Source organism: Gossypium arboreum, chromosome 6 (genome assembly GCF_025698485.1).
Source record: "Gossypium arboreum isolate Shixiya-1 chromosome 6, ASM2569848v2, whole genome shotgun sequence".
Taxonomy (NCBI): domain Eukaryota; kingdom Viridiplantae; phylum Streptophyta; class Magnoliopsida; order Malvales; family Malvaceae; genus Gossypium; species Gossypium arboreum.
The window spans coordinates 9569585-9641673 of record NC_069075.1 but is presented as its reverse complement, the minus strand read 5'-3'; the positions used below and the strand labels follow the sequence as shown (position 1 = coordinate 9641673).

Below are 72089 nucleotides of genomic sequence, written 5' to 3'. Positions count from 1 at the left end.
ACATGGGAAATCAACACGGCCTGGACTTCCTCACACGGGTAAGCTACACAGCTGTATCTATTTGGCAGGATCGAAGCACGAATTACACGGGTAGACTACACGCCAGTGCCTATTTAACAGCCTTTACCACGGGCTGGAGTAATCGCACACGGGCGTGTCTTTGTCAAGCCCAAGTATAGTTCTATTGGGAAAAGACTACTTTTGAGGGCTCTTAGGCATTTTAAAGCCTATTTAAATACCTGAGGAGGCACTTAGAACACACATACGGAGTAGGAGGCAAGGAATTACTCTAGGGAAGCTGATTGATCCATCTCAGAAGCCGGATTCATCGTCAAGACTGAAGATCTCCCTTCAATTTCCATTCAGGGGTTTTGGGTTTTCTTTATGTTTTGTATTCATTATTCTTCTGAGATGTTTTCTTTTATAATTATGAACTAAACCCCCTAAATACTTATGGGGAATGAAACCAAAAATGGATCTTGTTATTATTATCTGAATTATATGATAAATATTTGACTTGTTCTTAATTATGTATTCTTAATTCTTGTCTTAATATTCTAGGATATTGATTCAAGTTAATGCGCTTATTCAGAGTAGCAAAAGTCCCTGTCTAAGAGTAAATTTGTCATAATTAACCTGAGTTGACTGCACGCCTAGAGATAGTGTGATAAGATTTTACCGGATTAGGGTGAAACCTAATAAGGGGATCCATAAATCGAATTAATCCAACACTAGGGTATTAATTAGAAAGAGATTTCAATTAATCAACCTAGGGTTAGACGTTATTAGTCTCGAAAGAGATAATAATATAACTTAGGGATTTCTATGGATCAAGTCAAATGAATAAATCATCTGATTCAGAGTCAAATAACAAGTGAAGTCTAGGTGGATTTTTCATTGGGTATTGTCTTAATAAATCGAATTTTACCAAAAGCTTTTCCCTAATTTCTCTCTGTGCACTCTTAGTTTAGTTAATTAGTTTAGATAAGCAAATCCTTTAATTTTTAGGCTAGATAATAAAAAGAAAGTAATTACTAGTACTATTGGTTCCTCTGGGTTCGACAATCCGGTCTTACTAAAGCTATACTACAGTTCGATAGGTACACTTGCCTTCATCGTGATAATAGTTAGTTGGACACTTGCCTTCATCGTGATAATAGTTAGTTTCAAGAATGATTAATTATAAATTTTTAAAACCTGTCACGAATATCACGTATCAAGTTTTTGGTACCGTTGCCGGGAACCTAAGATATTAGGAACACTCGATTTTTATTACTTTAGCCATTTTACTTTATTTGCAATTTAAATTTTTATTTTATTTTTTAATTTTTCTTTTATTCGCTCTTAGTAGGTTTTTATAGTGTATGACTAGAAGAAACTCGTCAGGACCATTACTGTTTGATTGTGAGATCGATCGCACAGTTTGCAAAAATCGAAGAGAAATAAGGCAAAGCTTACGATATACAGAGGAAGAGCAAGAAGACAATACTTCAACCATAACCGAGGAGATGACTAAAAACCAGGAAAATCTACTACCTCCTGCGATTAACGCTGATCCAGTAAATCAGAATCCTACCCTGCGTACTATGTATGATTATGCTAAACCTTCTTTAACAGGAAATGAATCGAGCATAGTTAGGCCTGCTGTTGCTGCGAATAATTTTGAACTGAAACCTAACACCATTCAAATGATCCAACAGTTTGTTCAGTTTGATGGTTTGCAGGACGAGGACCCAAACGCTCATTTGGCGAATTTCTTAGAATTTTGTGACACTTTTAAAATTAATGACGTTTCTGATGATGCCATTCGCCTTCGGTTATACCCTTTTTCATTGAGGAACAAAGCTAAACAGTAGTTGAACTCATTACCACGAGGGTCAATCACTACTTGGGAATAAATGACCTAAAATTTTTTATTAAAATATTTTCCGCCGGCTAAAATAGCCAAATTACTTAATGATATCTCCTCTTTTGTGCAGATGGATTTAGAAACACTCTATGATGCTTGGGAGAGATACAAGGACCTTTTGCGAAGGTGCTCTCACCATTGGTTACCACTCTGGCTACAGGTTCAAACGTTTCAAAATGGCTTGAATCCTTCGACTAGACAGATTATTGATGCAGCTGCTGGTGGAACTATCAATAATAAGACAGCTGAGGATGCTTATAAATTTATAGAAGAGATGTCATTAAATAATTATCAACGGCAAGTCATGAGGACAAAGCCAACAAAAATAGTCGGCATTTTTAACGTCGATTCGGTCACCATGCTTTCTAATCAGGTAGAACTTTTGATTAGAAAAATTGACGGTTTTTTCGTTCTTCACAGGTTCACCCAGTAATGCAGTGCGAAGCAAGTGGAGGTGGATCAAGCAATTCAGAATATCCACCCCATGGCCACAATATAGAGAACGAGCAGTTAAATTACATTGGTAATAATCCTTGATCTCAAAATAATCCTTATAGTAACATTTACAATGTAGGTTGGAGGAACCACCCAAAATTTTCATGGGGAGGCCAAGGAAATCAGAGACCACCACCACCTCTAGGCTTCCAACAACCACCCTACCAGTAGGAAAAGAAGCCAAACCTTGAGAAGATGCTAACAAAATTCATCTCGGTGTCAGAAACTTATTTTTAGAATACCGAGACAACACTTAAAAATCAACAAGCGTCGATCCAAAGGCTCGAAACTCAGATAGGCCAGCTTGCTAAATTAATATTTAAATGCCCACAAGGTAGCCTGCTGAGTAACACTGAATCTAACCCAAAAGAGCAGCTCAATCCAATTACCATTCAAGATGTGGAAAGGTTAGTTGTACCTGAACCAGAACCGGGGCAAGAAACTATGGTAAGTAAAGGTAAAGGTAAGGTGGATCACAATGACCAAAAACAAGTAAGTACAGAGTATAAACCACGTGTACCATGCCCAAATGCGATAAGGAAAGACCACTCAGACGAACAATTCGGGAAATTCCTTAAACTTTTAAAGAAATTACATATTAACTTACCGTTTATTGAAGCTCTTTCGTAGATGCCGAACGTAGTCAAATTTTTAAAGGAGCTTTTAACGAATAAGAGGAAGTTAGATGAGGCGTCGCATGTGGAGTTAAATGTAGTTTGCTTAGCCATACTACAGAATAAGCTAGCCAACAAATTGAAGGATCCAGGGAGTTTTACGATTCCTTGTTTAATTGGTAGCTTAGATGTTCATAATGCTTTGGCTGATTTAGGGGTTAGTATCAATGTCATACCTTATAAAATGTTTAAACAACTAGGTCTTGGGAAACCCAAACTAACTAGGATGATCATTCAACTGGCTGATAAAACTATCAGATTTCCTAGGGGTATTATTGAAGACGTACTCGTTAAAATTGACAAATTTATATTCCCAGTTGATTTCATTGTTCTAGACACAGAGGAGGATAGTAACGTGCCTTTAATTTTAGGAAGGCCCTTTTTAGCAACTACCAAAACGATAATTGATGTTGGTACAGGTAAACTCATACTTTGTGTGGGAGACGAAACAATCGCCCTTCAAGCTCGTAATTCGAATAACACATCAAAAATTGAAGGTGGTTTTATAAATCATACTACTAAAATTGACCATGTGGCGTAACCTACTTTGCAGGAAACAGGTTCAGAGAACACACATGAGCCATGTTCGAGTAACGACAAAGGACCTATATATGAAGAACGAAGGCTACAAATCGAGAAACTGGATGAATGGTAGACACATAAACCGAGGACACACGAGAAACCAAAACCATGCCATGACAGGCTCAATATCTCACCAAATCAACTTAAGGTTGGAGACAAAGTACTACTAGATGCAGCAGACCCTCGTATTGCTACTTCTGAACCTAACGGAGCAATCTCTCTTACGATACTCAGTATTTTCTCATATAGTAAAGTCGAGGTAATTCATCCCAAATTTGGCACTTTTAAGGTAAACAATACTCGTCTTAAACCTTATGTTGATAAAATTGATAGTAAGGATAAGGAGTGTAAACTCTTCGCACCACCATAACCATGTAACAGAAAGGTAAGTCAAGCTTAGACTATAAATAAGCGCTTCTCGGGAGGTAACCCGAGCACTAACGATGTTAACTTCTTTAAAATTTTAGTTTTTGACATTTAATCACTAACTAAGTCATTGAAACATAGGTTTTCTAATCCACACAGTCAAGCACAGGGGCGTGCCTTAGGTCGTGCTCACACCACGGGAGGAGACACGGCCGTGCGATACGACTGTGTGAAAAGAGGGTCAAATTTTTCCGTAACACGGGATGCGATAAGTTGCCACGGCCGTGCGACGTGGCCTTGGCCGAGTCTGTCAAACCAACACGGATGTGCGACACGCCCATGCCCATCACCCGTGCTCAAGACTAATAAAATACCACGAGCGTGAACATCCATACACGGGCATAGGAGAAGCGAACAAAGTAGAACACGGCTGTGCAACACGACCATGTGCACCAACACGCCTAAGGAACACGGGCGTGGGCCGAATGCAAAACACGCCCAAATTTAAAAAATCGCGAAATACACGGGCAAAAATTAAGGCACACGGGCGTGCCCCACGGTCGTGTGCCTCAAAATCTATATATATACGCCTTACTATTCATCACCCCCTTCCCCAAAAGCCCTAACCCTAGCCGCTACAACTTCACACGCCATATCTGCCACGCCCATGCGCCAAGCACAGCACCACCTTCGACGACCCAAAGCTCCTCCCTCTTGCGTTTGTTCACTTTTTTCCTCTATTCTCTCCATTCTTTTACTTATTTCATGATATTTTGTTTTATTTTAAGTAATTAATCATAGTTATAATGATAGAATACTTATGCTCTTTGTTAAGAAATTTTTCGTCTTAGTCAATACATTTTGCTACATTCATCCATTTTTCTTGTTTCCATAGATTTCATGCTTACCCACACCATATTTCATACTCATCAAACCCACATGCATTCATTCACTATATATTTCCGTTAGCATTACTTTTGTAATCCTATTCATAATAATGACTTGATATATCTGCTTTGGTTGTTTTAGTATATTTTTCATCTAGTACGTGAACCCCATGAAATATTATTATTTAGTTTTAACACGCGTCATTCTTGGGGAATATTTAACTTCGACTTTTCATTGTAGGTATACAATGTTAACCTCATGTGGTAAGAAGACCTTTATCCCCGCCTCGAAGAAGAGGAAATAAGCAGCATCATCCTCGGGTCCTACCGTGGAGATTAGGCACCCTTTCCTCCAATTTCCCTTGGGACCGAGGAGGAACTATTTCAGATATTACGGGCTCGACCCCTAGGTGTGGGCCGTTGCATTGACTGGGCCGCACTTGAACAAATTCAAATAGCTGACGCGGTCCGAGCCCTCCTAATGACTAACCTGTATGGGCTCTTCTTTGAGATCATCGAGCCGACGTACCTCGAGCTCATAATGAAACTCTGCTCGACCTTCTATTTCTAGGTCGTCATGACCAACTTCGACGATCCTGGAACGATCTAGTTCTACCTTGGTGGTCTAGTGCGCCAGTTGAGTGTACTGGAGTTTTGAATTGCACTAAGGCTGTACATGGAGGAGTTCATGGACGAAAATGAACTAGACACCCTCCATCGCCACATCTACTACTCTCCCTCAAAGTGCTGGAAGGACCTCGTCCCTGCCTCGGCCACCTATAATCCTAGCCGCTCTAAGGCATCATCCATCACCCCATCCCTGCGATCCCTATACGCCATCTTGGCCCACACTCTGATAGGACGACGAGAGAGCACTAGCGTCGTCAATACTCACGACGCCTCTTTCTTGTGGAGCATGGTGAACGGGCACGTCTTCGACCTTGCCTATTTCATTGCCCACGCCATCTACTATCAGACGGAACGGCATAGGAGAGGAGTCATCTTTATCGGGCCCTATGTGACTCGATTGGCTCGGCACTTTGGGCTCCTCAACACAGCGGCACAATCATCATCCCTCACTCTCATCGGCTAGATGTCCCCACAGGGCATCTCGAGCATGCTACATATGATGATGATCGAGAAATGACGTGGAACCTACCCTCTTCAGTACCGCCTCGTCCAGTCCACCGATGAGGAGGACCTAGAGGACATTACTGATGATGTCCCTCCACGTCATGAGGACCCACCGTCTCAGCCACCACCCATCCATCGTCCAGTTCATGCGGTGGCTTCATACTCTGACATCTCTGAGCACCTTACTCGATTTGAGCAGCAGTGTTTTCAACGCTTTGATCACATTGATGCTACTCTTCATCAGATTTGTCAGCACCTTCACATCTCATCGCCACCACCACCTCACGAACCATCCGTGATGGCGATGTTTAAAGACTTTATTTTTATTTTATTTCCACTTTTATCTTTATTTATCTTTTTTAGTTCTTTTATTTTATTTTCCTTTAATATTTTTTTAATTTTAGGTTTTATAACTTTTATTGAATAATTTATAGTTTTGGCTATTTTATTACGAGTAATTATGCTTCCTTATATTTCCGAAAGAGTTCTTGATTTTATCACAGTTATAAAGAGCTCCAAAGCTCATCATCACTTAGGAACTAAAAACTTCACTGGAAAAGGTTCTCCACGACTGCCACGTCCTGCTCGACCACGACCATAGATACTACCAGATATAATATTCTTTTGGCGCAGGACTTATGGACTAATGAACCTCTACCATCACCGGAGTATCCTCCTCCACTCTCGTCATTGCCTTGGCCGATTATTCTCCATAACTCCAATTCAAGGAGTTCATTCACCATTCAGGAAGTTTCACTTCTCTCCCTATCTTATGATATCTATATTTTTCAATATATCTATCTTGTACATTGAGGACAATGTACATCTTAAGTGTGAGGGGTCTTTTATATCATTATTAGGAATCCCTGAATTTTGGCTTGTTCTCATGTGATCTTCCCATACCACTATTAGAATGAATTTTGATTAAGTTATGATTTTTATTGATATGTCTTGAATTAAAACATAGGCATTTATGTATTAATCATTTAAACTTTAAGACATTGGGGAATCAAGCATGATAAGTTAATTTTTGAGAATTAAAAATTTTTAGGTTATTTCCCCAAGTTTAGATATTATCTTGAGTTGAAATTCACAAGTTTAAACATCAAAAAGCCATAATTTTTGTGAGATCTTGAGCCCTTAGAGCATATGTTATTTCTTTTATGCTCACTTTTATTATGAGTGTGTCAGTATTGATTTGTTATTCTAGAACTTGCTTGATTATGCATGTCAAGACCACACCATTTGATTTGATATGTCGAGATGATAAAGGCACTTAGGTTTAAGCCACTCATTCCACAAAAGCCTACCTTCATAATTAACCCTTGGTGAACCCCTTTGAGCCTAACAAGCCATTAATTGATTTACCCTCAATATTAACCCATAACCCATTATTGTTGAAATCCCCTAATTTGATCCCTATTTTTGTCAAGATTTGATTTGAATTAATTGCTTAGCTATGTTTTATTCTTCTTTGTAATAATTAAGTTCTAAATATTTGACTTGTTCTTAAAAAAAAATACTTACATACATATTAGTAGTAATTCGTCATTTTTGAGCTTAAGTGTTAATTCCATATTCTTAGAAGAAGCTCATTGGTATTCAACTGATAATTAGTTATTTTTCTAGTTAGGTGATTTTTTTTAAATCAATCTCGATTCTAACCTTTTCTTTCAACTTGTGACCACACCCCCTAACCAAAGCCACGTTTCAACCCTCTAAAGACCTTTTTGATTGATGTATCATCTCAATATATAGTGGTGGAGATTGATTTTCATGCAAGCCTAAGGTGATAACTTTTCATATTGACTAATGAGTGCTTTATTTGATGTCCTTAAACACCTTGAGTGATTTGAGTGAATCTTTAGTGAGGATGTTAAACTCTGTGATATTTTAATCAAAGGTGATTACTTAGATGAGGGGGGACACCTATGTTTTCGTGATAAAATGCTCAACTTGGAATGTTTGAAACTTTGATGTACTTTTAATTAAATTTTCAATGTATGATTACTTATGGATTATTTTGAGATATTATTGATATGGATTATAAATTGAGAAGAATTTATTTTGATTGTGAGTTGAGGATTTTGCTTGAGGACAGGCAAATGCTTAAGTGTGGGGGTATTTGATAATCCATAATCTATACATATTTTTATCCCATGCTCAGCACATTTATGGATGGTTTCTCCTTAGATTTGGTGAATTCGATGCTCCCAATTCTTTAATTTCATGTTTTATACTTAGGTGAGCATAGGAGAGTAAAAAGAGTAAAAAACGGGAGGAAAACGGAGAAAATAAACCCACATGGGAAATCAACACGGCCTGGACTTCCTCACACGGGCAAGCCACACGGTCGTGTCCATTTGGAAGGATCAAAACAAGACTTACACGGGTAGACTACATGCCCGTGCCTATTTAACAGCCTTGACCATGGGCTGGAGCAATCGCACACGAGCGTGTCATACGGGCGTGTCCCTGTCAAGCCCAAGTATAGTCCTATTCGGAAAAGGCCACTTTTGAGGGCTTTTAGGCATTCTAAAGCCTATTTAAATATCTGAGAAGTAAATATCTGAGGAGGCACTTAGAACATACACACGGAGTAGGAGGCAAGGAATTACTCAAGGGAAGTCGATTGATCCATCTTAGAAGCCGGATTCATTGTCAAGACTGAAGATCTCCCTTCAATTTCCATTCAGGGGTTTTGGGTTTTCTTTATGTTTTGTATTCATTATTCTTCTGAGATGTTTTCTTTTATAATTATGAACTAAACCCCCTAAATACCTAAGGGGAATGAAACCTAAAATGGATCTTGTTATTATTATCTGAATTGTATGATAAATATTTGACTTGTTCTTAATTATGTGTTCTTAATTCTTGTCTTAATATTCCAAGATATTGATTCAAGTTAATACGCTTATTCAGAAGAGCAAAAGTCCCTGTCTAAGAGTAAATTTGTCATAATTAAGCGGAGTTGACTGCATGCCTAGAGATAGCGTGATAAGATTTTACTAGATTAGGGTGAAACTTAATAAGGGGATCCATAGATTGAATTAATGCAACACTAGGGCGTTAATTAGAAAGAGATTTCAATTAATCAACCTAGGGTTAGACGTTATTAGTCTCGAAAGAGATAAAAATATAACTTAGGGATTTCTATGGATTAAGTCAAATGAATAAATCGTCTGATTCAGAGTCAAATAACAAGTGAAGTCTAGGTGGATTTTTCCTTGGGTATTGTCTTAATAAATCGAATTTTCCCAAAAGCTTTTCCCCAATTTCTCTCTATGCACTCTTAGTTTAGTTAATTAGTTTAGATAAACAAATCCCTTAATTTTTAGGCTAAATAATAAAAAGAAAGTAATTATTAGTACTCTTGGTTCCTTTGGGTTCGACAATCCGGTCTTGCTAAAGCTATACTACTTGTAACACCCCGAACCCGAGACCGTCGCCGGAGTCGAACGCGAGGTGTTAACAGACTTCAACCCACTTATTGAGAGTTTCCAGACAAGCTGCCAATCTGTGTACTAGTCGCTCCAAAATTCATAACTTGAGTTTTACAACTCAAAAATCAGTTTCGCAATTTTTCCCTGAAACTAGACTCATATTTCCATCTACATATTTTTTTCTAGAATTTTTGGTCAAGCCAATTAGTACAGTTTATTAGTTAAAGTCTCCCCTGTTGCAGGGATCTACTACACTGACCTTTGTGCATTACAAATTGGATATCTCCCTGTACAGGGCTTCAATACTGATGCTGTTTGTTTCTATAGAAACTAGACTCAGAGAGGAATCTACACATATATTGCATGACTCCTAATTATCTCTGGTTAATTTAAAATGATTTTCCAAAGTCGGGACAGGGGATCCAGAAACCGTTCTGGCCCTGTTTCACAAGAACTTTAATATCTGTTAACTTATAACTCATATGCCCATTTCGTTTCTTCTATATAAAAGTAGATTCATCAAGGTACATTTACATAATTTATTTACTATTTAATACCATTCCTAATATTTTTAGTGATTTTTCAATCTCACGTTACTGCTGCTGCCAGCACCTGTCACTAAAGCAACTATGCCTATTTCATGATTTCCTTTGATCTAACTAGTGATTCATCATACATGTCACAAATCATGATCATGACTAGCCATACCAGAGGCTAATCATTATCCAACATCTCCCTACTACACTATTGCCATAACATGCATTTTAACACCAAAATAATCAACCATGGCATAAGGCATGGAAATCGAATTACCAAGACTTGTGACTTAACATTGGAGAACTAAATCCAACCGAGCATTTATGCCATTTTCGCATGGCTAAAAGTTTACATACCAAAGTTCAACAAAGCATATTAGCCTATACATGCCAAAATGTTCTCCTAAACCGACTACACAAAAAAATACCAAAAGTTGCTAGCCGGTGTGATGACTCAATGACGATCACGAGCACGCAAAAAGGACGAGTCAGAAACCTAAAATGGCGACAAGCAAACACCGGGTGAGTATATAACTCAGTAAGCCATAAGCATTATATTGCCGTTCAGTAATAATATACCATAAAAGAAAATAATTAATATGGGATTAAAATCCTCCATCCACACCCCAAACGGTACTATAATTCTTTAGGCATTTTGGTTTGGTCACATACCAAGCCCTACTTGATATTTCATACATTCGCCATATGACATTGCATGCATTTATTTTCGAGCATAATCACCACATAGATCAAGACTTACCAAACCAAAATTCCAAATATAAATAAAATGTCCATTCCTCATGAGCTCAAGGTGTTTACTCGTCAGCTGTCCATGATTGAGTCGGTAAGGCCGTGCACACGAACATGTACGTTTATTAGAGGATGTGCAATAAGCCCGCACACTTAGTGCTTAATAGTCGAACTCGCACACTTAGTGCTATATAATCAAACTTGCACACTTAGTGCTGTATAATTTGAACCCGCACACTTAGTGCCAATTTGTGATTATAAATGTTTACACCCGCACACTTAGTGCAAAACCGATCATTCAATACATCTCACCTCTTTTCTTTCAATTCAATATTTTTATCACCACATACATACATGTTTATATATATATTCTACCATTCCATTCAGCATCATTACTTGGACATTACGACCCTTTAAATTAGTACAAAATAAGTGCTTAATGACTTACTTTATATCGGATGAAATGATTCCCAATCTACTACTCGATTATCTTTGCTTTGCCTTTGCTTGGTTCTCCCTCTTTGATGTCTTGATCTAAAATGAATACATTTAGTAGTTTAATCTTCTTGCTGGATTTTTATGTGTATAACTTAATGGTTTTCACCCCATTTCACAGCTATCTTTGTTCAAAATATCAAAATCTCAACCAACATTTGTTTAATGCTTCAAGGCCGAATGCATGGTCACCATTAAGCTAATCTAGTCTCAAGTATTTTAATCCTAACATACAACATCATGAATCAACTCAACCTTATAAACCAATATTACTCCTACAACCGATTGTAAGGAGTTAACAAAGAAAATATATTTTTACAAACATATACACCCATATGGCCGATTTTACCAAATCAAATTTAACCTTACTTATCTCAAATTTTCATTCCATACTATCATCCCCATGACATAGCAAGGTTTTGAATCATGGACTAATTAGAACTAAAACTAGCAACTAAGAACATGCATGAATCTCATGGCACCATATTAAACATACCTTAATCTAGCTACAAGGATGGCCAACCTATTCCAAACCAACCATGAGCAAGGACCCTTTCTTCTCCCTTGAGATTTTCGGCCAAAGGATGAAAAGAAAAAAAGATGAACAAAGCTTTTTTTTTGTTTTTCTTTCTCACTTGCGGCAATAGGGAGGGAGGAAAGCCTTCACACACACACTTTTTTATTATTACTCATGCACCTTATTTTATTTATTTCAACATAAAACACTCACCCAACATGTTTCATGACATGTCTTGCCCATGCTTCCTTGTCATGGCCGGCCACTAGCACTTGGGGGATTTTGACATGCAAGTCCTCCTTTTGACTACATGTACTATTAGGTCCTTATAGATTAGCCTATCATTTTCAAAAGTGACATACAAGTCCTACTAACTGAATTCACATGCAATCGACTAAACCGAATCTTGAAATTTTCACACATTCGTAAATACATATTCTAGACAATAAATATTACGTTCAAACATTTCGGTGACTTCGGTTTAGTGGTCCCAAACCACTTCCCGACTAGGGTCAATTTTGGCTGTCACAACTCTCCCCACTTAAGGAATTTTCGTCCCGAAAATCTTACCGATAAATGAGTTTGGGTAACGCTCTTTCATAGAATTCTCGGGTTCCCAAGTAGCTTCTTCCATCCGTGTTTGAGCCATAACACTTTTACTAACGGAACCCTTTTGTTTCGCAACTCCTTCACTTCACGAGCTAGGATACTGAATCGGTTCTTCTTCATAACTCATATCGGCTTGAATTTCAATCTCGGAGGGTTTATTACATGCGAAGGATCGGATCGGTAACGTCGAAGCTTCAAACATGGAAAACGTTGTGGATCCTTTCGAGTTCGGGGTAAAAGCAACCTATACGCTCTTGGGCCGACTCGTTCGGAGATCTCATATGGCCCAATGAATCTCGGACTCAATTTGCCCTTACGGCCAAATCGAGTATCTTTTTCGGTGATACCTTAAGAAACACTTTGTCTCCACGATACTCAATATCTCTTCGTTTTAAATTCGCGTCACGACTTACGGCGATTGAAGCGACCTTCAAACTTTCACGAATTACTCGAACTTTTGCTCGGCATCTCTAATCAAATCCACCCGAAAATTTTCTTGAGTCCAAAACAATGGTGTACGGCATTTACGACCATACAAAGCCTCGTAAGGCGCCATCTTAATGCTTGACTGAAAACTATTGTTGTGGCGAATTCAATCAAGGGTAAATACCGTTCCCATGAACCATTAAACTCGAGGATGCAACATCTCAACATATCCTCAAGTATCTGAATTATCCGCTCGGATTGACCATCGGTTTGGGGATGAAAAGCGGTGCTAAAATGCGACTTGGTACCCAAAGCTTCTTGCAATTTCTTCCAAAATCGTGAGGTGAATCTCGGATCTCGTCCGACACAATAGAAATCGGTACCCGTGTAATCTCACAATCGAGAAACATACAATTCAGCTAGCTTATCCAATGAAAAATCCGTGCGTCACGGGGATAAAGTGAGCCGACTTAGTCAATCTATCAACGACGACCCAAATTGCATCTTTCTTGCTTGCGACACGGCAAGCCGGATACAAAATCCATCGTGACTCGATCCCATTTCCATTCGGTATCATGATTGGTGAAGCAAACCCGTGGGCACTTGATGTTCGCCTTTACTTGCGACATACTAAGCACTTGAAACAAAGTTGGAAATGTCTCGTTTCATACCATGCCACCAAAAGCGGTGTCTCGGTCGTTGTACATTTTCGTACTCCCGGGTGGATTGACATTCGACTCTTGTGAGCCTCGTTCAAAATCATCGAAACAAGTTCGAATTCCTTGGAATACATAATCGACCCTTGAGCGTCAAGCAATCATGGTCGTCAATCTGAAATTCGATTCCTTGTTGAACACACTCATCCGTTTTGCAACCAACTCATCGTCGACTTTACGAGCTTCACGAATTTGGCGTATCAATAATGGTTTGGCTTTCAATTCAGCTACTAACACATTGTCGGGTAGAAACGGACAAGTGTACATTCATCGCTTCATAGCGCAAATAGTGATTTACGACTTAAGGCATCCATAGCGACATTAGCCTTTCGGTGATAGTCAATGACCAACTCATAATCCTTTAATAGCTCGAGCCAACGTCTTTGTCGCAGATTTAAGTCTCTTTGAGTCATCAAATATTTGAGACTTTTGTGATCCGAATACACATGGCACTTCTCACCAAATAAGTAATGTCGCCATATCTTTAAAGGCGAATACGATGGCGACCAATTCGAGATCATGGGTGGGATAATTTTTCTCATGTGGCTTTAATTGTCTCGGCGCATAGGCCACAACTTCGCCCTTCTTGCATCAATCGCAACCCAACCCAAGTAGGGATGCGTCACTATAAATGACAAACTCTTTGCCCGATTCGGGTTGCACTAGAATTGGGGCTTCAGTCAAGTAAGCTTTCGGTTGATCGAAACTTTTCGACATTTCTCCGTCCATTCGAACTTAACATCCTTTTGGAGTAACCGTCATTAGCGTGGCTATCGTCGAGAAACCTTTACAAATCGTCGGTAATAACCGCAAGCCCCAAAAAGCTCTAACCGGTAACATTCCTTGGTGGTTTCCAATCGACTATGGCGAAATTTTGTTCGGGTCCACCACGACACTCGATCACGGACACCACGTGCCCCAAAAAGCTAACCTCTTTCAACCAAAATTCACATTCTTGAACTTTGCGTATAGCTGCTTATCTCGTAAGATTTGCAACACTAGCCTCGGTGTTCACATGTTCGGTTTCATCTCGAATAGACCAAAATGTCATCGATAAATACAACTACGAACCGATCCAAGTATGGCCGAAAATTCTATTCATTAAATCCATAAACACCGCAGGGGCATTAGTGAGCCCAAACGGCATCACCAAGAATTCGTAGTGACCGTACCTCGTTCTAAAAGCGGTTTTGGGTATGTCCGATTCTCGAACCCTCAACTGATAGTACCCCGACCTCAAATCTATCTTTGAAAACACCGAGGCTCCCTTTAATTGATCAAACAAATCGTCAATTCGTGGCAAGGGATATTTATTCTTTATCGTCACTTTATTGAGTTGGCGATAGTCGATGCACAACCTCATGCTTCCGTCCTTCTTTTCACAAACAATCTTGTGCGCCCATGGAGAAAAACTCGGTCGAGCGAAACCTCTATCCGTCAATTCTTGCAATTGGACCTTCAATTCCTTTAACTCCGTTAATGCCATACGATCACGGAGCTATTGAGATCGGCGTAGTACGGTACAACCGATGCGAATTCCACTTCTCGAACCGTGGCAATCCGGTAACTCCTCCGGAAAAATATCGAATACTCACAAACCACTGGTACCGATTCGAGTTTCTTTTCCGTCTCTTTACTTTCAAACACATACGCAAGGTATGTTTCACACCCTTTTCACATATCTCCGGCGGTCATAGAAGATATTATCGGCGGCACTCCTTTTAAATCGATGAGCTCGACTCGGACTACCTCATTATTTGCACTCCTCAAATCAATGGTTTTCCTTTTGCGATCCACCACGCATCATGTCGGTCACCAATCCATACCAAGAATAACATCGAATTCATCAAATGGTAGAAGCATCGGATCGGTAGGAAAAGCAGATTCTCGAATTATTAGGGGCATCTCTTGCACACTTTATCAACGAGTGCGTATTGACCCAAAGGGTTTGACACTCGAATTACGAACTCGATGAGACTCAACGGTAGAGTCTTCTTGGATGCTAAAGTTTCACATACATATGAATGAGTAGAGCGGGTCAATCAATGCAATCACATTAGTATCAAAGAGAGTAAAAGTACCGGTGATAACGTCGGGGAGGATGCCTCCTCTCGTGCGCGGATGGCATATGCTCTAGCAGAGCACGGGTCTCGGATCGAACAGCCGTGTCGGTGGCTCCTCTCGATTACCACCCCTACCTCCCGAAATCCTCGGGGTCTACCTCTAGTCGTCGCCCCACTCGATCTTGCACCTTGCATCTTATTCTTCTCATCTAGCTCGTGCAATCTCTAATGAAGTGGTCCTTGAACCACATCCGTATGAGCAGGTTAACAGACTTACCCCAACATTCACCTAGGTGTCGTCTTCCACATTGGGGGCATTCAGGTCTCTCCGGCGATTATTGCCCACACTAGCCACCAAGTAGCTCGGAGTCCGTCGATGGTCGTGCTCTAATGGAAATTCCCGATCGTCCTCGATTTATTAGTGTCCTCCACGAACTTCTTTACAATCGAGAACGGAGCTTTACCCATCGATCTCTTACGATAGTCTTTAGCTTCAAATTCAGCCTTCTTCTTCTCCTTTCCAAGTTCTTCCGCCTTGCGAGCTCGTTCGACCAGCGTCACGAACTCCTTTATCTCCAAAATACCCACTAGTAGTTTTAAATCTTCATTCAATCCTTCTTCAAATCTTTTGCACATAGCAACCTCATCGACCACACACTCCGAGCATACCGACTAAGTCTTACGAACTCATGTTCAGTATTCGTAATGTCATACGGCCTTGCTTGAGTTCCAAGAATTCCTTACGCTTTTGATCGATGAACCGTTGACTAATATACTTCTTTGAAATTCATTTGAAAGAAATCCCAAGTAACTCGCTTCGTTTGGGACTATGGAGATCAAAGTCCTCCACCAATAGTAAGTGAATCTCGCAACAAGGATATAGCACACTTTAGACATTCATCGAGTGTGCATGACAGTTCATCAAACACCCGAATGGTGTTCTCAAGCCAGAACTTCGGCTCTTCGGCATCATTAGTAACTATGGCCTTAAACTCCTCAGCCCGCTTTCTAATCAAGTCTGGTGGCTTACTCGGCCTCATAGGATCGATGGCGATGGCATTACAGGCCCTTGGGTGGATTATTTAAATTGGAATTGTTGGACAGCCGGATTGGCTCGGGCGTATGCGCTACCCACTCATTCATCATGGTAAAGAAGGCTTGTTTTGCCTCCTCACCTTGATTATTCGCAGATGACTGAGGTTCAACAGGCGGCGTCCCTTGTGCAGGAGCAGCCGCTACACTTTCAACGTCATCCGCCAAGGTTCTCTCTACACCGGATCCATTTACTAATCAAAACAAAAATTTTAACCGTCAGAAGTCATCACACATTTAAACATTAACATTAAGGCATGTATAGCTAGACTCATACGCGCTATGGTAGTCCTAGAACCGACTAAACCATAGTTCTGATACCAATTAAAAATGTAACACCCGAACCCGAGACCGTCATGGGAGTCGAGCGCGAGGTGTTAACGAACTTCAACCCACTTATTGAGAGTTTCCAGACAAGCTGCCAATCTGTGTACTAGTCGCTCCAAAATTCATAACTTGAGTTTTACAACTCAAAAATCAGTTTTGAAATTTTTCCCTGAAACTAGACTCATATTTCCATCTACATATTTTTTTCTAGAATTTTTGGTCAAGCCAATTAGTACAGTTTATTAGTTAAAGTCTCCCCTGTTGCAGGGATCGACTACACTGACCTTTGTGCATTACAAATTGGATATCTCCCTGTACAGGGCTTCAATACTGATGCCGTTTGTTTCTATAGAAACTAGACTCAGAGAGGAATCTACACATATATTGCATGACTCCTAATTATCTCTGGTTAATTTAAAATGATTTTCCAAAGTCGGGACAGGGGATCCAGAAACCGTTCTGGCCCTATTTCACAAGAACTTTAATATCTGTTAACTTATAACTCATATGACCATTTCGTTTCTTCTATATAAAAGTAGATTCATCAAGGTACATTTACATAATTTATTTACTATTTAATACCATTCCTACTATTTTAGTGATTTTTCAATCTCACGTTACTGCTGCTGCCAGCACCTGTCACTAAAGCAACTATGCCTATTTCATGATTTCCCTTTGATCTAACTAGTGATTCATCATACATGTCACAAATCATGATCATGACTAGCCATACCAGAGGCTAATCATTATCCAACATCTCCCTACTACACTATTGCCATAACATGCATTTTAACACCAAAATAATCAACCATGGCATAAGGCATGGAAATCGAATTACCAAGACTTGTGACTTAACATTGGAGAACTAAATCCAACCGAGCATTTATGCCATTTTCGCATGGCTAAAAGTTTACATACCAAAGTTCAACAAAGCATATTAGCCTATACATGCCAAAATGTTCTCCTAAACCGACTACACAAAAAAATACCAAAAGTTGCTAGCCGGTGTGATGACTCCAATGACGATCACGAGCACGCAAAAAGGACGAGTCCGAGAAACCTAAAATGGCGACAAGCAAACACCGGGTGAGTATATAACTCAGTAAGCCATAAGCATTATATTGCCGTTCAGTAATAATATACCATAAAAGAAAATAATTAATACGGGATTAAAATCCTCCATCCACACCCCAAACGGTACTATAATTCTTTAGGCATTTCGGTTTGGTCACATACCAAGCCCTACTTGATATTTCATACATTACGCCATATGACATTGCATGCATTTATTTTCGAGCATAATCACCACATAGATCAAGACTTACCAAACCAAAATTCCAAATATAAATAAAATGTCCATTCCTCATGAGCTCAAGGTGTTTACTCGTACCGCTGTCCATGATTGAGTCGGTAAGGCCGTGCACACAGAACATGTACATTTATTAGAGGATGTGCAATAAACCCGCACACTTAGTGCTTAATAGTCGAACTCGCACACTTAGTGCTATATAATCAAACTTGCACACTTAGTGCTGTATAATTTGAACCCGCACACTTAGTGCCAATTTGTGATTATAAATGTTTACACCGCACACTTAGTGCGAAACCGATCATTCAATACATCTCACCTCTTTTCTTTCAATTCAATATTTTTATCACCACATACATACATGTTTATATATATATTATACCATTCCATTCAGCATCATTACTTGGACATTACGACCCTTTAAATTAGTACAAAATAAGTGCTTAATGACTTACTTTATATCGGATGAAATGATTCCCAATCTACTACTCGATTATCTTTGCTTTGCCTTTGCTTGGTTCTCCTCTTTGATGTCTTGATCTAAAATGAATACATTTAGTAGTTTAATCTTCTTGCTGGATTTTTATGTGTATAACTTAATGGTTTTCACCCCATTTCACAACTATCTTTGTTCAAAATATCAAAATCTCAACCAACATTTGTTTAATGCTTCAAGGCCGAATGCATGGTCACCATTAAGCTAATCTAGTCTCAAGTATTTTAATCCTAACATACAACATCATGAATCAACTCAACCTTATAAACCAATATTACTCCTACAACCGATTGTAAGGAGTTAACAAAGAAAATATATTTTACAAACATATACACCCATATGGCCGATTTTACCAAATCAAATTTAACCTTACTTATCTCAAATTTTCATTCCATACTATCATCCCCATGACATAGCAAGGTTTTGAATCATGGACTAATTAGAACTAAAACTAGCAACTAAGAACATGCATGAATCTCATGGCACCATATTAAACATACCTTAATCTAGCTACAAGGATGGCCAACCTATTCCAAACCAACCATGAGCAAGGACCCTTTCTTCTCCCTTGAGATTTTCGGCCAAAGGATGAAAAGAAAAAAGATGAACAAAGCTTTTTTTTTTTTTTTCTTTCTCACTTGCACGGCAATGGGGAGGGAGGAAAGCCTTCACACACACACTTTTTTTTATCACTCATGCACCTTATTTTATTTATTTCAACATAAAACACTCACCCAACATGTTTCATGACATGTCTTGCCCATGCTTCCTTGTCATGGCCGGCCACTAGCACTTGGGGGATTTTGACATGCAAGTCCTCCATTTTGACTACATGTACTATTAGGTCCTTATAGATTAGCCTATCATTTTTCAAAAGTGACATACAAGTCCTACTAACTGAATTCACATGCAATCGACTAAACCGAATCTTGAAATTTTCACACATTCGTAAATACATATTCTAGACAATAAATATTACGTTCAAACATTTCGGTGACTCGGTTTAGTGGTCCCGAAACCACTTCCCGACTAGGGTCAATTTTGGGCTGTCACACTACTGTTCGATAGGTACACTTGCCTTCATCGTGATAATAGTTAGTTTCAAGAACGATTAATTATAAATTTTAAAACCTATCACGAATATCACGTATCAATAGAAATATAATAATAATAATAGTTTTAAAATCATATAAGAGGACATAAATAAATAAATAACAACACGATATAAATAAATAAATAAATAAAATGTTAATAACAAGAGTAAAAAAACATATATAAGAAAAATAATAATGAAAATAATATTAGTATATAAATAGAAATAGAAATATAATAATAGTATAAATATAAATAGACAAATAATAATTAGATAAATAATAATAGTATTAGAATAATAAAATAAATATAAATAGAAACATAATAATAATAGCAATAATATATTAAATTAGTTAATTTGATAATAAAATAGCAAAAATAAAAAAGGATTAAATCAAACCTTAAAGTAAAATTTTGGGGCAAATCAAAAATAAATAAAAGGAAATGGACCAATTTGAACGTGCGAATAACAAGAAGGGACTAAAAGGGAAATAATCCCCACCCTCCAAAACGCACAGCTTCAAGGAAGACCAAAATGCAGTCAAAATAAATTTTAGGGCAAAAATTAAGAATAAAGAAAACTTAATTGCAAAACAATAAAAAAAAAGGGAAGGGCTAAAAGCAATTGGACAAATTTAGAAAAAAATAAAGAAATTGAAATGAAATAGACAAAATTCCCATGTAATTAAAAGAGAAGAAAATAATTCCATTCCAATGGAGATAGGAAAAGAGAGAATAATCCAATTTCCAATTGAAGTAGGAATACCGAAAGTCCTCCCTTTCAAAGAACAAAATACCCCTATTTATATACATGGGGTTTACTGAAAACAACCTAACTAATTTAATAAATTAAAATAAAATAAAATAAAAATAAAAATAATATAATGTCTTCCTATTTTTGGCCTTTTACCAAGTCAATAGAATTTGATAACTCCTTGGCTTTCTCAATCTTTTTGATTTGGCCCCAATTTAATGATTATCTTTCAATTTGACCATTTTTGGCTTTTTTATTCGGTTATTATTTTTTCCTGGTCCAGGCCAAAATTGGCCTATTACACGCATGATTTACAAAATGTGAAATTTTGGTACCATGTGGACATATGTGATTTGCATGTTAAGCATGCCTATGTGATTTTAAGTGAAAAGTGATATAATGAGCATGCCTCATATGCCAAAGTGAAAAATGATTTTTTTAAGTGAAAAAGTTATTTTGGCCATATCACATGCATGGGGTAGGATATGTGAAAGGTGAAAGTATGTGGCAATTTATCTGTATTAACGTGACACTATTCACAATTTTGATTATGCGGTAGTATATCTGCAGTTTTGGTGGCTTGTCCACAATATTGCTTATTGGTTGTTTATCTACGATTTTGGTGACATTGTTCACAATTTGGTGTATTGGATGGATGAGTTATGAGGAACTCGATTTTGGTGTGTGGCGGAGATTGGTAGGACTGTTTTCATAAAGTCTGCATCGTTTTACAAAATGTGCATTGAAATGATCATGCATAGTATAAGTGTGAAATATTGAGTTATATGAAATTGATATGATTATTATGATTGTACAATGTATATGTTTATATGCATGTGATTGTGTTTATGTTAATCTCACACTGAGCTTTATAGCTCACCTCCTTTTAGTTTTTTGATTTTACAGAAAACCCGAGGTTAGGATTCGATGACGGCATTTGGAGGAGTTTCTCTGGAAGTCTTTTTAAATTAAAGTAATTAAATTTTATTTTGATATGTTGATATTTTGCATTTGTAATAAATTTCAGTATGGACTATGGCATGAGACTTTATTTTGAGGATTTTTCATTCTAATTTGCATAAATTGCTTGCATGACATTAAGTTTTAAAAATTGTATAAATTAGTATCTGATAAGATTTTGCTTGAAGCTCAGTTTTTAAAATAGAATCTGTCAATAACACATTTTTCCGCTACATTTCTAAAAAATGAGTTTTTTTTAAAAATAAAATTAGCCTTAGTTTTCAAAATTATTAATGTTTACAAATGAGTTTTCTAAAGACATTTGATTTATGAAGTTAATATGTTTTTATTTTCGAAATAATGAAGATTAACCAAGTTATCCAATTTTGAATTGTGAAAAATAAAATAGAATAAAATAAATAAAAATAAAGAACACATAAATTTTACGTGAAACCCTTTGGAAAAAAACCACAGGCGGAGGAGAAGAAAATTCACTATGTCGAAAAATTTTTACTCAAATACAAGAGGAATAGACTATGTCTATTTATAGGCTTGCAAAGCCATATTCTAGTAGGATTGAAACACCTTATCCTAATCAATATAAAATAGATGGAGTTTAATAAGGTTTAAAAACCTTATTCTAAAATAAAATAAAAGAAGTCTAGTTCTATATGGATTTTACTTTTATTTTATTTTCCATCGTATTTTATTTAAATAAGAATTTGGGTCACTTAATTCTAACAATCTCCACCTTGACACAAATTCTCAATGAACAAGTTCTTCATCGCGAACTTTCAATAAACAAGTTCTTCACCTCTTCCAAAAACCCCTTAAGGGTTTAACTTCAACAATGAACACCAACCAAGTCTAAGCAATGCTCAAACTTGGTTATAGGAAGTGACTTAGTCATCATATCTGCAGGATTTTCATGAGTGCTAATTTTGCTCACAACAATATCACCACGAGCAATAATATCACGAACAAAATGATACCGAATATCAATGTGTTTTGTTCTCTCATGAAACATTTGATCTTTTGTAAGAAAGATGGCACTCATTGTCACAAAATCTTGTCTGATTTGAAGGTCTTCATTGAGTTCACTAAATAGTCCCTTCAACCAAATAGCTTCTTTACAAGCCTCGATGAATCGCCATGTACTCGACTTCAGTTGGTAGACAAAGCGATGTAGTTTGCAAAGTGGCTTTCCAACTAATTGCACAACCTCCGATTGTAAAGACGTAACTTTGTGAGAGATCTTCTTCTATCAAGGTCTCCAGCAAAATCAGCATCAACATACCCTATAACTCCATCTTTAGTTCTTCCAAACTGTAAGCAAACATTAGTAGTGCCTCGTAAGTATCTTAAAATCCATGAAGCGCTTTCCGGTGTTCTTTACCGAGATTCGCCATGTATCGCTAAGCTGCCTTGATTGCATATGATAAATCGGGCGTGAACAAACCATAGCATACATGAGAGATCCTCTTGCACTAGAGTATGGAACATGTGACATGTACTCAATCTCATTATCGATTGAGGAGATAAGGTGATGAAAGTCTGAAATGGTCGCTAAAGGAGTACTAACGAGGCTTAGCACTCTGCATATTGAACACGCAAAGAACTTTCTCAATGTACCCTTCCGACTTAGGTACAATTTACTTGCTTTTCTATCTCGAGAATCTCCATACCAAGTATCTTCTTTGCTGGTCCTAAATCTTTCATCTCAAATTCTTCACTTAGTTGGGCTTTAACCTTTCTTATCTCTCTTTTATCTTTTCTTTGCTATCAACATGTCATCAACATAAAGTAGATACACAAAAGAACCATCACTGTTTTTCTTAAAGTAGACACAACTGTCAAAACTACTTCTTTTGAAATCATGAGAAGTCATAAAGGAATCAAACCTCTTGTACCACTTGTCTTGGTGATTGTTTCAAACCGTAAAGGGACTTTTTCAGCAAGCAAACATAGTCCTCTTTTTCGAGACTATAAAACCCTCTGGTTGTTGCATGTAAATATCTTCCTCAAGTTCTCCATGCAAAAATGCGGTTTTACATCTAGTGCTCAAGCTCCAAATCATGCATGGCCACAATACCAAGCAAAGCTCGAATCGAACTATGCTTAACAACCGGAGAGAACACATCATGAAGTCCACTCCGGAATTTGATTGTAACCCTTTGCAACAAGCCTTGCTTTATATCTGGGTTCTTCAACTCCTGAGTCCCTTCTTTCTTTTAAACACCCATTTACAACGAATGACCTTTTTACCTTTAGGAAGTTTTACAAGATCCCATGTTACTTTTTTGTGGAGTGATTCCATCTCCTTTTGCATAGCAAACATCCACTTTTCGAGTCTTCACACTAATCGCCTCGAATAATTAAATGGCTCTTGATTCGCATCTATATCTTCACCACATTTAAAGCATAAGCAACTAGATCAACCTCGGCATACTTCTTTGGAGGTTTAATTTCTCTTCTTGTCCTGTTTTTGGCGATAGAGTATTGCGGTGAAGAAGCAACTCTATTCTTAATTTTTGTCTTGGCTTGAGGAGTTGATTACGTATTAATCGATGCTCCACACGCTTTTGGTTTTCTTTATTGGAAGAGTCTTTAAGAGATAAGTTAGGTAGCATAGCGGTTTCATCAAAAACAACATCTCTGCTAATCACAACTTTTCTATTTTCAGGACACCATAACTTATAGCCTTTTACACCACTTTATAACCAAGAAAAACGCATTTAATGGATCTCGGTTCCAATTTTCCATTATCAACATGAGCATCGCGGAACACCCAAAATCTTTAAATCGAATAATTAGCGGGATTACGGACCATACCTCTTGTGGAGTCTTTTTCTCAATGGCAGCGGATGGAGATCGGTTGATCAAAAACATGCGATGAAATTTATTTACGCCCAAAATGACTTGATAAGTTGGCATTTGACAACATACATCGAACCTTCTCCATGATCGTTCTGTTCATTAGTTCGCAACGCCGTTTTGCTTTGTGGAGTATGACGAATGTCAAGTGTCTCATGATCCCTTCGACTTGCACAATCTATTAAACTCATCGAGCGAACTCTAAGCCATTATGCATGCGGAGGTATTTTATCTGCTTTTCCGTCTGTTTTCAATCATAATTTTCCAAGACTTAAATGTGGAAAACACATCGCTTTTACGCTTGGGAAGAACGCCCAAACTTTTACGGAAAATCATCAATAAAGGTTAGCATATAATTAGCTCCACCTCTCGAAGGCACTCGGGCGGCCCCACGGTCGAATGGATATACTCCAACGTTTCCTTCGTGTTATGGATTCCTCTAGTGAATCGAACTCTCTTTGCTTCCCAAAAACACGGTGCTCACGAAATTCGGTTTGCAAATTCCTTGCCCATTAAGAAGTCCTCTTTGCTTAATTACGCCATGCCATTCTCACTCATATGCCCTAGGCGCATATGCCAAAGTTTAGTAATATCATCATCGACAAGGAAGAGGAAGCGGCAATTGCATCACCGATAATGATAGAACCACAGAAAACATATAACTTGGCAATCTTTCTTTGCCCTTTCATCACAACAAGGGACCCTTTGAAATCTTTAAAACCCCACTTTCAATTGTGTATCTGCACCCTTTTGAATCAAGAGTACTCAACGAAATTAAATTTCTTTTCAATTACGGAACATGGCGCGTCACTAAGTGTTCGACAACTCCATCAAACATCTTAACTTTAATTGTTCCAACACTGCGATTTTACATGAAGCATTATTTCCCATCAAAACAACACCTTGAATCTTTGTTTCATAAGTTGTAAACCAATCCCGATTGGGACTCATGTGGAAGGTGCGACTGAATCAAGTATCCACTCCTCGCTTACTTTAGAATCATTGTGAAGCAACTAGAAGTTCACCATCGCTGTAGTCTTTTACAACATCGGCTTCACCGAATTTTACATTTGTTTTCCTTTTGATTCGCAGCCTCCTTTTAATCTTATTTTGTAGCTTATAGCACTTTCAGTTTAATGTGCCCTTTCTTCTTGCGAAGTTGCAAGTTTTACCTCTGTTTGAAGATTTGATCTACCCTTAGATTTACCACGAGGATTCCGTTCTGTGTTCTACCACGATCATCATCAACATTCCGGTCTTGTCTCCCACGAACAATGAGACCCTCTCCCGAGAGTTGGGTTTAACCACAAGATGCTTCATCTTATCATACGAGGTTAAAGAATCATAAACCTCATCAAGCGTGAGAGACTCGCGGCTATATAAAATCGTGTCTCTAAAGGTTGAATAAGATGGGGCAACGAACAAAGTAGAATCAACCCTAGATCTTCCTTATCATCTTGAACCTCCATGGCCTCCAAGGTTGAGAGAATTTCTTTAAACACTTTGTTAAGTGTTCGTGTCTGACGCACCTTCCTCCAAGCGATGAGCATAAAGACGCCGCTTCATATGCAACTTGCTTGTTAGAGTTTTCGACATACATATTTGTTCTAGCCTCTTCCATAATGCGTGGCGGTTTTCTCTTTCATCACATCCTGCAAAATTTCGTTGGACAAATGCGGATGTAATTGTGTTAATGCCTTTCGATCCTTACGCTTCTTCTCTTCATCTGTAATGTCGAAGGCATCTTATCTATCCTAGCGGGGCATCCTCTAGATCCATCTGCAAGAAGCGCTTGCATCTTAATTTGCCACAACGCAAATCGGTGTTGCGATCCAACAATGAATTTCATACTTCAAAGACGCCATTACCGTGATCGAGATGAATAACCGGAAGCTCGATACCAATTTGTGAAAAATAAAATAGAATAAAATAAATAAAAATAAAGAACACATAAATTTTACGTGGAAACCCTTTCGGAAAAAAACCACGAGCGGAGGAGAAGAAAATTCACTATGTCGAAAAATTTTTACTCAAATACAAGAGGAATAGACTATGTCTATTTATAGGCTTACAAAGCCATATTCTAGTAGGATTGAAACACCTTATCCTAATCAATATAAAATAGATGGAGTTTAATAAGGTTTAAAACCTTATTCTAAAATAAAATAAAAGAAGTCTAGTTCTATATGGATTTTACTTTTATTTTATTTTCCATCGTATTTTATTTAAATAAGAATTTGGGTCACTTAATTCTAACATGAATAAAAAGACAACTGATTTAGAAGTATGATTGAAAATCCAAAATAATTTTGAATAAATGATTGAATGTTTAAAATTCAGGTATTATTTATTTTGACTCTGAAATTTTCACAATTTTTATGAAATTAAAATAAACATTTTATTTCATTTGTTTTGAATTGATAAGTCAATAGTTTTAAAATATTTTTTTTTCAAAATTCTGAAAGTTTATTTCAGCCATTTTCGTGAAAAAATGGTTTTTGAAATGAGATTGAAAATAAAGTTGAACATTCAATTTTACTAGTTTTGAACGAACTTGACAAATGGTTTAAAATAAAATAAAATAAGTACATTTGAAACCAATAAAGTGTTTTTCTGGGTCATTCCGGTGGCCAATGTAGCCTTCCGAATTCAGCCATAACGACTAGGCCGGGTTTGAAATGTTACAATATGACGCACAAAAAAACTTGAGAAGCAAAGGTTTCTTTCTATTCTCCTTCATCTTCTAATATTCCTAGATTATTTTGTAAAGAATTACTGCAAAAGTTCTTTATAGAAATTGATAGTGTTGTTATACCATGCTCAATGCTTAATAGACTGTTTCCGTTAGTGCAAAATGTCAACGATCATCGGGCTTCATTGTATCATCGAGGTTCATTTGCTAGAAACTATTTTACACACCAAAACATAGGTAGGGGTGAATAGAACGCTAAATTTAGTGACATGATTATACATGTCGAAACCATTTTTTTGAAAACGGGCATTGACTTTGTTTGAAAGCGAAGATTAAAACGTGAGTCGCCACCGATCTTTATTAGGTGTGATCAGATCACCTTTGTTTTAATAAAACATTTTAGCTTACTAAAGCGGTATTTGGTCTACGAAACTCGAGAGAATGGGTTAGGGAATCGGTTACGTGCGAGGAAGGATTAGCACCCTCGTCACGCCCAAAATTGGTACCGAATTGATTAGTTAGTGTCTTAATGTCGAAAGTTGAAAATCGAGAACGGATTTAAAATATGATCCTTTTTATTAACATCGATTTTAAAAATGCTTGAATTAGATCAAAACAATTGCTAAAGATTTTCTCGTCTCGAGATATCGGGGTATCACATCCTGTAACACCCAAATACCCGTATCCATTGCTGGAATAAGGTCACATAACATAACCTGCTCAACTCCTCTATAGAACACTTCGCGTACATAAGGATCAGATTTGCACTTTTCAGTTTCAATAATTTCGAATCCAAGGTAATTAAATAATTATAACAACAATAGCATGTTTCCGTGAGTAACTTCTATAGTATGCGCATACAAAAGGGTAAAAGTGTAAAGTCTTGAGCTTAATGTATAACATCATACAACTAAAACTTTTCTATTCATTTGGTGATTTTTCTCCTCTTGACCGAATACACATACATAATATATATCTCAAATACTTAACATGTTAGTTCAAGCATAACATAATCACACTCATATCACATCTATGAACTTATATGTCAAGTTGATTAACACTTCAAGATTTATATCTAAACCATTATCAAATCCACACATAGGACTTTAACCATATTAGCATGGCTTTATATACAATACTATCAAAATAGCAAACCTCCCAAAATATTATCCTATACATGCCATAATGTCTACTAGAGTTTTAAACAAAGGTACCAAAAAGGTTGTCAAAAGATGCGATGACTTCGTAACGATTCCAAGCTTTTATCGACAAGATGATCTATACAAAACCAATAAACACATCAAGTGAGTTATTAACTCAGTAAGTCTTAAGAAATTTCAAGAATGTAATAACCCGATTAAATTAGCAAAATAAAATTTCAATCCAATACTAGCCGAATTCAGCTATGATATCACAAGGAAATCTTATGTCACATACGTACATTATGAATTTGGTACATACTTACCCGAATTCACTATGTACTCCTACACCATTTAATCACAAATTGAAAATACCATGGTAAATGTCATTGGCGTATATGTAAATGACATACAATGTCCAATTATTTAAATAAAGCACTAACCAAGCCACTCCATCTATCAATCCAATCTCCAATCCATTTAGATTCATTTATCACTACTTTATATCTTTGTTCAATTATATACTAATTGAGCCGATTACCTTTCTCTTCTTTCTCTCTTCCCAAGCATTATATATTAATACACATATTAGAATCAAATCCCATGTCTAGTATCCATGCACATTTCATTACTCCCAATTTAATGTTTTAATGAATTTTAATTTACACAAGTAGTGCTCCACGATCGATATCGCACACTTAATGCTCGATTTGAAAGTCCGCACACATAGTGCTCTTACTTATTTGCACACATAGTGCCACGTTTTCTCGCACACATAGTGTCGCATAGCCTTGCACACATAGTGCTGTGTTTTCTTATCTATTGCTACCACAATATCATAGATAGGTCAATATTTTCACATTCGATTTTCAAAAACTCATACATACCATGGTTTCTTATCCAACTTATTTTGTGTCATTTATGTGCAATGTTAACCATAGCTTAAATTACTTAAGGACTTACTTTTTAGTCGGATGAACAACTCTGATCGGCTACTCAACCGCTTTCACTTTCCCTTTGGCCGAACATGGCTCCCTTTGATCTTAAGCTCCAACTAAGCAAATAAAATAACTCAATCATTGTAGCCCCAATTTATATTCATTCCTCATAGACACACACACAGATTCAGTATTCCATCTAATATTAACCCAGCCATAATAATATAACATTTAAATATTCAAGATTTATCACCTAATAACTAAAACCGATCATCAAATTTATTGAACCATTTTTTTTATTCCTTCAAGACCCCATTCGGCATTTGCCCACACATAATTTAAAATTTAACCTTTAAACTTAATGCATATCCTTCATTAATTTGATACATGTACAAGATCAATTTCGGCAACTCACATTTCCAAATTTTTCAATACTCAACAATTTGTCAATTAATTAGCTAAGCTCATTTTCGGTTAGTATTCATTTAAATGCTATCAAGCTCATATACTTCTAATTTCATGAGTTCAACATCTTAATGCCCATTTTGATCACTCAAATAAATTTCCAATACATAAATTAAGTCACTCAAACAATCTTAATTTAAATTCGGCAAACACACATACCAAACTATCTTAGCCAAATTCTCCATAACACTTAAACTAAAATATGCACATTAAACTTACTCAATTTTCATTATGTCTTTCACTCCTAAAACATAAAAATATCAATCTTATTCCTTCATCCATGTCTTGGTCAATTGCTCAAATTACCCCATAAACATGAATTTTGCACTTTAACTTATCTACCATGACTCATTCGGCCTTAACGCTTATTTGAACCATTTCTCATACAAGAAAGTAAAAATAAAATGAACATTCCATTTAAACCCCATATGGCCGAATGCACAAAGTATTACCCAACTAACAATTCAACAAGTTTAACCTCATTCTAACATCTACTTATTCAATACAACATGAAAACAACCTCTAATTCCAACATCTTGATTCACGGCCTAGTGCCCAAACCACCATAGAAATTTGATTTTCTTGACATGGCCAAGAAATGCATTTAATAATTAACTTAAACATATAAAAAGATTTCAAAATCACTTCAAAACTTACCTCCAACTAGCAAAAGAAGGTACCGAATTGCCTTAGTGTAATTTCTCTTTTTCTTTCCTTTTGTTTCAGTTTTGCAAGAAGAAGAAGATGAACACTTATGTTTCAGTTTCTTCTTTTATTCATCTTTTTATTTTTAATTCATATTATTTATGATGTTTTAATCACTTATCAATATAATATTTTAATTAAATTAAACTTAGTGGAGGGACATCATTACTTGGCCGGCCACTTAATGCATATTGGGCATTTTGACATGCAAACCCAAACTTTCATACTTTGAAATTATTTGGTCCTCACACATTTACCTAACATATTTTCTAAGTTTCTCAACTAAGTCCTTTCAAGTGAAATTCACATTCACATGACTAAATTAAAACATCAAATTTTTCACACATGCACTATCACACATAGAAGATATGGAAATTAATTTTTAATAAATTTTATGACTCAGTTTTGTGGTCTCGAAACCATATTCCGACTAGGGTCAAATTAGGACTGTCACACATCCCGTAAGTTAGGACACAATACCATGAACTCCCGAGCGCAAGTTTATCTTTAATTTTAATTGAAATTTCATGTGTCTTGAAACTTAAAGGGATATTTGGCCATTTAGATTTAACGAGAAAACCGAAACCCCGTAAGTTAAGGTACGATTCCTCAAATTTCCTAAAACACAAAATATTACCTTATTTGGAAACTTTTCTTTTTGAAATATAGTGAGTATGATATTTAACAACGTACATTTATTTTGTTTAGAAAAAATAAAATGATCCATATTTGATAAACATGTTGGAGCTTAACACATGACATGATTTAAAATAAAATAAAAGGTACTATAAAGCATGGAATATTAATACACGAATTAGATGCAAGGTTAATGAGTGTCAACAATATGAGGATGCTAAATAAACAATTTCAATAACATGTAATGGCAATATTCACACGACGTAGATCGTTTTTAATATCAACCTTAACAAACATAGAAATGAAGTAACAATAAAAAACGACTTAAAACAAATAATAAGATAATTTTAAATAAACAATATGTACATAAAAGATTTAAAATAAATATTATAAAAGCAATCTAAAGTAAATAATACAAAACAATTTAAAATCATTAATAAAAGTCTAAAATAAATAATACGTAAAAAATTAAAATAAATAATATACATAAAATAAAAGCAGTTTAACATAAATAATGTATATAAAAAAAATAATGTATAAAGAGTTTAAAATAAACAACATATAAAATTTGAAAATAAATAATTCATATAAAAAGGAAGTTTAAGAATAAACATTATATGAATTTATAATAATAAATAGTTCAAAAATAATATATAAAAAGAATTTAAGATAAATAAATAAAAAACAATGTGAAGTAATTAATATATATAAAATAATTCAAAATGACATGTATTAAAAAGCAGTTTAAAATAAATATTATATAAAAATTTAAAGTAAGTAATATATAAAATAGTTAAAAATAACACAAAAAATATATTTAAAATAAACAATGCAAAAGCAGTTTAAAATAACTAATATAAAAGGTTTAAAATAAATAATATATAAAATAGTTTAAACTACATAATGCATATAAATTTAAAATATATAATATGTAAAAGTTTAAAATAAATAATGTATATAAAAACTTAAAATAAATAATATGTAAAATAATTTAAAATAGTATATAATGAAACAGGTCAGGGATTGAATTGAAGTCAAAGTAAAAATATGGGGCAAAAATTATAAATAACGAAAAATAGGCCATCAAGGACCAAAATGAATCACGCTGAAACGACGAGGGACTAGCTAGGAAATATTTCCAGCCTTTATTCGAATCATTTCAGTAGGGACTGAAATGAAATCAGAAGAAAATTATCCGGCCAGATTTTAAAAAAATAAAGAAAGTAAAAGAAAGGGTGAAATTGCAGCGCGCACAAAGGCGGAGGGACCTCGCACATAAATATCCCAATAATGGGAAACACGCGGATCCCCCCTGGGTACGGGTCGGATTCGGGTCAACCTTTCCCAAAACGACGTCGTTTTGCACCTAGGAAGGCCACACAAAATGCTGCCGTTTTTGTGCTTTCTATTAAAGCAATTTTTTTTTCTCTTCATTTCTGCACTCCTTTTTTAAAAAACAGAGAGTTCTTTCTTTTCTTTTTTTACTCTCTCCCTCTCCCTTTTAAAACTCTCCTCCACATCCGGCCTATAAGGCTGCTCGGTGGTCCGTTGCAACCGTTGGCCGACGACGGCGGTGGAGCGCAACCCAGGTACGCCCTTTTCCTCTCTTTTTTTTTTAAATCTATGCATTTTTTTATTAAAATAGATTTTTTAAAAGAAGGAAGTAAATGAATAAACATAAAAAACAAAGATAAACAGAAAATGAAAGAAAGAAAAAAAAGAAAAAGAACAAAGCAAAACCTTTTAAAACTTTCGTTTTATTTCTTTTCTGATTTTTAGTGTGTGTAAAAAGTTTTTGTAAAAAACAGAAAAAGAAGCTACAATGAGAAGGTTGTGGCTTTTAAAGCCAAGTTACAAGACTTTTCTTTTCTATTTTTTTGTCTTTTTGCTCTTGTTTCTTCTACTACTTGCGTGTGCCTTTTTTGCTTGCGTGTTGCAGGTGGTTGTCAGAGGCGTGCGATGTAGGTGATAGGCGAGCCGAGTGGCGGTGGTGGCGCGCATGAGGGGCTGAGCGGCGGCTGCAATGCTAGGGTTCCTTCACTTCTTTTTTTCTGCTGAAAATGTTTTGTGTTAATAAGGCTAGGGTTTAGGTTATTTGGGCCTGCTGGGTTTTGATTGGGCTATTGGGTTTAATATGTAAGTGGACATTTATTTTGGGCTATTTAATTATTTGTTTAGGTTTATTTTTTTTTTTTGTTGACTTGGGCCAAAATTGGCTATTACAATACACTTTGAAGCTTTCGCTAATTTCTCATAAATTCATTTTTTTTATCCTTATGCACTGACAATGTCCCATAGATGTAGGAAGTTTTTTAACTATGTGGACTTTGTTCTGGTGTCCATCTCGTTTTTCTTATTAGTAGTTACTTTATTAGTTGCAACTAAGCAAATAGTTGATAAGAAAAAATCAACTTTCAAGTTATTACATTAGAGATAAAAATACTTATAAAACTTTAGAATCATTTAAATCCATCTAAGATTGCTCGACCTAAACCAATACAAATCTAAAATAATCTAAGCACAAAATATTTGAATTTAAAAGGGTTTGAGAATAATAAATTTAAGCCTAAAAAAGACCAAGCTCAAAAAAGTCCGATCCCAAATTCATTTAAACCCAAAATAATGTAAATTTAAAGAAAACTCAATTTGAACCCATTCGAACATGTTTGCCACCACTCCTTTTTCCCATTTTGAAATGAAGAACAAATTTTAATGTAACTTTAATGGCTACAATATCTCACAAATTCCTCTATTTGAGAGATCATATCAATTTTTATTTTTATTTGCAATTCAATTTCAAATAATAAAAATTGGACTATAAAAGCTTCTAAAATATGAAGTTTAATAAAAATTAAATAATATTTTAAATAGTAAAATGTGAATTCTATTAAAATTTGGTCTTATTACAAGAATTAAATTAATGTTTTAATAGTAAAAACGTAATTTAATAAAATTCCAATAATAAAATTAGCTGGTAAATACTTTTTCCAAATTTAATCACCATTGAGATATTTTTTAAAATAAAAAGGATAAATGAGAGGGAGAGAAGTGATTAAAAGGGCTATTTTTCATCCTTATGTTGAACTATGGTTGAATAATTAGAAGAGATGAGTGATAGATTATGTTGAGCGAAAACCATTTATTTTAGTGACCTAGCTTGAAGGACAACCTCCAAATCAAAATTGTGGAATTCCAAAAAAAGAGGCTCACCATCCACTCCTACTTTTTGTACCTTTAGATTCTTGCTGCTTAGTTCCCATTTCTTTCTTCCATCGGATTCCTTGATCGAGAAGCAGCAATTGAAGCATGGAAGGGGGATTAACTCATGATGCAATCAAGATTGGTAAAAACCTGACCATTCTTTGCATAAACAACTCATTTAAGAAAATCCCAGCAAAGAGTATATGGCTCAGTGGTAACCCTCTCGTCAGCCCCACCACTCTTCTCATGTTTCAGCTCTCTAGCATTTCAACGGTCTCACTTCTCATCAATGTTTGTTTCAAGCCTTTAGGACAATCATCCTTAGTCTCGCAGATTTTTGTATGTTATTTTTCTTTTCAATTCTAACATTAAGTTACTTAAATGTATCATATACTTATTTACTTACATTTATAATTAACATCAGGTTCTAAACACTTGTGTTAACCAAAAACCCAGGGTGGAATGATATTTGGCCCATCAATTCTTGGCCACAGCCAAGACGTAGCAGACACCGTTTTCCCGATCCATAGCCGAGCTATAATGGATGTGTTCTCAGGATTCGGCATTATGTTCTTCTTCTTCGAAGTTGGAGTAAAGATTGACCCGTACCTGATGGTGTGTCCGGGACGAATGGCTGCAGTTATAGGCGCTTCGGCTCTCATCATTACGACGGGTCTTTCAATTGGACTTGCTGTTTTCTTAAAGACGTCCGTCACCATGAGTACCTCCCTCCAGAACTCGTTGATACTTGTAGCATCATCTCAATCTTTAACAGCTTTCCCTGTAATTTCTACACTGCTAGACGAGCTCAAGATTATAAACACTGATGTCGGTCGAATTGCTCTCTCTTCCTCCATGTTTTCCTTTTTAATCGGTTTTTCGACGACTTCGATTCTTTTCTCCATCAAACAAGCCAATTCCCATCATATTTACAGTTTTCTACCACCCTTTCTTTCCGTAGTTGCATTTGTAGCCACCAACTTTTTAATTCTTCGTCCCAAGTTAAAGAAGATGTTTACTCAAGCAATGGGTCCAAAATCTATTGATGAGAAGACCATAGCATCTATATTCATCCTAGTCATGGTGTCGGCATTCATTAGCGAGGTAATCGGGCAGCATTACATCTTCGGACCATTACTTTTAGGCCTGGCTGTGCCTGACGGACCGCCTTTAGGCGCAGCTATATCGTCCAAGCTAGCTTCTCTCGGGTTAGCCTTTTTCTATCCAGCCTACTGCGCTGTCACCGGCCTGCAAACAAATGTCTTCGACGTTGATTTAGAAACTTACTACATTATCGGGATCATCATCATCTTTACTTTCGTTGTCAAGCTTATAGCAGTGATATTACCAGCTCTCTGCTTCAATTTGCCCATCAAAGAAGCAGTTGTGCTTGCACTGATTCTAAACGCAAGAGGCATTGTTGAACTTACTTTCGTCAATCTTTGGAAGGACGGAAAGGTTCGTTATAGACCCTTAGTTTTCACTACTTAATGATTTTAACATCCTTTAAGTTAACCTAAAGCGTCCGTTTTTTCGATTGCAGCAAATCGGGAATCAATCATTTACACTGGTAACGGTCTCGGTATTGGTAGTGACCGCGATTATAACTCCGTTGGTACGAATGTTGTATGATCCGACGAAGCAATGTGTTTCAGAAAAGAGGAGTACCATCCATCATTCCAACAGTAATTTAGAGTTTCGTATCCTGGTTTGCATCCATAACCCTGAAAATATCCCAACAATAATGAACATACTTGAAGTAACCCATGCCAGTGAAATGAACCCCGTTGCGGTCACAGCTATGGTCCTAATTGAACTTGTGGGAAGATCAACCCCGGTCCTCGTACGGACTGACAAGCATCGCGGAGAAACGCCATTGTTGGCAGACCAAGTACTCAATTCCCTGATCCAGTACGAGGCACGCAATGAAGGCTGCACCACTGTTCAATCATACACATCAATGTCACAATTTCAGACAATGCACGATGATATCTGTCGTATAGCAATCGACAAGCGTGCCAACATATTGATCCTGCCTTTCCACAAGAAATGGGCTATAAGTGGGAAGATCGAGTCCACCAGTAGTCCCATACAAAACTTGAACATCAATGTCCTAAACAAGGCACCATGTTCTGTTGGAATCCTTATAGACAGGGGAATCCTAACTGGTTTCACGTCGGTCCGGACATCCCAGTTGAAATTCCACGTCGCCGTCCTCTTCCTAAGCGGGTCCGATGACTTGGAAGCGCTAGCTTACAGCTTCCGAATGGGGAAACATGAACGCGTTCATCTAACCATCATCCGTTTACTCGTTTCCGGAGACGAAAACGCGAAAGACTTTAAGTTCGACAACAATGTGATCCATGAATATCGACAAGCTAACAAGGAAAATGATCGTATTACGTATGAAGAAAGGGTGTTAACAGATGGGTTATGCTTATCTTCGTATATGAGTTCAAACCTAGAACATTATAATTTGATTTTAGTAGGGAAAACCCACCAAGATTCACCACTGCTCCATGGACTTGGAGAGTGGAACGAGTGCCCGGAGCTTGGGGTGATGGGCGACATGCTTGCTTCGCCATATTTGAAGACCAAAGCGTCGGTGTTAGTGATTCAGCAACATAAGTTACGAGGGAAGCTGCTGGGCAAAAACATGAGATTTCTAAGGAGTAAAAGTAGTTCAATTTATCCAGAATTGCCAACCAAAATTATTTGTCAGGGAGCCAAGACTGATTCCTTTTATATTTCAGTCGATGGATCTCGTCATTCTTATTAGATACTTTTCACACACACACACACATCGAAAACGTTGCATTTATGTATTTATTTGTTGTTGTTTTTTAATTTGTTAGGGTTTAGTAATTTGAGCTAATAGCTGAGTCTGACAGCTTAGCATCTTAATATGCCATTCTTGGAATGTCCGATGTATGTACATAGCTTGTTTTGATGAACTGTGAATTAAAATTAAATTCTAGGACTTGTTGGTAATTCAACAACAGCACATGTGCCAACAACCTCCAGCTTCTACAAATTCCTCCACTTTTTATTTTATTTTATCGGTTTGCTAAGCTAATAAAAGAAAATAAGTCTCATGTATATTCTTATTTAATATTGCGGATAATGAGAACCAAGCTGGTTACATGATGGGTAATAGAAGAAGAGGAAAAAGAAACTAATAGTTGGACAATAGTGATGATTAATGGTTCACAAAACTTGAAAGATTTTAGAAAGAAATTCAGAGGGAAAAACGTATCGAAAATTGCCAATAAATCTATTTTAACGGAGATGTTATATATCCAAAAAAAATAGCGAGGAGGTTGACTCCATTGCTCTTTAGAGAGACATCATCAAGGAGGTTGAAGAAGGTTGAGTTGTGGGTAAGCAGTTATATCTTAATGTAGTCGAGTAGAATAAAAGGTAATTGCAAAACTGGAAAATATTATATTGACAGGAAGGCCATAAAGATTTGAAGTAGCATTTTTCACAAGTGAGATGAAAATATATGAAGCTACTTAATAACAAGTTTCGAGATTAATCTTACGTTTTATTAAGATTATGTCCCAAGAAGATTTTTCAATATATTTGACTTGTGTGTCGGTGTGCGTTTGACTTGTGTAACAGTCAATATATGAAGCATTTTTCATTCTTGTTGAGGAGAGTTCCTTTAGACACAGGTGTTTTACAATTTGTTTGATCTTCTTGTTCCAATAAAAATATTACTCAACTTTTGATTAGTTTTACTCTATTAATTTTTTTAAAATAGTTTCTAATTATATTGTAAACATATATCATTTAAAAATTAAATATATAATCTTATAGAATAAACATAACAGAAATATGTTTAATTGTTCATATTTAAGAAATTTAAAAAATAAAAATAAAAACATATAATACATGTTCAACCATTTTTAGGTTCGAGGGGGGTGGATGAATGAATCTGAACAGGCTTCAATTATCCATTTATAAACATGGTGAGGCCTAAACAAAATTTAAAGCATATATTTTGGTGCAAACCAGACTCAGACAGGGCTCTCTCATAATTGCAAAAATGTCTGAAAGCTTAGTATACAAAAATTGATGATAATAAAGTTTAACTGATACAATTGATAAGCCTATGCTGGATCTTAAACAATTATTCCATAATTTCCTGGGAATTTAACTGACTGGCAACATTAATTACAAATATCACCAGCTACATCAACATTGTGCCTGCTGGCATCAAAATACAGAACAAATGCAAGAATGTGAGGAGAAAAGGACATAATCTCTGCAAAAAGGTACCATAGATACGCTGGAGAGATCAATTGATGGGATGGAATGATGGCAAGACTGCAATAAGAGCGTCTCCATAACCAACGCCATCTGTGCAACGCAAGCAGCCGAAACAAAGGCAATCGATCACATGTCAGTCTTGTTTTAGATTCAAGAATAAAACCATTTGTCGCAATTGTCCAGGTTTAGTTTTAGCCATTTCGGCATTGCATCAAACAAAAGCACTGTAAACATTTTATAAAGAGAGACGAATCTACACATTAAGATATACAAATAAATATGAAATGCAGATAATTTTATACCTCCATCATTGAAGAGGAGCCTTAAGACTTCTCCAGCAACATCCGACTGTTTGACAAATCAAAATCTCAGTCACACACCATTAAACACTTTAGAAAAGCTATTAATTAACAAATGAAAATAATTTGAATTCACCTTAACAGGAAGTTCGGTACCAAATTGATCCAAGAATCCTATTACTTGTCCTTCTTTGATCAAATCACCCTGTAAGTATTTTTTTTTTTATTGCAATTTATGAGGATCAAGAAAATCTGGCTTAAGTTACACGATCATAACATAACAAAACAAGAGCTTCCATGCTATTTGTTTTCAAAGGATGTTGTTTTACAAGACAACTATTCAGAAAGAAAAATAATACCTCTTTGCAGATGGGAGGTTGCTTCTTTCCTTTAACTGTTCTTCCCCTTCTGAATGTGCCAACCTGCAGTAAAGTGAAGGTCATTACAGTATTCCACATGAGAAGAAAAATATAACATAACCCTTACACTTGATAGAAGAAAACATACAATGGGAGATGGTACGAGAACATAGTTATTAGATTCAGAAGCTTCCAAGGCAGCTAACTTGGATGACTTCCCGACATTGATATTTTTGAATGGGGTAACCTTCTCTGCAGTGGGTTTCGGTGGTGAAGGAGGTAGAGCAGCAGCAACTGATTCATTCATTGGTACAGTTGGGATTGGTGGAGCTGTTGTAGGCGAAATGTTAGACAATGGACCTTTTGTGGCACCAACATTGCGCTTCAAATGCATTTCAAAGTCTCCAATCTAGCAAAATGAAACCGATAACCAATTAGAAAAATACAGTAGGATGCTGCATTCCATTCATTCAATGATCAACATGGAAGTTATTATCACTTGTGATTTTCTCATAAGCGCTGACACACAGCTTTACAGAAAATTTTCAGGTTAAACAGTGAGTTGTGACTGAGTTTAGCAGAAGCATGCAAGTCTATCACACAACAAAAGAAAAGGTAGCAACCTTCATTTTCAGCTCAGCAACCTCAGTCTCATCGCATACCTCCAGTACCAATGCCTGACAGTTTAAGGAATTAAAATGTTAATTATCTAGCAAATTATAATCAAAATACAGATTTTTTTCTTTGATCAATATGTTAGGGGCAAAAGCTATAGAGAATGATGAAAAATAAGTCAAAAGAAAGACTTAACAAGATGAAAACAATCATAAACTTGGTAGAAACCACACAACAGCAACTTAAAGATAGATATAAGTAATCCCAATACATAAAATTACTAGATTAGTAGATTTTGTAAGGTGCATGAAGTATTGCCTGAAAGGCGGGTGTTTTTATTCATGCTTAAAATATAGAATAATCAATCAGTATTGTTTTAAAAATAATTTGTTAAACTCTGCCAAATCCCCAACAAGAGAGAATAAAGGTCAAAACAAACCGGTACTAAGACTAATTTTTGGCTCCAAATGAGGCAGATACAAATTATTATGCCGAAGCTATACTATATCAATCAAGTTGTTTGGAAAGAAAAGAAACACGATTAACCAAATTAAAACATAAATGGATTTCTGAAAAGGGTAAATAGTTATCAATAATCTTTTTGCCGCAGTAACTCTTTTCATAGACATGTGAGAAATGATAAGCAAGAATAGAAAAGACAGTCAATTTGAACATTTTATAATCACCTCAAATCCATTTGGAAAAGTTGCAGTCGGTGAAGTTTTCTTCTCCAATGAGCCTTTTTTGGAGCTATCAGAAGGAACTGTGGAAACAATGGTTATTAAATCTTATGATGCAAAACAGACAAATTCCCCAGGGTGTAATGTAATCACATAACAGAAGACTTTAAAATTTATTTTGCTTTTGCTATTCAAAACAAAGTGATTTTGCTTTCTGCTACCAGTATAAATCAAACATGTCTGAAGAGAATAAGAGCTTGAACACAACAGTAGCAGTTCCATGATTTAATTTGCAGTTGAACTATAATTAACAAATTTTTTGCAAACAAGGAAACCATCAAGTGAAAATTTTCATCCTCCTTTGATATTAACTCACTATTAGACTTGCCTGTTACAGTAGCTTCAGGTGTCTTCATGCATGATATTAGAGTTACAATTTGTTGTTTTGGAAAACGGTTCTTCTCGCCAAATATCAAGGCTGAGAGACATGATTTTCTTGAAGCGGGCCAGCCGCCAGAATACATACAAACAGTACCAGGCCTTTCGAGTGAGCAAGGTGCTTGTGAAACAGCGCATACAGAATCTAAAAGTTAAGAACAGCATACGGGCTTCAATGGAAAATAAAACCATATATACAAAAATTATATTCATAAAATTACTTATAAGTCACAATCATACTTTGCTAATGTAAAGAAATTTAAAAACTACATGATAAAAAACGGTTGTCAACAAAGAACCAAATTAGTCAATAATATATCATATTATCGGTACGAGGATATTGTAATATCATAAAATTACTTATAAGTCACAACCATACTTTGCTAATGTAAAGAAATTTAAAAACTACATGATAAGAAACGGTTGTCAACAAAGAACCAAATAAGTCAATAACATATCATATTATCGGTACGAGGATATCACAATATCATAAAATTACTTATAAGTCACAACCATACTTTGCTAATGTAAAGAAATTTAAAAACTAAATGATAAGAAACCGTTGTCAACAAAGAATCAAATAAGTCAATAATATATCATATTATCAGTACGAGGATATCACAATATCTTTAAGTAGAAGAAACCTAACTTGCAAATTATCTGAAGTCAAAAACTCTAAAAGAACTAAGGAATAAACATTCAACTGCTGAAACTGTAATGACCGGGTTTTTGGATGTCTCCCCCACATCACCACACGTAACGGGATATAGTAGCCACACTTCGTATAAGGTATCATCATTTGTAGGCACCTACAACACAAGCCTTCATCCAAAGGTGCGCTTTTCTCAGTTCCAATTAAAGAACTCTTCTACATTTTTTTAAACCTAAACATTAGCAATAACCGGTCAATGATCAAGCTCCTTTCTAACTTCTCCAAACAAAATCTTCCAAAATTAGGGAGGGTTGGTTAGATTTTAGAATAGGATAATGTGCCAATCATATACTTCTATCTAAATAAGGAAACTGAAAAATAAGACATCTCTAAAATAACTTCCAAAATTAGCTTCCACACAAATTCCTAAAGATATCTTTTTTACTCCTTTTGGTTTGAGCATTGATTATTGTTGAAGGGACCTATCATGATCTGAAAAAATGGATAAAAAATTTCAACAAATAATATCAACAGTAAATACTCTATTTTTATGAAAATAAAGATTCAAATAGCTGGCTAACTTAACTTTCTCAATCGATATTAACAGCAAAAATGAAAAAAAATAAAAACTGATAATGATTGATGACAGGTTTCTGGAATTTTGTTTAGCTATTTTCTTATTTGTCAAGGTCGAACAAGCTCTATAGTTTACACAAAATGGTCAAACAAAATAAAGGGAAAAAAAGGACACATTTACTAGATCCGAAACAGATAGAGAACACTAAAATCACCGATTGAAAGCATCTATTATCTGTAAACGATCTTATCCTTTCTTTTTCTCTATTCATTGTTCAATAAAACCAAACAAACGCTGAAGCAAAAATAAATTTAAATGAGAAAATGAGAGAAAGAAAGTTACGGTGAAATGATCCGAGAACAGCGGAGGACTCCATTGGAAGAGGAAGAGATTTTTTTTCAAATCGACAATCAGAAAGCGAGCGAGAGCTGGAGAAAAAATAAATATAGAGGGAAAAACGGGGGGCAAAATCGAGAAGAATGAATGAATAAAGTTAGTTAGCTAAACAGTTGGTGAAAGAGTGTAATTTCAAGAGAAGGAGAAGAGCTTCGAAATGTCCGCCATTATCCTCAATTTCTCCGCACAAAGCTGAAACCTCGCCGAACGGTGGCGGAATTTTTTTTACCCACTTTTATCTTATTCTTTTTATCGATTTTTAAACCCTTCTATATATATATCACTTATCTCTATTTTATTTCCGGATATATCATATATGATACATGCACTTTCATAAAATCTTTAATATAGTATATTTGATACATTCATTCATGTTTTATTATATTATTTGTACTTTCATAATATATCTAATACAGTATTCATATTTTGAAAATATTCAAAGTGATACATAAAATAAATTATTAATATGTGTTTTATTATAAAACTTAATGTTAACACTATTAATGAATTGTTAAACTAGTAGATAAGAATTCTACATGTAAATTTTTTTCTAAATAATCAAATTCACGTGAATAATATAGCATTAAATAAAAATTAAATTATAAAAATAAATAGGTAAATGTATGACTAATAAAAAAGTAAATTAATATTAAACTTACATAAGCTAAAAACTCATTTTCATAAAGTAAATGGTCATATTCTTCAAAGAATTTTTATTTGAAATAATATTTTAATTAATTTTTATTATCCATGAAAGTATAGGTATTTTCATGTAAGTTTAGTATTTATTTTTATTAATTATATATTATTTATTTTGTTTTATTTACTTTTGGTGAAATCAAGGTGTCCATCATCGATAGATGTGATTAATCTCTTTGTCACGGGTGTTCCATTTTCATGGTTGAGGATTGAACCCTGACCTCATGGTTAACTTTTTTATTTAACTTTTCACATAATGCTATATTATTCATGTAGACATGATGAGTTGAGAAAAAAATTCTATGCGTCAAATTTGTACTTGTTGGTTTAGCAATTTGCTAACATTGTTAACACAAGATACCATAAACATATATTGATAGTTTAGGTACTACATTGAATATTTTTAAAATATAAGTACCTCATTGGACAATTTATTACAGTACATGTACCATAGTAAAACTTATATAAATAGTACAACTATCACATTGGACATTTTAAAATACAAATACCATAATTTTTAAAAGCACATGTACCAAATGTGGCATTATCCTTTTATTTTTTACTTGTTATTTTCATTTAAAATATTAAATTCTAGGCTTAATCAAAAATTATACTAAAACTATACCTCTTTTCTCAAATTGGTACCTAAACTTTTTTTTATCACAATTAGTACCAAACTATATTTTCTTACCCAAATTATCTCAGTAATAAAAAATTTGTTAACCAATCATTTTGTGATAGGCGAAACTTTAAAATTAAAATTAAAATTAAAACTTTTAAATTTTTTACACTCTCTCCCACAATTCGTTTTCCTCTTTTAATGCACTTTTTAAGTGTTAGATAACTTTTTTTTTTTGCAATGTTTGTTATCATTCTTTTTACCTAACTTGTTTTTGGTATTTGAATTTCATGTTTTATCTGAAGTTTTTATTATTATAGAAGTTCATCTATCACTAACTATTTTAGAAAAGAATTGGAGAAATTTATTTTATGAAAAATGACATTTTAGTTTTGAATTGTTGTAAGAAATGAATCAAAATGATATTTTAAACTACATTCATTAAGCATAGTTCAAAATATATTTTTTAACATGGATTTCTTTTGATATTGACAATATTTTTGTCAAGACGAGACCACGATTTAAATATAGGGTTCCTTTAAATTATTCCTACCATTAACAATTAAAGTAAATCTCAACTCAAATGAAAAGTAAAATTTTAGCTTATTGTAATGTTTTGGGAATCGAGTCGGTTGTCGAATTGATCAAACTATTTATTCCCGATTCAATTGGTTTGACCGTCAATCTAATCGTTTCCCAAATAAAAAATATTTTTTTGAAAAATGTAAGAAAAAATATTAAACACAACCCAACTCTTAGGATTCCTTTAATGTCGGACTTACATGCAATTTTCTTCTTATTTGTACTTTTTTTAAATAAAAATGGGAGTACAACTATAGCTTGACCAATTTACCAATAAATGACGAAAAAGAAATTATTTATATAGGCCGAATTTCAAAAAAATTACGGGAATAGGCCATTAAAAAAAACGACTACTTTTCCAACGATTATTTAAATAGCTTTTGCCCACCCCAAACGATCAACAATTTTTTACTAAAACGCCCCCGCCCCATTTCAATTTTTTTCCAATTCAATCTTAACTCTCTTTTGCATTCTTAATTCTCTCTTAAATTTCTCTTAATACCCACTTAAATTCACTATTTTTTTTTCTCTTTCAATTTTATTTATTTATTTTATTTAAAATTATCTCAATATTTTCTTAAATTATTTTTCTAATACAAATTATTCGAGTTTTTTTGAAATTGTCAATGACAATTCGTCATGATAAAACGATATTTCCATCAATTAATTGCAAATGGTAATAATATTTCTTATCGTATTTTAATGTTATATAATTTTTATATTTTTTGTTATATTTGAATTTAATATTTTGTATATTTTTTCCTTAAATAGGTAGAAGATCGAATTTTACAAACCAACATTCGTAATTTAACTGTTCCTCCATCACCCTTGATTGAATTCTATTTGAGAGAAGCCAATTTTTTACATATAACCTTTAGGTAAAGAGTGTAAGTTGGACCCGACACTTATAAGCGTGTTGATGGATAGGTGGAGACCCGAGACATAATCTTTGTTGGACACAAGCTTCTTGACACAACCCTCTTTCATTTTGACTTCAACAGAGAAGTCCAAACCACCACAATCTTCTCCCTTACCACTGACAAATAAGTCATCCTCTTCACTGTCTTGGGTGCTTTCATCCCACCTATTCCTAAAAACATCTTCTGTTCATTGAAATGTCGGGGGAGCTCAAAGCTAAATGGGTTGACGCAATCATTTGTGTTATGGTAAACAACGCATTTGTGATGCAGATATTTCTTATAGTCTGTGGTTCAAGTTGATGGGTGGATAAAAATGTATGGTGATGTTCATCGGGGGTTAATGGGTTCTTGGGGCTTGTGCTATTGGTAGAGTTGGGTTTAGGCAGGAGATTCAAAGTGCGCTTCATTGCGTAGAAAAAATGGAAGGATGAAAGAAGAAAATGGAAAAAATAAATTTTGAATATAGGGAAGAAAAGTAAGAAAAGAAAATAAGTGAGAAGATTATTCTTTATCCTACTGAATTATAAAAGTTATTTTTTCACGTTGAGATGAGATGATGAGAGGAAAAAAATAGAGATGATAATCTTTTATCCAACAGCATTAAAAAATTAAAATACACATAACAATTTTTTATTTAATCATGAGGTGAGATGTGATGTGATATTATTTGTAACAATTTTAGATAAATTTTATTTGATAATAGTATTATTTTATTTCAATATATAAACATTATTATGATTTAACAAATTATTAACTAAAACCTAAATTAATACAAAAACAACATAAACTATTGAAAGAGTCAAATTGTGTGATAATAAGCTATTGAAAGAGATTGGTAGTAATATATACACAAATAAGCTTCTTAGTTTGTTAACAGTCACTTTGCCAACAAAGAAGATTGCAATCCATAAACTGTAAATGTGAAGAATTTGAAATCTACAATATGTTATTCTTAATTAAACTAAATTTGGGATTCTAGTGAGCTAACAAATGTTGAAATGAAGGATTTCTCTGAATTCCAACCTCTTAGTTTCAGTATAAAATGTTCTATGCTTATTAGGCCAATATGTAACCCATATCCATCCTCTAATTTCCCATTCCATTGTCTTCCCCATAGCACTCTTATCAACTTTCCACCAAATTCTTTCCCCATAATCATCCCCAGCAAAAATCACCCCTCCCTGCCTCGTGAAAGGCCTATAAACGCTCGAGTACCGATCTTTGAACCAAGCCTTGGGATTAATCAGAGACAACTTGGAAGGTCTCGATGACACCACTTCCCTTCCATCAATACTGTCATGGAGAAACCAATGCAATGTCCCGCTGTAGCCATCGACGGATTGCTCAAACTTCCATGGTTTCATGCTCACCGTTGTCGTCTCGCCCGCGGATACTTTGAGTCCCAAGAAAGTGTTTGGAGGATCAAATGAGGTCTCTATGCTTCTTTCTAACCCTATTTCTCTTGTCGGATTGTCAGTCGATTTGCTTACCGAGACACTTAATACGTTGCACTGGATTGTTGGGGTTAACTGCAACGATATTCTCGACGGGAAATGCTTGTCGTCCGCCCCTACTCCTCGTTCGTTCAGTAGAGTCTCATTTACAAGCCGCTTTATATCACATCTGTTACACTCACACGCACACATGTATATAAGATGGTAACACCGCATTAGATTTAATGGTATTCAAAAGGAAAACAATACTTTTGATGCAATGATAATCAAATCTCGATATATGCAATGATGTGGAGGTCGATCCGGCCCAATTCAGATTTAGTTACCTTATGTTATCTATGTTCACCATCACATCGACCCACTTCTCTTGCACAATGACCTTATAATTAAATTGGATAACCCCTTCAAGCTGGTGGTAATTAAGAGAGAAAAGCAGCCTCTCATCAGCACAAGGATTGCTTGAATTCACCAAATCCATGGCCATTACAGGACAATACAGTTGAACTTTCCAGAATCCAAACGTCGCAATCGCATACGAAAACAACGGCGATGGCGTCTTCATCACCAGCCCTCGTTGAGTCGCTTGAATCTCAGCGATCCAATTAGTGATCGCGAGGTTCAAGGACCGCATCCATTGCTCCTCTAAGTTCGATCCCAAGAGTTTCATTAGAGATTTGGACGCCACCCTCGATTGACAACTAGTTAGCTGATTCTTCAAACTGTTGAGACAAGCTGACCGGAGATCAGCTGGAGCTTCGTATATGCAAATAAGAAGCGCAAGTGTTAGAAATGCGAGGTTGAAGATGTCTTTGAAACCCGAAATAGATTCGAGTTTCGGGAATCGAATCAAGGGATTCTTCTTGTTTGAACCGTAGTTAAGAACATCTTTGATGACATTGATTGTGAGGCAAGAAATGGTTGCTTCATCAAATAATTTCGAGGATTTTGAGTTGATGGTTAAGGGTTTTGAAGCCCAAAGAGGAACGGGGAGATTGAAATCAGCAAATATGGAGATTGAAAGAGACGAGTTTTCCAGGTTTTTGGTAACGGAGAAGTTGAGTGATGGATGGGATGAAGTTGGTGAAGAACATATAAAAATAGACATGGAACCTGCTCTCCATTGAGTAATTGGAGGAAGGTTTTGAATCCAGGTAAAAATATCAGGATTGCAGCAGAAAGCCATTAAAGAAGCTTGGGTTTGTTTTTATTTTTATTTATTTATGAAGAATTCATGATATGGATGATCTTTTTATCGTAAAACCAAGATTCTTGGTGGGGAAAGAAAGTCAAAAATGAAGGGAACTAATCCATGGTTAGATTAGATGGAAGAATCTCTACTTTTGTATCGAGAAAGCCAACTCTTGCTGAAGTTGGTTGATTTTTAGAAGAAATTTGTCACTTCAAGATTCCCTCCTATGTATTTATATTAAATTTATTTGTACACTGAATTTTGCTAAAGTATGGTAGTCCTTAAGATATTTTTTAAAATATGTTTGGATAATTAAGTCTTTAAATTATTAGTAAATTTATATTTTGATCATTAAACTTTAAAAAATTATAAAATATAATTAAATTATTCAAAAATTGTCATTTAAGTTTTCATTCTCTTTCTCTTCTATAATTCATTTTTTTTTATAAAATAGCAAATTAAAATCCAAATAGTTTTCAGTTTTCTTCTCGAATCTCTAACATTGACTGTCAAATCGACTTCGATCTAACATATTTTCTTCTACTTGTTGATGTGCACTGATCCGTCGTATCGATGTTGAATCGTCGCTTGAAACTTACTAACTAAACTTCAAAAAAAACAAACTTAATAGCCTAGTGACTTAAATAAATTATTTCAAATAGTTCAACGATTTAAATGGAAACATTCAAATAGTTTAATTCCCATTTTATAACTTTTTAAAGTTGAATGTAAATTTTTTAAAATTTTAACTACTTGCAAATGTAGTTTACTCAATATGCGTTTTTAGAGGTGGGATATTAATTTCCATAGCATGTGTTCCTATGTCTTTGAAATACCGAAAATACTTTGTTAAGGTATATCTGTTTGTGTGAATTTATAGACTAATACACTTTGTATATTTGGATTTAATTTTTTATTTTTAGTTTTAGAAATACGGTCTTCTATTTTTGGGATTTAAAATTTTGGTCCAGTTGTTATTATCGTTAAAATTTTTCTATTAAATTCTTTGGTGTTGTATTTTGAAATTAAAAAAATTAATTGATAATTATGTAACAATAACATTGAAAATATTTATTATGGTTTTTTTAAAAGCACCCTTTCGAAATTGTTATGATAAAATAATTTTTCCTATTATTAAAAATAATTAATAATTAATCTAACTCGAAATTAACTAATGACATTATAAAAGTAGAAATTTGAATTACATTAAAAATTAAAGTATATAAATTAAATATCAAGTTTTAATATAGTTTAGGACCAAAAGTTTAACAAATATCTTATAATGTCGAAAAGGATTACAAACCTAAAATAAATGGAAAGCTACATATCAAACCTTAAGACTCATAAATATTTAAATTATATATAACTACGTTATTTTTAATCAAAAGTTAATAATATTAATTATTTGAACTAATTAATAACACTATAAAAATATAAAAATTAAAGAATAGAAATTAAATTTACAATCTAAGTATATTAAAGGCAACAAAACTAATAAAGAAAAACTAAGTACACTTAACCTTTTTTAAAATGTAAAAGAAACGAAAGAAAGAGAAAATGTGGGTGTGCCACTTACCTTTTATTTAGAGACCCAAGATGGATCCTACAATATTTCGAGTTAAATTAATTATTAATTATTTTTGAGTCTTAGAGTTGTTTATGGTCGAGTTATTTGACCCGATTTGAAAATTGAAAGGATTTGGATAAAAATATAGACCCGAAAAATAGGTTTGGGTAAAAAAATAAAGCTTGTTTATAAAATAAGTCAGGCCTTAAATAAGGCTTTTTTGTCCTGAGCCCTACTCGAATATGCAAAAAAAAAAAAAAATATTTTTTTACTATTTTCTTTTTTCTTATTTTTCTTATTATTTTTTTGTTTTTTTCACTATTTTGTTATCATTTCACCGTTATATTGCTACTATTTTTTTGTTGTTGTTGTTGTATAACTCTTGTTTTATTGTTAATTTTGTTATTATTTTAAAGGCATTTGCTTGGTAAGTTACACCTATCTTAGTATTATTTAAATATATTTATATATATATTTAATTTATTTTCAATTTGTTGGGAAACATTTATTTAATGATCTTAGTACTTTTGATGTATTGTATTTTAAAAAATTATATAAAATAATATAAAAATTAATATGGACTGGTCAGAATTGGATTTAAATTTAGTATTTTTATCTGGCCAAGCTTGGACAAAATTTTAAACCTATTTTTTAGGCTAGGCCCGGGCCTAAAATTTTGGTTGGGTTAGGCCTGGCCTAACCCATGAGCATCTCTAGTCATATTATAGAGTAAATATTTGAATATGAAAGTATACTTTAAGTCTCTGTATTCTTTGTATATTTGAAATTTAGTATTTTTACTTTCAATTTTTGACATTTAGTCCATCTATTTTTCAAAATTAAAATTTCAAAACCATTAAATTCTTCCATTAAATTTGCCGGTTTAACATTTTGAAATTTTAAAAAATACTCACTTAGTAGCCATGTAACAAAAAAATGGTATTGCAAAGGACTTGAATTTAAAATATTTAATAGTATTAATAACTCGTAAAAGTTACATCAACATTTTAATCAAAACAAAGTATTTAAACTAATCAATGATATTGTAAAAAAATGAGTTACCAAATTATGTCAAAAAGTTGAAGTATAAAGATTGAATCTTAAATTTGAGCTAAACATCAAAATTAGAATATGACCATTATTATATAATCTGAAATTTGAGTGTAGCATAAGGACTAAATTTGAAAATTCACCATTTTTCCATAAAATGCCAAAAAAAAAAAAAAAGAGGCTATTCCAAACATGAGGAAGGTAAAGGACCATCCTCTTATATGTAGTTATATAAATATATAGGTATAGATTTAAACTTTTAGCATATTTTAAGGACTAAATTTGAAATTATCCCGTTATATTAAATTCTGGAAGAAAACCTCAACATTTATAGGGTTGAGATGCCTTAGAAAACATATTTAGAAAAATATAAAATAAGGTAAAATTCTGCCATCCAAACAAAGTTTCCAATCATTATTCTAAAATGGAAATGAGAAGAGAGAGTCATTCATTTGATGATTACCAATCCGTCTTAGTAGAATTTCGAAACGTGTAGGAAACAATATGTACTCTTTTTTAAACTAGTAAACCTAATTTTTCTTTCCTTTTTTCTGAAAATACTTTGACCTTATTCAAGTCATGCTCCAATCCCACCACTTTTTATTATTATTTGTCTAGTTATGATTATTTCTTTTTAATATTTTTAATTTTCTTGAATCTCTCATCTTTAAAATATTTTAATAATAACATACCAATAATTTATATATGTATATATGGTTAAAAGAAAACACTAGTCAATATTCGAATAATTGATGATTGTTCTTAAAGGGCAAGACGTTGTTAGGCACCTTCTTTATGTAGGTTGGACAACTTTATTAAATCAAAACTCTAGGGTAGGGTTGGCATTCAATTGAATTAAATCTAAAAGTTTCAAGTTAGGTTCACAAGTTTTAATTTGATTTATATTTTTTTCTTCGAATTCTCAAAAATAATGAGCATTATGTGGTATTACATGTTTCTAAAGAAGCTAATTAGGTTGCAAATCGGATTACTAAGATAGTACATGGAGATTCAAAAGGTATTAATGTGATAGTTATAATTCCCCCAAACTTGATCGAGAACATTATTAATGATAAGTCTAAAGGCCTTTTTGAATTAGTCAGTGTAATTTAATTTCTTGAGTTTTGTTTCCTCTATCAATTTTTTCTAAATTTAATTTGAATATAGTTGAATAGAATTTTAGAGTTAAATTAAAAAAAATTAAACTAACCGAATTAAAATATTATCGACATTACAACAAAAGTCCAAAATAAAAGAAGGTAAATTTGATGTCATAAATATATTTGGAAACTCTTTTAAGCAAAAAATAAAATAAGATAATTTAGTATAATAAATTTGATTTGTTATTTAGGTCTCAAATTTATCATTTATTATTTTTGAATTTTTTAGTTTTATATATTTATAATTTTGTAATTTTTTGGAGAGTTCAGTTTGTTCATTTTGAAATTTTCAAGGATTCAAAGAGTATTTGCACCAATTATTTATTCGAGTTATTTGGATAGTACAATTTAACTAAATTTAAACTTGAAGAATTAAATTAATTATTTAAGTTTATTTAAAAAATGAACTAATTCAAATAATTTAAATAAATTAACTTAAAATTTAAAAATTATTTTATTTTTAAATAAATCAAAGTTACACCACACCTACAAAACTCCATAACAACCAATATACATTATTAAATAAAATCCTTGAAAGAAACGATATTCAAATTATTTCAACTTAATAACATTTCTTAATTTTATAATGTGCTATTTTAAAAAAAAGTAAAAAATTATTAAAATATGTTGTCAGTGTTTATATTTGATTTAAATTTTATAATCTAATATCGAAAGTATTTTCTATTAAAAAATGTCATTTCTACTCCATGCAATTACGTCAACTCAAAAGTCAAATCATAATAACTCAAAAGCATACCTAATAATAAGCAAATTTAATTGAAAATGCTAACGAAATCAACTATCAAATTAGATTTTTTTAAAATTTGTATTTAAATTTTAAGTTTATAATTGTGTGTTAAATTGACATATTTATGTATTTTATTTTGATGAAATTTTAGATAGATTTTATTAATTTTTTATTTATTGTCTAATTTCTATGTGAATGAAATCATATGGAAAATTTGAGCATATAAGTAATAATTTAACGTACAACAACGGTACAAGACTACTTAGATTTTAACATTATTTTATTTTTATCTAAATATTATTTATAAATATATTTATTAAGAATTAAATTAAAATTAAGTTTTATCCCTTATATTTTATTTATTTATTATACTAAGAAAAATTTAACTTAAAAGCTGAAATTAAGAAAGATTTAGCTTTGAATTTTGGGAATAGAATATTGTTCCATTTTAATTTTCTTGCGCCATCAACAACCATTAATTTCTTATTTCATTTATTCAATTAACCATTATAAGCAACTAAATTTTATTCTAGCAAAAGGTTAACTAAATTTTGGTGTTTAAGTTGAGAGATACGAAATCACACTTAATTCATTTTGTTTGGGTAATCTTTTTTTTTTTTTTATCTAGTTTAAGAGATTGATAGGATTGTTTTATAATATTGTTTTTAGTGGTGTTTCAATAAAGATCCCTTATATGGTGTTGGGAATGATATACAATTAATACAAGTAATTCGCATCAAATTATTTTATTGAATAACAAGTTGGCATAGTTCAATTGGGAGTATAGTTGGATGACGCCATGGGATTAAATAATCTAATATAATGATCCGCGCGGTTGAGATCATTAATTGGAGTTAAATTATTCTAAGGCTGTCGATGGTTAAATCGTGGAAGCGTCTTTGGGAGTTATTCATTCTATTAGGGTTAATCGTTGGGCGGTTCTCATGGTTAATTTATGATTAAGGAAGAATTGGTGGTTGAGGTATCCTCGATCATTATAACTAGCTTACTAGTGAGGAAAAAGATATCCATAATCCATGATCAACTGTGAGATCGAGACCAACGTCATACCCGAGGCTGGAATATTAATCAATTGAGTTTATTTTATTTAATTTCAAAATTAGTTTTTATTTATTGGTTTACTGTTCTTTGATTTTTATTTATTTAATTTCGTAGTACTTTAATCCTCCTTTATTTATTTTACTCAGGATTGCAAGAGTTGTGGAAACGAAACTGCCTACGAACTACCCTGGTTGTGAAAAATTCAAACACTATTGAACCAATCTTCTTGGGATCGACCCTACTCCCTATATTACTAATTTTATATTCTCTTTTTGGACATAAGATTTATTTTTTATGGACCCAACACCTATCAATATAAATTTCAATCTCAAACTTTATCAGAATATAAAGTATAGGAACATATTTTGATAAATATCTCTAATAATATCTTAATTATTTAATAAAGAAAATAATATGAAATGATACAAAAATCTAACAATAACAATTTAAATCATATGGCTAGAATTTTTTCTCCATTTCCCATAAAATTATATGGTTAAAGCTCATACCAACATATCCATATTTTCTTAAATCCATAATTTCATAATTATCTAGTTTGTGTAATGGCTTTTTTACCCTTGGAAAATCTCTACAATTCACTTTGAGTTTCTATTCATTTTTTGTAAAATTGTTATCCTAGTCTTTCTTCTTTTCACCACAAATTCAATTTAATCTTTTTAACTTTTAATTTTTACAACTTGATCGTAATACATTTTACAACCTTATAATTTAGTCTATACCTCGGATTAAAATCTCTCAACATATCAGTTCTTTCAACTTTCTTCAATAATCGATTATCTTCTCTTCTATCACCAATAAATCACATTTCATTTACTTTAAAAAAAAAATCTAACACATATATTCCCAAAATAACACTATCACTACAGGAAAATAGGGCTTTAGCGGCGTTTTAGCGGCGTTTTACCAAAAAACGCCGCAAAAATTGTAAAACACATAGCAATAGCGGCGTTTTACCAAAAAACGCCACTAAAAAAGAGAATAATAGCGTTTTTACTAAACGCCAAAAAAGCAGAGCATTAGCGGCGCTTTTGGAAAACGCTAAAAACAGAACATTAGCGGCGCTTTTGGAAAACGCTAAAACCAGAAGCATTAGCGGCGCTTTTGGAAACGCCGCTAAAAACTGAAACATTAGCGGCGTTTTACCAAAAACGCCGCTAAAATCATATAACCCTAAACCCCAAAAATCATAAACACTAATCTATAACCCTAAAATAATAATTATTAAAATTTATGGTTATACAATATATTAAATATTTTCTTATATAATCGTAAAAGAGATAGTATTGAATTTAAAATATCGAATTAATTATCATTATAGTTTATGGTTTATGGTTTAAGATATATGGTTTAGGGTTTAAGGTTTATGAGTTAACTATAGTTTAAGATATATGGTTTAGGGTTTAAGGTTTAGGAGTTAACTAGTATTTGAAGGTTTATGATGAATTATGGGTTTAGGGATTATGATTTAGGGTTTAGGGGTTAGGGTTAGAGTTTAAGGTGTAAGGGTTTGGGGTTAAGGGTTAAGGGTTTAGAGTTTAGTGTTTATGGGATAGGGGTTAAGAGGTTTAGGGTTTAGATTAATTAGTATTTTTTAATTTATATATTAAATGATTTCTTATATAATTGTAAAAGAGATAATCTTAATTTGAATATATTAAACTTATGATTATAGTTTAAATTATTTAAGAGATAATAGATAAACTTTCAGTGTACAAAACAATTGAGAAGTGGACAAATGTACACATTCAAGTGAACATGAAACAATAGAGGAAAACAAAATTGAAGTGCAAAAAATTTGAATATAGAGAAATACCATTGTAAGATTATTACAATGAAACAAGGAATGAATTATGTGCAATATTTTTGTATATTTTAGTACCGTTATTATTTTTGTATAAGATATATTTTTTATTCTAATAATATCTTAAAACACAAATCTTGTATAGTGTATAATTTATTGCACCTATCCTTTACACTTATTAAATTTTAAAATTTATACAACAATTCTAAAATTTTAGCTTTAGCGATTTAATATTCATAATATTGTAGCTCAAATTATGTATGTGCCCGTATATCAATTGTGAATCCTTCTATACTATTGTACTAATAATATATATTAATGTATTATGTGCTGTATATTAATGTTAATGTATTCTTGTAATATGTAGCTTAAATTGTCAATCCGTCTATATTATTGTACTAATAATATATATTAATGTAATATTGAAGAGTTAATTGATTAAAAATAATAAATACAAGTACAAAAAGAGCAAAGTACGAAAGGGTATAAAAAGATTCAAAATTACTAACAACGAGATTTGAACCCGTGTACTAAGGTAAAGAGCAAGCAAACTTAACCAACTAAACTATAGTGGCGTTTATACTAAAAATGCTGCAAAAGTTAAGATACACAAAAGCCCTTCTTCCTTTAAATATAATATATTTTGAGTTTAAAGCGATTACTTTATGCCCGATGTTCTTTGTATATTGACGAACCGTGCTCTTTGCCATCGCATGAAGAAGTATGTACGCTCTCGATCTTTTGGAGTGAACTTTTGATAAAAATGGTTTTCCCTTTAAAAAATAAAAAGAAAAGAAAAGGTCTTGAATGTGTGTCTCTGTTTCTTGGTTTAATTTGGTTATTGGGTTTAACGCAGTGATTGGTGAAAGTAGAAAAGGATTGCGGAGGGCTTCAATGTGTCTCTGTCAAGGTAATTTCCTTTATTTTCCTTTCATTTTCAGTTTCTTGATTCTTTCATAAAATCCATGCATCCATCCATCCCAAAAAAGGAAATCAAAATACCGCTCACTCTTACCCGCTCGTTAGTCCCTCTTTTCTCATCTATGTATTTAGAATCGTTAAATGTCCGAACTACGACCTTCGATTCGTGAAGGAAAAGCCCTACCCACTCTGAAGGTACTTACTCTTCACTCACGAAACCTTACATCTTCTTTTCAATGTGTTTGGTTATCGAGAAAATTTCAAGAATATCGCCCTTTTACTTCGCTTCTCACTTGTGAAATCTTAGGTTCGTAACTTCCTATTAGTGAACTGGTAATATCTTATGAACTACAGTCACTTGTCTTCTAATTGTACTGTTGAAAAAATTGATGAATTTTCTTTCTGTCTTAAGGACTTAATTTCCCCCCCTTCGCGATTTCTTTCTCTTCACTTTCCCTTTAAACTGCAATGAATTGAATATAATAGATACTGGAGTTGTTTCTTTCAACTTCAACCTAGGTTTTGCTTCTTAATTTCATTCCTTTAAGTGGTGGTGATTAATGCTATTTCTGTTTGTTTCATAGTTTGACAATTCAAGGGATGCTGAAGATGCAATTAGGGGTCGAGATGGTTACAACTTTGATGGTTTTCGTTTGAGGGTAATAATAAGCTATTGTTATTTTGATGTGTAGTTTATTGGCATACAACTTTTTTCTTGATTTGCTTTTCATTGTAATCGATGTAGGTTGAGCTTGCTCATGGTGGCAGAGGACAATCCTCAAGTGATCGTCGGGGTGGATATGGAGGGGGTGCAGCTAAATTTTTCTTCAATGTAGTTGAATCAGAGAGAGAGTGAGTGAATGAGATAAAATGAAATAATGTGTCTGACAATCTTACCTCATCTGGTGACACGCATGCTTTGTTTATGATAGATGACAAGCGCTTAGACAAATTAGGAGCTTTTGCAATGATGCATAGGGGGAAATAGGAAGGGAGTGAGAGAATCTGAGTGGAAATCTTGGGTTCTGGGTTGTCTAATAGTTGGAGATTGTTTCTCCCTTTGTGAAGCTCTTGCAAAATGTTCATGGGTGGATGAGGAGGGCTAATTAAGTTTGAATCTTGTTATAGCTTTGCGAGCTTCTTTGGAGCAAATGGGCAATGGAGCTTGTGAAGCACCGCTCTCTGTTGGAGGAATTGCTCACTTGGTGTCGACTTGATGCTTTTAGTTTGCAATCATACATAGGGGTATAGGAAGGTAGTTGGAAAATCATGGTGGAGTTTCGGTTTTGTTTCATTTTATGATTGGCGATTGTTGCTTTCTTATGAAGCACGGCAAAATGTTCATGGGAGGATGAGGAGACCAAATTAAGTTACAAATATTTTATACCTTGTGGAGCATCTTTGGAGCAAATGAGCTATGGAGCTTGTGGAGCGAGCTCTGTTTGAGGAATTGCTCTCTTGAAGTGCTGGTTTTGGTTTTGCAATAACCTTTTGTCCTTATCTTGAGTAGATGTTGATGACAATGTGATGTCTATGCAGATAGAATTAAATTAACATTTTAATCTGGACTTTCTTTCTTTATTAATTTAGTTCAATTTTTACTCATGCAGTGAGATATTTTTATTAACTTTTTCTATTATCGAAAATGAGTGGTCGCTTCTCTCGCACAATCTATGTTGGCAACCTACCTCCGATATCGAGAGAATGGGAGGTCGAAGATCTATTCTACAAGGTAGGCGTCAAATTTTCTTTTCTGCCAATTCTTTTTATCATATGAGACAGATATAACATTTTCCTAAAGTGTTTTAATTGACTGCAGTGTTAATGAAATTGAAAATTCTATTTTCTTTTTGGTTGATTACTGGTGTTGTTCTATAACACGTATATCTCATTTACAGTATGGTTGTATTTTGGATATCGAATTGAAGATCCCGCCACGCCCTCCATGTTATTGTTTTGTTGAGGTATATATCTCATCTTATATGTTTTCACAGAGGATGTGTATCTAAACTGTAACAATGTCTTTCTATTTCTGTTTGTTTCATAGTTTGACAATTCAAGGGATGCTGAAGATGCAATTAAGGGTCGAGATGGTTACAACTTTGATGGTTGTCGTTTGAGGGTAATATTAAGCTATTGTTATTTTGATGTGTAGTTTATTGGCATACAACTTTTTCTTGATTTGCTTTTCATTGTAATCGATGTAGGTTGAGCTTGCTCATGGTGGCGAGGACAATCCTCAAGTGATCGTCGGGTGGATATGGAGGGTGCAGCTAAATTTGGCGTCTCACGACATTCGAATATCGAGGTCCATCTAATATTTGAACTGTGTATTCCTAATTTACCTATCTAGTTTTATATGTGCTAAGATATCGAGGTCCATCATAACTTGATAATGTGTGCAGGTGGCGCATATGTTTTTGAGCATCTGTTGCTCCTGCTGCTATACTTGCTCTTTTTATGGAGTTTTCTGTAGAGAGTCCCCATTGGCTTTTTAAGGTGATTTGCTCTTCCTTCATATTCTGTAATAATAATTTTACATTCTCTCATTACATGGTCAGCATAAGTTAAGTTTCACTTCTCTTAATAAAACTTAGGTCTAGGTAATGATGTGAATGTTATTAAAATTTACTAGAAAGAAGAAGGAATATTGAAATAATGTTCACATTTTAGAGTTATAGTTCCTGTAATTGTGAACAGTTAGCTTTAATTCTACCATGTATTAACTCTATAGTTTAAAATTCTAAGATTTCAATTGCAATTAGATTCAAGAGTTGATAGGACAACAGACTCATTATCTTGTTTTAAACAAACTCCTCTCACTGAAATTTTAATTTGATGGAGAAAATAACATACTAACATGGAAGCTAGGTTCATTTATGGATTATGCTTTGGTAAATAATCATAATTTATTTAATGTATAGCTTAAGACTTTTATTGCAAGTATTATGTAAGTGCACGATTTGGAGTTTCATTTAGAGCATTCTTAGCCAAATGATGTTTTAGCTCTATTAGTTGATTTTATTTATTATTGCTAGCCCACATTTGAAAATAATTGAAATTGTTCAACTCTATTAGAGCATTTAGGCGAGTTGTTCAACTCTTTTGGTGCTTTCAAGTGAAAATAATTGAAATTGTTCTCTATGTAACTTACAATTTAGTATTTTTGAGCGAAATTAGACTATTGTATTGGTTGTCCGCAATATTAAGCATTCTGAGCATCAATATATTTAGATATTTTGAGGTTTAAAATTGAACTCAGGGAAGAAATAAATATAAAAACAACTAACATAGTGGATCAGGAAAATGCTTTGACATGAGCTGCTTTCTATTTGACTTGTTTACATATCTAAATAATAGATTGTTTGAGGATAGGCCATGGATTTGGTGATATTTATTATTTAAACTATGTAGGTTTTAGATGCAACACATGTACATGCAAAGGCACATGATTAATAACATGAACAATGACTTTTGTCGAAACAAATTCTAATTCTTGCATTATTGTGGCATTATTAAAAATTTATTTTTCCATATCATAATTCAAAGAGATCAGATAATGTGCTTTGACATATGTGGCTTTGAGGGTCGTACAAGTGATTTCCTTATTGGCCTGACTCTGGCTTACAGTGCATACTTTGGCTTTCGTTCGGTGTTTTGGATTCTCTGGCGGTTGAATTGAAAGCATCAAAGGACTTCTCTAAGTTATATCAGAGCATTGCAATACTTTGGCTTCATATAAGCTTGAACCAATTTACATTGTATATTGTTTCTTCTTTTTTTTGATCTTTTCTTTTGATTAATGAGAGGTGATGATGAATTGGCATTCTTTTCTCATGAGGATGAATTTTGTTTTAGAAATTGTAATACTTTATGTGTTTGTGTGTGTTATTTTTATGTATTAAATTACATATTAAATCAATGTTTATGTATTAAATTTAAATTCATTAATTTTTATATTTAGTTTTGAAATTTAAATTTTAATTGAAAATTTCATTTAATTAATATTTTTATTTATCCTTAAAGTATATAGTTTAGATTTCAAATTTCAAAATTAAACATAATATAATATTTTAACATAGAAATAAATATTATTTAATTAAAATAAAATAAATATTTAAAGGTCATATTTTTAGCGGCGTTTTAGTAAAAGCGCCGCTAAAAGTCATGACCTTTAACGGCATTTGTGGGAAAAGCGCCGCTAAAGGTCTTGGTCTTTAGCAGCGTTTTTTAAAAAAGCGCCGCTAAAGGTCCTGGTCTTTAGCGGCGTTTTTTAAAAAGCACCGCTAAAAGTCATGACCTTTAGCGGCGTTTGTGGGAAAAGCGCCGCGAAAGGTCCTGGTCTTTAGCGACGCTTTTCTAAAAAACGCCGCTAAAGACCAGGACCTTTAGCGGCTTTTTTTTAAAAAACGCCACTAATTTTTGCGGCGGTGTATATAGCGACGTTATTTGCGGCGCTTGGGAAAGCGCCGCTAAAAGTATTAGTGGCGCTTATAAACGCCGCTAAAGGCAAAAAAAAACGCCGCTAAAAGTCTGTTTTCCTGTAGTGTATTTACGTCTTAGGGGTTTTAGAGATGTTACAATAAGGCACTCTTAATATACAAGACCCAAGTATATTTATTCTAAGGTATGAACTCATATTCTAATCATGTTGGATTCGATGCCTTAAGTGTAGTATATTCGTTTGTGTACTTATATTTTTTGAACAGATTGATTTAATAAAACTATGCATCAATTACATTAATCCCCTTTGTACATTGTCCTTAATGGTTTTTGCATGCAAAGCAAAATCGAAGCAAATATTAGCTCATTAGTTATCTAATGTTAATTAATACTAAGGGGTATCACATGGTCGGATTGTAATACGAAAACAAATTCTTGTATTAGTAGATGAACCCAAACATGTCCTTAGTCTAATCGAAAATCAGCAATCCGATTGAAAGACTAATATGTTGTCTTTCAAGTCCAACTAGGGAGATGCTTTGTCTTGAACATTAGAGTGGATGACTCTCAGAAGATAGAAACATAGATGTGACTGACTGGATTGACAGTACATCGGATATGACCTAAGTAGAATAGATCCTAAATCTGTTTATTTATTTATTCTCTTGTTACGTTCATAGTGTGACATATCCTTAATTCTGAATGGATGATGGACTATGTATGCTTGACTCATATACTTTGATGTAAGTAAAAGCCCGAGTTCAAATAGATAAGGAGCTGAAAGTTGGTGCGTTGGGTATATGAATTCTGTAGTATGTAGCTGTTGGAAAAAATCTGGTTTGAAAACGAATTTCTTACACAACAAAAAATAAAAATTTTGAAAACGGACCTAGTTTGTGATACTTATAGCAATAAAACCTAGACCAAAATCGTACTTTTGTTTCTGATAGAGTTGTTCCCGACTTTCAACCAATCAATCTTTTTCACTATTCTCGTACCACGAACTACTTCGAGCATGGGCTCGAACCAATTGAATGAAGACACAAAACTAGGAATTCTTTTCTTTTATCTGGAAAGAAAAATTCTCTTCACAAATAGAAACTGGTAGAATTTTTATTTTGAAAAAGTATATTTAATAGCTGAGAATAAATTCTCTCTAGTTTTTGGTATAGTAACAATATCTTAAAGTTGTGTAAATGGCCCTACCAATGCCATCTATTTATAGGTAGAGAAGGTAGAACCCTTATTGAATTAGAGAAGTTTATTTCAACTAGAAGAACGAAATCCTAGTCCTACTAAGATATAGGGGGCAACAAACATAGTTAATATTAACTAGGGTTAGCCGTCCACCCTATTAACATAAGGGGCTTTTAGGCCTCTTCCATATCGGGTCTAATTACAAGTACTTTTCGGGCTTTGAACTAAATATTTTATAATTTGATCCAACCCAATATTTTTTTACTATTTCCCAAAAAATAGACTTCAATATATAATAAATAATTTTCTCTTTCCAATTTTACCCCCAGTAAAATTATAACGATTTACCCCTAATAAAATTTCAAAGAAAATATATTTAATATTTCACCATTCAACTTGTTCACTATGACCGTATGATTTATTTTCATTTTCGGGCTTTAAAATAGTAAAAAACATAAACTTCTTCTTCCGATGATTTCTGAGTAATCCATGTTCATTTGCAAATGAATCATTTCTCATTTTCGTTTCCATTTCCATTTTCATTGGGGAAACTACATTCATTTCCAGATAATTCCATTTCTCCATTTCAAAGAAAACCATAATCATTTCTGAATGTTTTTTATTTCTCTATTTTTATTCATTTCGATTCAAACACGCAATTCATTTCTAGTTTCAACAAGCTAGCGAAAGGACCGATCGTGTAACACCCCTTACCCAGCCTAATCACCGGACCCAAGTTACGAAATGTTACCACAGTAATCATAAAAGAAGACACTAAAATTAATCATGCAACATTCATTCCTACCACAATTGTAATCATATGATAACCTTCAAATAAAAATCGAGACTAAATCCAATATTCACTCCTACCTAGGCATGATTTAAGACCAAATTGCAAAGTTTTGAAAGTTTGAACTTCACGTTTTGACAAGCCATTCCCATGTCGTGATGTCATCAAGATAGTGACGTCATGATGTTAGACCACTTGACGTCGGGATGTCACATACTGTCTTTCGACATTCGACTAGGAAGATTTCACGTCAAGACGAAAACCTTGTTTTTGGTAAAGTTTGGTCATTTGGTACCTATTTCGTGCCAAGCCATACCATTAGCTCAAATGATGCATATTTTCACAATTAAACCTACACAAAACCAACTTAAGCATATACCATTATTGTAACAACCCGGTTTTAGCTAAATCAGAATAGTAGTTTTGGAACCACAAATCCGAGGTCATAAAATTATTTTAATATTATTTTTGGATTTTATAGCATGTGAACATGTATGTGTAAAAGTTTTGTGTGTTAATTTTATCGTTTAGGTGGTTAATTTGACTAAAGGACTAAATTGCGTAAAATGCAAAAGTTGCATTATATTTGTTAAAGTGCTTAATTATCATGGCTTATTAAATGAAAGGTCCTTATGTTGTAATTAGACCATTTATATTGGAATTTGTCATAAATAGGCATATATTAGGTGATTTTGTAATGTTTTCATTAAGGGTAAATTTGGTATTTGATTATTAAAGCCTAAATAATTAAGACAAAAGCTAAATTAAGCTTCATTTTCATTCATCTTTCGCCGAATACGGTGGAAGAAGAAATCATAAAATTCATTTTAGGGTTTGGCACTTCTCTAGCTTGATTGAGGTATGTTTTGAGCTCGATTTCTGATGATTTCTATGTTTTTGTGATCGTTGCTTTGAGTACTAGCTAGCCCATGCCTAAATTTTTGAAAGTTTTGATGATTTTGAAAGTTTCCATTGATGAGTTCATGTGTTTTTAAATGTTTGATGATGAAAAATTTAGCTTGATGATAGATATCTATGTTTTGTAAAGTGATTTTGAGTGAAAATGCTTAAATATGATTAAATTGTGAAAAGTGTAAAATGTAGGGTTAAAAGTGTGAATAAATTGAATTAATGGGCTGCTAGGGATCTAAGGAAAATTCAGCCTAACATGAGCATGTTGAAATTTTGTGTATTTTGAGTTGTTTTGAAATGAGGACTAAATTGTAAGAAATGTGTAACTTTAGGGGCTAAAGTAAAAAAAGCCCAAATATGTGTTTGTGGATTAAATTGAATGTGTTAATGAATAAAAGAATTAATTTTGAATTCATATAATTTTGAATTCATATAGATCAAGAACTAAAGAAAATGGATTGAGATCGGGGAAAATAGAAAGTTGACAAATAGTTGATTCCGTCCGTTTACTCCGAAGACGAGGTAGGTTCATATGCAAATAAATGTCATTAAATTGAATTATATGTGTTTACTTGCCATTGAATTGTTATAAATGTTGAATGAGCACTTACGAGCAAGAATTGATACAGTTTCGACATTCGAAAGTCCCATACGAACCTTAGGAATAGTATACGATACAAATGTCATGACATTAGGTTATCGAGATGTGATTACATGTAAGACCATGTCTGGGACATTGGCATCGTTATTTGATTTTGTGTAGGACCCTGTCTGGGACAGTGGCATCAATATTTGATAACATGTAAGACCATATCTGGGATATGGCATTGTACGAGCTTGTGTGATTTCCGAGTATCCTTATTGATTTCGAAAGGTTCAACAGGAAAAGTCAAGTTGAGAAAGAATATGTGACTGAGCTAAATGATTCATGTATCTACAAAATTTATACATGCTTTAAGAAGAGAAAGTAATTGATGAATTGGTACGTTTGAGAAGTATAATTTGGTTGATAGAAAGGTTTGTGAACTTGAATGCGTATTTAAATGTGTTTATTCATATCTTGCTTAATTGATGGTAATGATATTGATTCTTAAAATGATTTATTTTTGTGTGGATCACTAAGCTTTTAAAGCTTACTTTGTGTGTTCTTTCCATGTTTTATAGATTTTTGAAACTAGCTCAGACATCAGGGATCATCAGGAGCCATCATCACACTATCGACTACTTGTTGGTATTTTTGGAGCTTTGTATATATAATATATGGCCTGTATAGGCTTGTGTCATTTTGGTATGTTTTGAGCTATGATATTAGCTATATGTTTTAGCTTGTTAATGATGTAAATGTATGATGTATAAGTTGCCTCATGTTTTGGAATGGTTATATGGTTGCTCAAGTAGTTAGTTGCCATTTGGTAAGTTAATGCTTAAAAGATGATATGTTGTGGATTGATTTTGAGGCACAAAATAGATGATAAGTTGACAAGTTAATGCATTTTAAATTTATGCAACTTGTGATGAATTTAGGTATAAGGATTTGGTATGTTTTGAATATGGAATTTAGTAGTTCAATTAGTTGATGATAGATAACTTGATATGTGATTGAATTGGTATGTTTTTGGTTGCCTTTATATGTATTAAAATGGTACCATTTTGATGGTTAGGTATTTATAAGAAAAGGGTGGCAAATTGGCCTTGTAAATGGCCTATTTTTTGTTCACACGGACGGAGACACTGGCGTGTGTCTTAGCCATGTGCGCATGTTACAATGCCATGTGTCCCCTGGGGTACCCTTCGAATTAAAGTCAGTATACTTTACAGTTTTGACACAGCCTAGACACATAGGCGTGTCTATTTGCCGTGTGTGGCACACGGGTTGGCACAAGGGCGTGTAGCCGGCCATGTGACCCAAGTTAGCAACCCCTTTAGATTTCACATAGCCTAGCACATGGGCGTGTCCTCGACTGTGTGGTGCAAGTCAGTATGTATGCCCTGTTTTCACACGGCCTGTGACACGGTTGTGTCTGGTAGCTGTGTGAGGCACATGGCCTGTTCACACGGGCATGTGACCCTTTAATGTTTGAAATTTTTTTAAGTTTCCTAAAGTTTGTGAATGTTATCGGTTTAGTCCCGAACCACTTCTAAGCATGTTTTAAGGTCTCGTAGGACCTTAGAAAAGACATTATGATTGAGATGAATGGTTTTTGATTATGAATGTATGAATGTAGGTGAATGATGTGTGTTATCCGATAATGCCTCGTAACCCTATTCCATTGTCGGATATGGGTTTGGGGGGTTACAATTACATCTCTTTAACTAACAACAAGATTATTCAAGCCATTTCACATTAATTTGACACTTTGTTATGCATAACAACCTATGTATTCATCAACTATTCAAACATGGTTATTCATTCACATTTAATATTCTAATCTCAATCAAAACATATTTAAAATATTCCATTCAATTGCTTCAAACATATCTTACCACAATGCCATTAATGCACATACAAGCTCATCACATAGGACTATCAAAATACAAGCATTATCAAAAGATCAAAGCTACCACATCCAAGTAATCATATATGAGCATAACAACCTATGTATTCATAAACTATTCAAATATGGTTCTTCATTCACATTTAACATTCCAAACTCAATCAAAACATATTTAAAACATACCATTCAATTGTTTCAAACATATTTTACCACAATTCCATTAATGCACATACAAGCTCACCACATCAGGCTATCAAAATACAAGCATTATCCAAATATCGAAGCTACCATATCCAAGTAATCATATATGAGCATAACATTGCCTATTTACATGCCACATAACCAAGTCCAGAACAAATAAAAGACTATCGAATTGAAGGCTGGATAGTGTGAGTTTTGAGTTGATCCAATCTTCACATTCCAAAAAAGATAACTACATGACACGAAAACAACAACAGAGTAATTATTTAAAATACTTAGCAAGTTCATAAGCATAGAATGTTAACTTACCTTATTTACAAATTTATAAATAATATCTAAACAACTTGCCAATCTAAACCTAATCATGCCAATACAATTCCACAAGACAAGATTACATGTTCAATTCTTATACATTTCAAGTAAATGTAACTCTATTGTAACTCAATACCTTAATAACATACCAAGATCATTACAAATTCAACCATAGACATGTACATATTATTTCATATTGAAATAATTTCTCTATTATTGCTCATTTATCCTAAAGAACATCAATAAAACAAAAAAAGGGAACTGAAGTGCATACATGGGAATGAGAGTGCAAACCAAGGGCACGAATGTGCAATCAAGGGCACCGGAGTGCTATCAGGTAAACATCTCTTGACAAATCAATCTAATTATCACCTTTAATACCATTATATAAATAACTCAAATAATATTTATTCACATGTACAATTTATAATTCAAAAACCTATAACAATAAAATATAAAAATGCTATATGAACTTACCTGGCCAAAAAAGATGGTAAGCGAAGTGTCAGGGGCTAATCCATAATTTTCCCTTTTCCTTGATTACATACCGGTTGATTCAAATCTTGATCTATACAGTAATCATTTCAATTTATCAATCTCAAATACCATAAAATACTTAAATATATGCATATGACATTTTAATCTTCATTTTAAAAAAGTTCCCTAAAGTTTTGCATTTTATTCAATTTAGTCCCTAAAACTGAAAATGCCATAAATTACAAATTTGAGCTTCGATTTCAAAATCGATCCCAATTTCATCCTTCTACAGGCAACCAAAACTATAATTAAAAAAAAATTCATTCCAAATTTAAAATTATTACACTTCAGTCCTTATGTCTAAAATTAACGATTTTCACTTTACAATTTAATCTCTTTTTATAACTAAGCTCAAAATCTAACCAAATAACATCCAAAATTTTAAGAACCATCAATGGTAACATTTCAAAACTTTAAAATTTTCACAACTTAATCCCTGGGCTAGCTAAATCAAGCCATTAGGATCTCAAAAACATAAATATTATAAGAAATGAACTTGAAAACACTTACGAATCAAAGGTTGAAAGTTGAAAGTTAAAACCTTATTTTTTTCTTCTAACTTTCAGCCATGGAAAAGAAAATTGAAAAAGATGATGGAAATGCCATTTTTTCTTTAATTAACTTATATAGTTTGATAAATTTATAAATATTAAGATCTTTTAGATTAAACTTTAATTAATCTATCATTAAGCATAATTAAGCCTTTTTACATGGATGAAAACATCATCATCCACCAAAAATAAACAAACATTGGTCCAATTGCATAATTGGACCCTTGACAACTTAAAAATCTATATCGATTAATTTTTACGATTTTTATGATGTAGTCATTATACCTTAATTAGTCACTAATTCGACAAAATTGCCTATCCAAAATTCAATTCACCTATATAATAACTTCTTAAATATTTAATGAAAGCATTTATGGGCTCGATTTACAGAAACGAGGTCATGATACCTCATTTTCTAATACCACTGACTTTAAGTTCAAAACACTTGTACGTTAATTAACTATTCAATTAACAAATTCATCAGACCAAAATTCCATATAATACAAAACTAGACTTATAAGTATTAAATATTAATATTTACGAACTCACTCATCGGAGATGGGGTTTCGAAATCACTGTTTCTAACACTACTGGCTTTTAGGCTGTTACAGATTGAACATATGCAATTGAGGCTCAAATGAATTATAATTAAGTTTCAGCTTTTTTCTTATTAATTATAAACTTATTTAGTCATAAAGTCATTCCACTCTAGTATCATGACTATGCTCTCCTTAACGACATACCATTATGAAAGTAACTCGATCAGTGCTCGTCCAATGACCTTGTCATAAGTGTGTTATCCTCATAGGATATCCTTAATCTCTTTGAGATAATATACGATCTTCCAATATGATCCTGTTTTATCTCATGGTAACCATTACATCTTCGTTCATGAAAAGTCAATTACTATCAAATAGTAATCAGGTCATTCATCACAAAGATGAACGACTCGTGGTCACATTTACTTTTCATCAATCATGTAATGTCAATATGAAGATATCATACACCCATGTCTCAGGCTATGAATTCCACTGTTGTAGATGACGCTACATACTACAGAAGTTGTATAGCCAACACACTAGCTTTTGGTTCCTTATCTATTCAAACTCAGGCTTTTACTTACATCAAAGTGTACGAGACACACATACATAATCTGTCATCCACTCAGGATTAAGGTATGCCACACTATGAATGTCACAAGTGAATACATCTATAAACAGATACATGATTTATTCTTATTAGGTCTAGTCCGATGTACTGCCATTCCAATCAATCACATCTATGTCTTTATCTTCTTTATCTTCTAGAAGTCATCCGCTTCGATGCCCAAGACAAAACATCTCCCCAATTGCACTTGATAGACGACATATTAGTCTTTCAATCGGTTTGCTCATTTCTGATTAGACTAAGGACATGTTTAGGTTCGTCTACTAATACAAGTTGTCTTTTTGTATCACGATTCGACCACGTGTTACCGCTTAGTATTAGTTTAAACATTAGACAACCAATGAGCAACATTTGCTTCCATTTTTCTTTGTGTGTAAAAACCATGTGAGGACATTATACAAAGTATTAATGTAATTCATGAATAATTTTATTAACCAATTTGTTCGAAAAGTTACAAGTGTACATTGACAAAAATATTACACTCAGGGTACTAGATCCAATAGTAGCATCATTCACAATGGTAGAATTCATAGCCCAAGGAATGAGTAAATGATATCCTCTCAACGAAATTACATGATAGATTAAAAATAAACATGACCGCAGGTCTTTTATCTTTGTGATAAACGACTTGGTTACAATTTGATAGTAATTGAATTTTCATGAAGGAAGATGTAATGATTACCATGAGATAAAATAGGATCATATTAGGAGAACATATTTATCCCAAAGAGATTAAGGATATCCTATGAGGATAACACACTTATGACAAGGTCATTGGACGAACACTGGTCGAGTAGTTTTCATAATGGTATGTAATTGGGGAGAGCTCAGTCACGATAGTATAGTGGAATGAATTTATGACTAAATGAGTTTATAATTAATAGATGAAATGTTGGAACTTAATTTTCACACTCGATTTTCATAAAAGTCTTGAATTTAAAGGAGAGTTGGGAGTAATTAAATAAAATAGTAAGTTGGTGAGTTTTACTGGAAAAATTAAAAATTTCAGTGGCTGATCAATAATTAGTTGAGATCTAATTTTGGATCAATTGAGATGGAACTGGCTGGTCCCTTAGTGAGAGACAAAATGATTGTCGATGAATGATTTAATTGGGCCTTTGGTGATCGTACGAGAAAGGTTATATATAGGTGACAAACCTTATCCAATAGAGGAAAAATCATTCCTAGTTTTGTTTATATTTTCTTCTCATCTGCATCATCTTCTTCAATTGCTCTGAAGAAGAGAAAGTTAATGAGAGCCTTGCATGGGGCAATAAATGTGAGACTCGAATCTAGAAAGTAGAGAATCCAGTAAGTTGGTAAGCTTCTAAGTCTCTTTATACTCGTAAATTAGAGGAAAAGAGAAGTAAGGGTTCCTGAAAGCTTCTATATAATAATGGATTCGAGGTTCTAAGGTTTGAACACCTATTATTTAACCAATATATCTGGTTGTAATGCTTAGTTTTCAGGACGAATGAGGCTCTTGCATTTAGACAAGCTAAGTTGGTGAGGACGAAGGGTTTAAGGTGAGTTTCTATACTTCACTCGGCTGTTTATTTGTGTTGTTATGCTTGAACGTCTACTATCAATTTTGTTTGAATTCCATGGTTGCGTGTGATCACTGTGAATGAGTATGCTATGCATGTATAAAGTTGTAAAAATATATGGATGTTTGCAAGTATGTTTTTTGGATGCCAAATATGGTTCTGTATTAATGTATTGATAAATGACGTACTGAATGTTATAGTAATCATTATGACTTACGTGAAATGTACGTTTAAAAAATGTGGAGTAAGGAGAGAGTTACTCTGACCAGTTAGTTGGAGATAGGAAAAATTGGCATAATGGAGGAATGGACGGATAGATAGGAAATTCAAGGGAGTTTGGTGGCATTGTGGAAGAGATATATACTGGTCCTTTAGGGCGACACCGTGACGACGACTATCTACTGATCTTTCAGGGTGACACCATGACAATGGTTATCTGCTAGTCCTTTAGGGCGGCACCGTGTATACAGTATATAGGTCCTACAGGGTGACACCTGGAAAGGGTTTATTGATTCTTCAGAATCAAAAGTTTATGGTCAGCTCTAGTGGTGAACAGGTACATAGTGTCATAAAGTTGGAGTCCGCTAGGACAGTGAATAGGGAAGCCTATAGGGGCATAAAAAGGGAGGTTACTATATGACTTACACTACAAGTAGTTTGACAAGATGATCATGGTGCATTTGAAAACGTGGGTAAGCATGCTAAATAGAGGATCACAAAATGTGAAGATAATTGGAACTAGTAAAAGTGTTTTAAACATGATATATGTGAAAGGAATGTGTATTTCCTTCAAGGTATTCTTAAATAAGTATCCGTCATTAAAAGTCTGCCATAGTTGATGTAGAACCATCATTGGATAAGTGTTTACGAAATGGTTCATCAGATTTGAAATCCTAAATGGTAATTGATCAAAAAGATCGCCAGAAAATTCGTAAGTCCGCCAAGGACCACTTTGAAGGGGATGTCCGCCCGAAGTTGGCTGATTGATAAAGTTCGAGAGAGATTTACAAAGAAAGTGGATGTCCGTCAGAACTATATAGCGCTGGTAAATCTACTTGGGACTATCTAATGTGGAAGTCCACCAAGGGAAACCTAAGAACGAATTAGTTCGTTGGGAGCTATTTGTTATAGAGAATATCTTAGTAGAATGGTCTAAAGTGAAAAAGTTCCTATGAGGCTGTTTTGCAAGTTCAAGTCTATAAGGAAAGGGGTGTTTATTTATCAGTCAAGTCTCAAATTTCAAGGCCACAAATGATAGTATTATTAAATGGGTTTTCCCTAAAAGCTGGGCTTTTACACAGGCTAAGTCATAGGAAGATGATTGTTGGAGTAATAGGTTAGGAAAGAGTCCATTGTGTGTCAAGATATCTGTATGTCTGCTAGTTGTTGAGACAAGTCAGCATGGTTGCACATATGGTTATCTTGCGGTGAGTCAAATCAGGAAGGTAAAATGGAAGTTTGAGTTGAAGCTAGATAGAATTAAGTCCCAGAAAAGGGTTACCAGGAAGAGTACATTTAGGACTAAATCAGTTGACATGTCCATCAATGAATTATATAGAGGAAGTATGGGC

General features: G+C 33.9%; 3 protein-coding genes, 1 long non-coding RNA gene, 1 other non-coding gene and 1 pseudogene across 8 annotated transcripts; 3 read left to right on the top strand and 3 right to left on the bottom strand.

Annotated features, from left to right (window-relative positions):
- Positions 1-1942: 1942 nt before the first annotated feature.
- LOC128294445 (small nucleolar RNA R71) lies at positions 1943-2053 on the bottom strand. The gene has a single exon (XR_008284755.1). It is a non-coding gene; the product is annotated as a small nucleolar RNA R71 (small nucleolar RNA).
- A 30350-nt stretch (positions 2054-32403) lies between these two features.
- Positions 32404-33264, top strand: LOC108485863 (uncharacterized). Its single transcript, XR_001871371.2, has 2 exons — positions 32404-32670; positions 33021-33264. It is a non-coding gene; the product is annotated as an uncharacterized LOC108485863 (long non-coding RNA).
- Positions 33265-34387: 1123 nt separating this feature from the next.
- LOC108485058 (cation/H(+) antiporter 15-like) lies at positions 34388-37061 on the top strand. The gene is made up of 3 exons (XM_017788918.1): positions 34388-34621; positions 34739-35740; positions 35826-37061. Exons 1-3 carry the CDS (start codon positions 34388-34390, stop codon positions 37059-37061), a joined length of 2472 nt encoding a protein of 823 aa, XP_017644407.1.
- A 1225-nt stretch (positions 37062-38286) lies between these two features.
- LOC108484212 (uncharacterized) lies at positions 38287-42834 on the bottom strand. 4 transcript variants are annotated; one of them, XM_053029502.1, is made up of 10 exons: positions 42520-42834; positions 41598-42092; positions 40899-41093; positions 40517-40593; positions 39839-39892; positions 39364-39624; positions 39216-39278; positions 38993-39061; positions 38860-38905; positions 38287-38647 (listed from the first exon to the last, which is right to left on the bottom strand). In XM_053029502.1, exons 3-10 carry the CDS (start codon positions 41032-41034, stop codon positions 38586-38588), a joined length of 768 nt encoding a protein of 255 aa, XP_052885462.1. In that variant the 5' UTR covers positions 41035-41093; positions 41598-42092; positions 42520-42834; the 3' UTR covers positions 38287-38585. The 4 variants fall into 4 exon arrangements, with proteins under 4 accessions (XP_052885462.1, XP_017643407.1, XP_052885461.1 ...); XM_017787918.2 differs by lacking the exon at positions 41598-42092; XM_053029501.1 differs by lacking the exon at positions 41598-42092 and having other exon boundaries at positions 40899-41069.
- Positions 42835-46197: 3363 nt separating this feature from the next.
- LOC108485772 (uncharacterized) lies at positions 46198-48278 on the bottom strand. The gene is made up of 2 exons (XM_017789617.2): positions 47174-48278; positions 46198-47016 (listed from the first exon to the last, which is right to left on the bottom strand). Exons 1-2 carry the CDS (start codon positions 48028-48030, stop codon positions 46377-46379), a joined length of 1497 nt encoding a protein of 498 aa, XP_017645106.1. The 5' UTR covers positions 48031-48278; the 3' UTR covers positions 46198-46376.
- Positions 48279-58011: 9733 nt separating this feature from the next.
- LOC108485059 (serine/arginine-rich splicing factor SR34A-like) lies at positions 58012-58864 on the top strand (annotated as a pseudogene).
- The last annotated feature ends 13225 nt before the right edge of the window (positions 58865-72089 follow it).

Coding starts and splice junctions, on each gene's coding strand:
- LOC108484212 (XM_017787918.2), bottom strand. CDS start 42,553: ATGGAGTCCTCCGCTGTTCTCGGATCATTTCACC. Junction 38,906..38,992: donor GTACCGAACTTCCTGTTAAG/GTGAATTCAAAT, acceptor TTTGTCAAACAG/TCGGATGTTGCTGGAGAAGT. Junction 38,648..38,859: donor GCTCCTCTTCAATGATGGAG/GTATAAAATTAT, acceptor TGCGTTGCACAG/ATGGCGTTGGTTATGGAGAC.
- LOC108485772 (XM_017789617.2), bottom strand. CDS start 48,030: ATGGCTTTCTGCTGCAATCCTGATATTTTTACCTGGATTCAAAACCTT. Junction 47,017..47,173: donor GTGAACATAGATAACATAAG/GTAACTAAATCT, acceptor TGAGTGTAACAG/ATGTGATATAAAGCGGCTTG.
- LOC108485058 (XM_017788918.1), top strand. CDS start 34,388: ATGGAAGGGGGATTAACTCATGATGCAATCAAGATTGGTAAAAACCTG. Junction 34,622..34,738: donor CCTTAGTCTCGCAGATTTTT/GTATGTTATTTT, acceptor CCAAAAACCCAG/GGTGGAATGATATTTGGCCC. Junction 35,741..35,825: donor ATCTTTGGAAGGACGGAAAG/GTTCGTTATAGA, acceptor TTTCGATTGCAG/CAAATCGGGAATCAATCATT.